General features: G+C 36.5%; 4 protein-coding genes across 5 annotated transcripts in view; 1 reads left to right on the top strand and 3 right to left on the bottom strand.

The window, feature by feature from the left end:
* LOC121407710 (probable tubulin polyglutamylase TTLL9) overlaps window positions 1-182 on the bottom strand; it is a 15503-nt gene extending 15321 nt beyond the window's left edge. For both annotated transcript variants that reach the window (XM_041598900.1, XM_041598899.1), the window contains exon 1: window positions 97-182. In XM_041598900.1, coding sequence (XP_041454834.1) covers window positions 97-114 — 18 coding nt within the window. In that variant the 5' untranslated portion in view covers window positions 115-182. The remainder of the gene's footprint in view (window positions 1-96) is intronic.
* A 5154-nt stretch (window positions 183-5336) lies between these two features.
* LOC121409711 (paired box protein Pax-2a-like) lies at window positions 5337-17819 on the bottom strand (the record flags this gene model as incomplete). The annotated part of the gene is made up of 5 exons (XM_041601620.1): window positions 5337-6288; window positions 12596-12714; window positions 15606-15872; window positions 16339-16577; window positions 17608-17819. Coding segments are annotated over 5 exons (1338 nt in total), but the record flags the coding sequence as incomplete, so codon positions are not given.
* Window positions 17820-43383: 25564 nt separating this feature from the next.
* Window positions 43384-52307, top strand: LOC121407709 (hydroxyacid oxidase 1-like). The gene is made up of 8 exons (XM_041598897.1): window positions 43384-43721; window positions 45679-45830; window positions 46327-46588; window positions 47307-47479; window positions 48949-49040; window positions 50212-50373; window positions 50675-50744; window positions 51975-52307. The coding sequence occupies exons 1-8, from the start codon at window positions 43576-43578 to the stop codon at window positions 52052-52054; spliced, it is 1137 nt and encodes a 378-aa protein (XP_041454831.1). The 5' UTR covers window positions 43384-43575; the 3' UTR covers window positions 52055-52307.
* A 4073-nt stretch (window positions 52308-56380) lies between these two features.
* Window positions 56381-64728, bottom strand: LOC121409710 (hydroxyacid oxidase 1-like). Its single transcript, XM_041601619.1, has 7 exons — window positions 64566-64728; window positions 61967-62118; window positions 60882-61143; window positions 59856-60028; window positions 59233-59324; window positions 57171-57332; window positions 56381-56386 (listed from the first exon to the last, which is right to left on the bottom strand). Exons 1-7 carry the CDS (start codon window positions 64709-64711, stop codon window positions 56381-56383), a joined length of 993 nt encoding a protein of 330 aa, XP_041457553.1. The 5' UTR covers window positions 64712-64728.
* Between the last annotated feature and the right edge of the window lie 847 nt (window positions 64729-65575).

Below are 65575 nucleotides of genomic sequence, written 5' to 3'. Positions count from 1 at the left end.
TGAGCGTAACCAGGCAACATGACGCCGTTAACTGTTTTCTTTATTAAATTAGGCCTATGTCAGAATATTCATAAAAAGAATCAGGATATTTCTCACCTTTGGATTCTTATTCATTTCAACAGAATAATCATGTAGAGTCTGGAGGAGGAATCATACAATCATTCATGTATCACTTTCAAATTTCAATAATAACGACACATTTCTTTTCACGCTCAGCTCCCCGAACTCGATTCGAAATATAAACCGGAAGCGGAAATAAAAGGATTCGAAAAAAAACACGCTCCTCCCATTAGGTTTCCGTCATCCCTTATTTTTTCCATTTCCACTGTGGGTTTTTGAGGAAATTGATAGGCTCACGTTTTATTTTTTTTATGGAATGGGAAATTTTCACCAAAAGTGACGAGGCAGGCACGGATATCATGGATCAATGATAGTACAATGGGCTGTGTACTTCTGAGGGTGTGTGTGTGAGCGGGGGGGGGGGGGGGGTGCGGGTGTTGGGCCGGCTGTGCCCACCCCCCCCCCTCCCGGATCCGCCAATGGATGTAATTATATCCATCAGGGGCTGGGGGATCGTGATGGCAGGATTTTCCAAAGGGGCCGAGGGGCATATTTTTCCCGAGGAAAATTTGACAAGCGAAAAAAAGGAATGTTTTTCACCCAAAATTTAAGGTCATTTCGTCCAGGGAAAATTGACAAGCAACAAAATATTGATTTGAATGAAAGAGATTAAACAAATTCATGCTGAAAATTTCATTGAAATCTGCATGCTAATAATCAAATATAATGGAACTAATGGCAACGTTATATCCGTTCACTATTCCTTTTATCATACTTGTATTTTATTATACCTGTAGTATGGGGTAGAGGAGCGAAGTTGAAAGTGGGGGGGGGGGGGGCACACGGAAAAGAGGGTACCTTTTCTTTCGAAAAGGGCACTATCTTAAAATATAGGAAAATTAATTATCTACAGTGGTATAATATGGGCCCAAAATTTTGAGGGGGCTATAGATACGTCATATCATGTAAATTTATGAGAAGCTGCGAGTGACCGAAGCGAGCGAGAAAATAATTGTGATGGATTTTGACATAATATTTTAAAAAAGAGTTTGATATTTCAACCTTCTCGAAGCTTTCTCTTTTTTTCCTGGTGGTGAAAATGTACCGGGGGGGGGGGGGCTCGTGCCCCACCCCATCTGAACGTCACTGGTTATCCACCCCACTCACATGGATCATGAAACTTATGGCATGTAGGATTATTCTTACATTTTTTCCCCTTCATAATAAGTAAGATATAAAAATGTGATTATTGTTTTCCTGTTTCAAAGGGGCACTCGTTAACACATGAAACGGGTCCTCTTCACAGATGAAAAGGACACAAAACACGTTCATAAGGGGTACTTTTAAGGTAAAAAGGGTGACTGATACGAGAAAGGGCCCATAAGAAGGCAAATGGGCACTTGCTAAACGGCATAAAACGAACCCTTCTCAGGTGAAAGGGGTACAAAATATGTTCATATAAGGGGCACTTTTCTTGGGTAAAAAGGGGTAATGAATCAAGAAAGGGCACTTGCTTACAATAAAAAAGGCCCTTCTCAGGTGAATGGGTGCAGAACACATTTGAGGGGGGAGGGCATTTTGGGGTGTATAAAATGGCACTTTATACGAAATAGAAAACTTGGTAACACCTAAAACGGGTCTTCCTCAGGTGAAAGGGGCGCAGTATACGTTCATGAGGGGGGATTTTTCTTGCATAAAAAGCACACCTTTCAGTGCTTCAAAAAGTGGGAGGGGGCACTGTGCCTCCGGCCCCCAGGATCGACGCTCCCGTTGTAGTATCATGAAATATGAAGTATTTTATTTTTTTCTCATGATAAACCTAATATGAAACAAAAGTTTTATTTTTTCTGAACATGTTTATTAATTTCCATTGATGTAACATCCTATAACCTTTTGTGATTTGGAGAGTCTCATCATTGTCAAATCTGCTAAAATTGAAACTCATGTTGATACAACAAACTAAACTGGGGCCCGTTTCTCAACACCTGGACAAGTTAGTCATATCTTTATCCACCAACTACGGAGTTAGTTCCAATCTTTCTAAACTCGTTTTACGAAATGTTTCTTAATTAGAATCCCTTGATATCGATACTATCGGTAAAAAGAGCAGACGAGACGTATCCTTAGTCACAAAATTATATTCGAAAAGAAAAATTATGATAAAATTGCAAATATCGTGATGAATTTGGAAATACATGTTTTGAAAATAATAGCAGAGGTAAATTATGCATGATACAAATTTAAACCATGAGGACTAGCTAGAGCATTCAATTGCTGAGAAAATATAACTTTATGAGTAATTTGTTTCATGACTAAAAAATCACACGTGGACGTAGAGATGAGTACCCCCAGGATATCACATTTTGATAGTTTACGAAAGTAATCTGTAATGGGTTTTTGTAGAATGGCGATAATTCGTACGGTTTCTTATGATTCCAAACATCATCAAAATATAGTTTAACATAAATTGTTCAAATCTTTAGATACCGAAACATCCTATTTGACAAATTCTATGCATAAACTAGAGAAATAATTATCCGAAGGATAATAGGGGTCTGAAAACAACAAATACGACTCCAGTTATGGATGGCCTGACGTGGTAGAATCTTTACTGATTCAGTTATTTTATTTTTTTCAAAATGAATGTTTTTGTGGCGTTTAATTAATTTTTTTTATTGATTCTGTGCATTACAATTATCATTGAGTGGTCTATCACACTTGCTTTTCAATGTAATTTCAAATTCTACAATTGATTACGTTATATTACAACTTTCAGAACTCGAGGCACTTTTGCATGCCATAGTCTACCCACGTGATATCACTACGTCACTGAGAAAAAAAAGTTGTAACAGGTTCGGAGGTGTCATAAAAATTAATATTCAATCCGATCTCCGATTTAGTAAAATAGTTAGACTTATGACGGTGTTGAGAAACAGGCCCCAGATTACAAAATAAATAATTAGTGATTTCACAAGTTAACTGCATCATCAACTCTCTCATTTCAAGAGAATCTCAAGATAATTACCTTTCTCATTTTACATTCTAATGAAATTTTCAGCGTCATTTATTTCATTTTCACTCAGGTTATTAAAATCCATCACCATTTGCTAGAAATGAACCCCCTTAATTATCTTATTCACATTTTTCGGTGCATGTTATTCAAATTCGTTTTCCCTACCAAGCAAACTGGTGTGATTTGTCGGTACCCGCTTAATGGCGCACATTTTAATGGCATTAATAACATTACGTAGAGATCATCGATTTTTCAAATTCATACCGAAAGTGGTCTCCAGGACCTGGCATGCCAATGGGCCCTAAGTCTTGTTGATTTGCTGGTCGTCGGTTATAAACCCCATTCCACAGGACGGAGACCCTTGAAAGTTCATTGGAAAGCCACTGAAGATCAAGCAAGCTGTGTTGGAGTGGTCTAGTTCGAAATGTACATGATACTTACTAATCATTGCTAAAAGAAAAGGTTTATTGTTGCTTTATATAAAATAAGTAAAAGTAGGCAGTGAAAAGAAACAACAACGTACCGTTTCAGGATTTAAATTGGACATGAATTTAAACTTGACCATAATAGCAACCACGCACCACAACAAAAAAATAAGAACTAAGCACGAAAACAGAGATTTGCGATATCTTAAAATTTATTACACTATATATATTTGTATGTACAAACATTTTTTATATCAATATTGCATAATAATAGAACATAACAATCATAGTCCTAATAAACATGTTACGCCTACATGTCGGCTAACTTCTTTCATAACTGAAATACAAACATTTGCAATTCATTGGAATTGCAGAGGATTAAGGAAAACCATAAGTGCACTTAAAGGATTCGACATCAGTATATCTGAACACGTTAAGCTTCAACATTATTTTACACGATAACATTCGGATTAAATGAATGAACATTCACATGAAACTGTAAGTCACCGATAATGCTCCAGTCTGTTAATTGAAGATTGTGCAACAGAAAGCGAAGCTGAAGCATAATCCCGGTCATAATGGGTTTACGTGTTGTGACTGCACATCAGTTTCCCACACGTTTGAATTATAATTATGTTTCCTTTTTTTCGTATTTTGACTCATACAGAGCCTTTAAGGCACTGGCGTGGTACCACATCAGCTTAACCGGGCACAGTTTCATAAAAGTTGGCAATACTGACAATTTCAGTGCATTCCTAGATATAGACTATTGGCTGACTGTTAGCATAATATGACCATTTGCTAAGTAGGACAAGGACGGACATACCTTCATTAAAATTGTATGTCCTGCATCGCAGCCGATTTTTTTTGGTACACATTTTGTACTACAAAAAAATATAGGTAAAGATACCATCCGATATGGTGGCCATTACATTGAAATCATTGGTTAAACGTAATAGAATATATCAGTTTCTTTGTATCAGACACCGAAACCCTAATACACTGCAAAACTCCGGTGTTAACTTAAAACCAGTCAGGTATCTATATCGGAAAACACCAGGGAAGTGGTGAAACAACACCAGTTAAGATTCATACCGGTGTTGATCTAACGATGATTAGTATTATTTAAAAGCCTATTTGGCGTTGGCCTAAAGCCGAAGTAGTCCTGTTCCAAGACTTTTTTTGTTGTTTTCCGATATGGATACCGAGCTGGTGTAAAATAACACCAGTATTTTGCCATGTTTGCAGTGTAAAATCTCATTGTCTTAATCTATCAACGTTAAGAATCTACATCACATCCCAGTGATTGTGTCAAATTTCGCATTAGCCATAGACAACTGAAACTATGCTGCAGCTATAATCGTGCCTGCAGCTAACCTGTGGATTTATTTCCCCAATCAATTCTGAAAAAAAATCAGAAGAATAGGGTTCTTAAAGAAAACAAAACAATATAAAATCCTTTTAATTCCATACATTTTTTGGAAAAAAGGGAATTGTGATAAGAATTGATGAGCTCAGATTCACCTATAGGCTATTTAGGTAGGCCTATACGTGCTTCCTCCCTTATACGAGTGATTACTACGTTATAATCATTTCCGGTGACTAAAATGTGTTCATATCTTCTGCTGATAGTAATGCATTGAATCCGGATTTCAATCAAATATGAAATTTCAAAATTAGAACTAGTCACGACAACTACTATAACAGAATCACAATTAAGGCAGACATGTAGGATATCATATGCAGTTAAGAGGCGAACATTAAGCGTTGTCTTGTGGTTATTGAGGTAAAATAATACAATCCACAACCAATCAAAAAAACCAAAACAAAAAAAGTGTTAAGAAATCTTGTAAAGAAATCTTTATCCGAAAAAATGCATTCTCCCTTAAGCCATTATACTGTGACTTTTGCAATTCTTCGACTTCTGTAGAACACAACATATGGAAAATGTGTGATGAACATGATATTTACAGTATTGCTGATGAAATTGATCAATGACAAAAAAAACTTCAACCATTATTGTTTCAGAAACCTAATAGTTATGGTTATCAGATATATCATATTGTTGTAAAGGTTTATGAGAAGGGGAGAATCTTGAGAAGTTTCACAGGCTTCCCTCGTTCGTGTGACTGAAAACAAAACGTAGGTGAATCTCATTACTGAGATACGATTGTCAATTCGCTTTGGAAAAAAGAAATCAGCATATTGTCATCATTATGTACAACTTTGATTGATCGTAAAGTACAATAGTCTAATAGTCATTATATATGCTGGAAAGCATGCATTTCATTATGATGGTATCAGTTTACTTGGAACAGCGGCGGGAATGCAGAACGGCATGATGCGGGGCTTGATGTCGTTCCCGATAATGGCGGGTTTGAGAGCGCTCCTTTTTCCCGCGGGAACATCGTGTTCGTCTCGATCCATGATCGGAAGAGCGAATCTCGGGTGCACCATGGCAGGATGCGGAATGCCGGGATGAGGCACGAAAGATTGGTGTGGTATGATGTGCGGAGGCTGTATCGTGGGTTGGGAATGGTGATGGGGGTGGTGGGGTATGGTAGCGGGGTGAAACGGTAGGGCCGGTCTTTGGTGCTGTGGGAAGTGTTGCCCTCCTCGGAGAGTAAGGAACGGTAACGCCCATCGTGCCAGAGGGAGGTTGGTGTTCGCCAGTGGATGATGAGGGGGAATGGATGGAAGTCGGGTTGGAAGAAATGTCGTCGAAGGAGGTAATTCCACCACTGCTTTGGACCCGTCGGCTCCAGAATGCTGCTGTAATAATTTCAGTGCCTGTAAATGAAATAATGAAAAAGCAAGCATTTTCTTAATGGTAAAGAATGAGAATACACATTCTATAAAATTTAAAAGAAATAGAATGAAGAGAAGATATCATACATCATATACTAGTAGCTGAGCAGACACAATGGCACTTAATCTTATAGGCCTATCCCCATTGCTGTTTACTGCACCTTGTTTAGTGTAGCACAATGCGGACATTTTTTTTGCAAAAAAGTTACCATAATGGTAACTTTGCCATCTAGTGATAACTATCAAGGAATCCTCTATTATGACTGACTATTGAGCATCGTTACCATGGTAGTTACCATTCGATGGCAGAGTTACATTAGTATAAACTTTTATGCAACGGGGTCCTGGGGGCGTTTCATGAAAGGACTTGTCGGGCGTTTTATCCGACAGTTACCATAGGAAAAGTGCCTCTCAGCCAATCAAAATCATGGAAAGATGTCAGATCTGACAACTTGTCGGATGAAAATATTGATGAAACGCTCCCCTGGAGTGGACTTCTAACCCGTGAGCCTTAGACAGGGCAGTGACGAAACTGTTATTCAGGGACCATAGAGGGAGTTGATAGATGTTCCCTTCGGCTTATCAATTGCAATTTGTTTTATTTTTTGTCTTAAGGATGTTTTTATTGTATTCTCTCAAATCCAAATACACATTCCATTAACAAGTTTTACAAATTATTTAAAATACGATTATGAATTATACAATAAATCCATATCTCATATAATTATACAAATTATACATCAAACTTCAAAGATACTGGAAATCAATAAAATACTGATGAGTTTCAACAATGGCAAAATGAAATATTAACAAGATGTGTCAATATTAATGACAAGAGAGAGAGAAAAACAATGATAAAAAGGTGATGTTCTAAAAGAATGTGATCGATTCACAATATTTGCAGTATCTATGAGCAGATGAGAGAACTGTTAGTACTGTTGAAAATAGAAATACAAAGCAAGAAATTCAAGTACAGTAGTCTCTTCAGGCTGATAGAAAATGCAACGTAAGATGAAGTCATAAGCAAAATCAATAAAGAATGCGCGGTAAGGACATCTTTGGCACTTTCGATATCATTCTGCAAACAGTGATGTCACAAAGTCGTTGTGTGACAGTTTAAAGCACGGAAAGACATGAATATGTGGATTCTTCTAACACGGTGGGATTTATTTGTGTATCGTATCGTAAAGGGAAAAATCAATTTCGAAAGTTTTTGGAGAGAGACCACTTTTCACTTTGTCTCATTAAAACAGACGTTCTCGTCGATCTGCAAATCCAACAAAAGGAGAATTTGAGCGACGGAAAATTGCTCATTGAATCATAGAACCCTCTCGCAATCATTCACATCGTTTGTTTCATGTATTGATTTATCTGTGCCTGTGCATGTCAAAATACAAACAACGCAAGTTTCCCAGCAGGAACAGACATAATTTTATTCAGTGGGTTTACAACTGTACCCACGTCTTCTTTCCTTAATCCAGCTGTCATTCTGTATGTAAATATTACTGATTCTGATTATGAGTGTGTATTACTTTTTTAGTCAACAAGTAATAGGGTGCGGCGATGCCGGGGAATGCGACAAACGATTGTTTGAAAAGACTATTGGTTCTCGATTACACCAATCGTAAACACCTGGTATCGCCCTAATAGGCGTGCAGGTGTAATGGGAAGAATGACAACTCGATCGAATGGCGTGACTGAAGTACTATCGAGAGGACCAATGGTATCGATTGGGTAATTGTTGCGTATTGATCATCCGTTGGAGGACGATTGTTTGTGGTCATGTCCCATAGTCTCATTCAAAACAGTGCAAAACGTTGGCGCGTTTAGGGAAAAGGATCCAGATAACGTACCTTTTCCTTCAAACTTTTTTTAATTACACTGTTAAAAAATTTATCCTTAAATTAATAAAAGAAGTTCCTGCAGCAGAGTCCCGAGAACACCTGTAATCTTACCAGATTGCGCAATTCTACATTATATCATGTAAAATTACAGGAAATTGGTATTTGGTGTATGGAACCTTACAAATTTCTTTAAATAAAGCACCATATTCCCCTTTTTAGACAGACATTTTCTGTTAAATTGCAGAAGAGTTCCTGTTTTATGATTTTACAGAATGATTATGTTATTGCTTTCTGCAAAATATTCTTTTTTACCCCTGTAAGATCAGGGTTTTGTAACAGTGTAGGATACATGTCTTGTACTTTTATTCTTTTCTAAGCCTTGCCTCAATTAAAATGGGAGGAAAATTTGTTATTTAAAAAAATACATACTGGGAATTAAATCCGCAACCGTGAGATTGAGCTGATGATTTGCCAGAGGCGTTACAAATAAATTAGTTTTTATGTACTGTAATATTTATGAGGCGTAGTCTTTGACTGATCAAACTTTGTTTTGGATTTATCTGACGCACGGAAGACAATTTCGGAGGGAACGATAGCGTCCCGGGGTACAGATATAACCCCAAGCTGCTTGCCGTTCTTCGAAAGATAATTATTTTCCTCATTACGAACGTAATACTATAATAGTAAAAAGTCCATTTAACAAAGACGATTGTGTTTTTTGTAAATCTTTTTAATCAATGTGTCAAAATAAAGGGGAAAACCCCTCTTTTTAATAGCAAGAGAAGGTTGCTGGTAAACAATAACGTTTACGTGGGCAGATTTTCGTTGCTAGCGCGGTTCTATCTCAGTATCGTCAATCCTTTGGACTTGTTTCTTCATGAAGTAACCTTATTCTGTTTTCTACAAATTGAAAATAGATGACGACAACCCGTTTATTCAATTATCCAAGCAGCCTTGATATCAGTATAGAGTTGGAGAATAGTTCTTAAGTAGGACGATTCCTTATTGATTTGGGCATCTTTTATCCAGAAGATTTGACGAACGGCTGGGTGCGCATGGTTTCACACAGTCATTGTTCCTCAAATTGTTAGCGGCTGCTTTGATAGCGAAGATGTCGATAACTTACCCAAGGTAATGGCATAAGATAAAGAGAACAAATAAAATATAAATACATTCACATTATGTACGTATGTGTGTGTGTATGTATGAACTCTGATTAATTCGCAATGTTAGTTTAGGAGAGACTAAAATAGTACTTATGTGTTTCATGACAGTATAAATTTACTACACCTGGGTCGAGAGTGGCAAATGTGTATAATTATCCTGCTCATTACAAATCCTGAGTGGCGTGACCTTTTTTTAGTGAAGTGGACAAGGCAAAGATGGAGTGGTCATCAAATAACACCCCACTTTAAAACTCAAGAACACGAAGAGGTGTTTCTTAATCCATGTCACGAACACTCCAGTCATTGATTTCATCTTATGATACGAAAGTTTGAAAAATCAATTAAATCTCTTTTTAAAAGAGATGGGAAAGCCTGGAAACCCATTAATGATCTTTTTGCTTGAATATTGTCAAACACCGTGAAAGACATGTCATATATTATGTTGTGAAATGTGACATTAGTAATAAATGAAATTGGAGATGTGTAGTTCACTCTTTAAGCAACTCAATTAAGCTAGTTGGGTGTTAAGAATCGTATAGGTTGATTTTGTTAAATATGCAAAAATATATTGTTTGAACTTTATGTAGTTTTGGTAAATATTGGTGATGTTTACCAATGTTTTCGCCTTTAATAGGCTTGTTTGCGTTCATAATCACACTCCCCGCTTTGACAAAGTATAACGTATGATTTTCTCAACATGTTGCAGGTGTACATAAATGGGAGCTTGTTGGGAATATTTTAGACAATAGCTGGTCTAGATCTCCTTGTTTAACTAATGTATGATTGGAATGCACTAGACAAGCCCAGCTTTTTAACACCCTCTTTCCCATTTTTAATTTCATTATTGTTTAAACTTATTATTTATTTCATTCATTACAATATATTTAAATATATATTTGGAATTTGTTTATGATTTGTTTGTGATGAATGTATATCATTTTGTTGGAAACGGAAAATGAATAAATTAAATGAAAGGAATAGATGTGAGTGTGCGCGTGGTCTTGTGTGTGATAGGGTGGGTGTTAGGGTATTGGACGGTGTGTAGCTGGTGTATGCAATTGAAAAATTTAAAACTACGCCATTTGTCACTTTGTTTGCTTATATATTTTGAATGACACACAGAATATCATTGGAAAGGGTTTGGAGAGTGAGGATGTGTGTGAGGGTGTGTGTGAGCGAGGGAGTGTGTGTAGAGGTGTGCAAGTGAAATGAGTTTGAACATCACCTCAACCATGTTGAATAGTTCATATATTGAAATATTATTTGTGAGTCCGTGCGTGCGTGTGGGTGTTTGAAGGCTTACATGTTGAAAAATAAAATGTTGAGGTGTGTGAATGTGTGTGTCGGGGGGGGGGGTCTTGGAGCGTCTATGAAAAAATACCTTGTCTTGTTTTGTGAACGAAGTGCATTTTTTTTTTCGTTTCCATAAAAACTCTTTTTGTCTTTTTTTTATTCCTCTTACACCATACAGCGGTTTTAGCTGCAATGTTATCCAATAATCCAACACTTTCGAAAAAAGAAGAAATTCGATCGTATAGGCCTCCATTTCATTTCTTGACATTACTCTCATTTCTCAGTTGTATCATATATTTACCGCACAGAGCTTCTAACATTATTTTTAGAATAACTTCTTTTCATTTTCGCTCGTGATTCCAAAAAATTCTAACGTGATCGTTGCTTAATTTGATTCGTCATTTTGCGGTGTAACCACTCTTCTATACTTGGACAATAATAACAGTCTTTCTTAAAACCGCGAAATGTATCGCCAGCTCAGCGAATTAATACCCAAATACATATCTTTAATGGTCGTACTGCCGAATCATACCTTGTTGGCTTGCTGAAGAAAACATCTCCAATGACACTTGCAACGTACAAAACATACTTCAATTAATTTCCCTGATTTTTTTAAAGAATAATTTTATCAACATTTTCAAAGTTTAGAACTGTTTGAAAGATGTAGGGCCGATTTTTTTCATCGCAAAACAACATGTCTTTTTTGAACGACTGACTTCTTAAAGACTTTCATTTTTTTCTGGTAGTTGCTAAACTACATTTAGGGATTTACTTTCATGATAAACAGGATAAAAATTGATTTTTTTAATTTCGCAAGATAAAAACAAGATCAAGATTCACGTACAAACCGAACTACCTATTCATCCCTAATTATAACTGAAATATGTCCTAGATACCTTTATGATTGAGAAAATATATTAAATAAGTTTAAAAGTGTCTAAACTTGACAAATATTATAGATAACCTTGTCCTCACTAGTCTTCTTCACTATGATAAATTCATGATATGATTTGAAAAGCTATTAACTTCTTATGTTCGATTTTTGCAGCCCGGTAAAAAAAAGAGACCACACAATTCGAGATCAATGAATCACCTGAAAAGTGTTAGATTATAAACTATCCTTTCTCTCAGTAGGGCTATATTGCCCAATTATGTTCTTCTTTTGACCCATGTTACGGCCGTCCTTGGTGTTTTAAAGACACGCTTTTTTGACTAAGCGATAATAAGATAATCATCGGAATTCGTTAATATAACTATCGACTTTTCTTGAATTAATGCAATGGTAGTTCATGTGATCAAAAGTAATCATAAGCTTTGCACATACAGAGTTAATCTATGAATAACCACCTGTGGTCTTTCAGAGGGAGAGAGACGGCGAGGACGAAATCATTTACGGGCATAATTTAAAACCATTATCATTTAGCTGAACAAAATACAACAAATGGGATCGAGATAGTCTCTTCTATATCAAAGTTTCATGTTTGGGATAAATTAGAGTGATGTTTATTTTTAAAAGCTCTCAAATGCGGTGCTTTAAAGAGGAAGACAAATTTCTTGATGCCTTAAACTCATGTTAATCCTTAAATTGATAAGGCACTGGGGGTGAATTAAACGATGTACTGCAGTATGCTGAGAGTATATTACGGTACTACGTGGAGGAAAAAAAATCTGTAACTGACTGTCAAGTATAGAAGTAGGTATTGCGTTGAAACTATTCAGCAAAAACATAGTATAAAGAATAAGTAGCGAGTTAAAGAAATATGGAGAATATTTGATATATTATGTAAGTGCTTCCAAAAAAAAGAACAGAAATGTGTAGTGTTAAGTGTATCTATTTGTAAAGAGATGATATTTCATTTGCTATATGTATTTTATTTTGTATATGTCAAGAACTGAAGTTATCATCAAATAAAAACGTCTCAATACAAAAAAGAAGAGGTTCCCGAATGGGATTATATAAAAGCTGCCCCTTTTGTGATTTATTACCTTATTGTCGAGCCATTTTTCTGCTTGGGGAAGAGGAATGTCTGATGGAGGGCGCTCTACAGATTTCTTAACATCGCAATCTCCAACATCTCCCGACTCCCGTCGGGCCTTCTTTTGATCTGAGGAATAAAAAATTACGATGAAAGAACAAATGAAAGGATTATAAAAGCGTATCGACTTGGATTAATTTCCAAGGACATCGAAACAAAACTTCTTCTGTTCGGAATTCTGCCAATGATGATGTTATCCAAAGCAGCGATTACAAACCGATATGATAAGGAGATAATAGGCTATAGATGTTCGCCCAGTGAAGGAAAAAAACGACCTCGAAGAAAATCGGTTTGTTAGATCCATTCTTCGGTATGAAATGCCGTCATAAAAGCGTTTCATTTTTCTGTGGCATAGGGTCGATACGTGACCGTCCACTGTGACCGTTTGTATGCACGCCGTCACAGAAGTAATTACCTCTAATAACTACAACATCGACAACAACAAATGTAAGACCGCCAGCCCATTTCCCCGCCTTCCATATACGCTTATCTCTTAAAATCGAATTCATTTCCTGACAGGAATGATATGTCGGTTTCACGATTTGAAGGGGGATATAGACAACTCATAAATACGAAAATGTATATAGCTTTTTTTTCTAATTTTCCTTTGTCGGCTTGCCAAACGAAAAAAGGTAAATATTACGCAGATACTAATTTTGCCTGCAATCGATACAACACAAAGTGAGTGCCGTCATGGAAGGCCTTTTAACCGATTGATTGCGATCGATCGCCAGATATCACGCGGCATTGGCGCAACGAAACATTTATTCATGCAAATAAACAACGGGCACAATTACACCCAGGGTTTAATGGGACTTTTAATGCACCTCAATCCCATTTACAGTATAAAGTCATTAAATAAGTAGTAACGACTTCCGAAGATTATTTATAACGATTTCGTTCTTTGCCTAATTGAGTTTTCCCTTTCGATTACATGATTTTACAGGCTTCTTCAATATCGATATTCCACCCTATCTCATTTGGATAAGCAATGCTCTCCATCATAATACCTTAATGATAGATGCGATAGATGTTGACTTTTGAAAGAGACAATGGCACTCCTAAATGAAGTATAATACATCATTATGAATTATCCGGGCGGACTGAGCCAGCGATCATTCTTACAATTATTTCTTTTTGGTCATTTTGCCTCCGAAGAAGATTCTGCTAGGATCGAAAGCTTAGGCCCCTTTTGACTCTCTTATTTACTCCATTGGCTCTTTTTTTTAGATAAGCAGTTTACAGCAGCTTCTTTTTGCCAACTATTTCTTTTTGATATTTTATACAAATCATAATCTCATTTCCTCATGAAATGCATGCTAGACTAAAAGCATCCAATGAAGAGGTCTTGGAGAACTTGTGTTATCAATAAATTTGGGCATGGTTCTAGACTTAACGTGAGGGCGAGGGCTTCTGGTTGCTTGAAAAGTATGTTACAAGGAAATTTGCCTGTCGTGGACTGAATGAGGGGGGGGGGGGCTACAGAAAAATTAGACAAAATGGCATATTCAACCTGTTTAAGAATGCATTTAGAACATTTTAATTCACTTTTACGATAAAGAAGACAGGACTCACAAATAGGAAGTGGGCCTGTAATGTTAGACTTTTCGGGCATTTCATTTATACGCGAGTGGTCATCGCGAACGAGCCAGAAAATTTCTTGTTTTTAAGAGTTTTTAATTATTTCCAGAGAACTTTGAAATATAATTCAATACATGGTCCTAATGATGGACTTAATTTTTCTTTCTTTAAAAGTATAAGGTTAACGCGGAATTAAACATAGCAAGCTATGATGCATCACTATATCACAAGTCGATTCATAATCCGCCTCTTTCATAAATACAAGCTATTGGTCCTTCTAATCGTTTCAAAGTGACCTATAATCATGTCGTATCGATCATAAAATAGTATGTTCGAATTACACAGACGGCTGCCCTGCGGGATAGTGTCTGGTGAAATATTGGATTCTGGCAGATTTAGGCCTTAATTAGCGGTATCTTTATGAAGTATCGACATCATCGGTCAATGTTTGTTGATTGCCACCCATTGCTCGGGAAAAAGGTGACGATTTCATAATGGATCCCGAGTTCGGACCCAGGGAGGATTATGTCCAAGCGGTTGGCAAAATGTTGCCTTTGAATCGCATTATGAATGTCCCATATTATTTGTTGGCAGGCTAACGCTTTATCGATTATGTTCGATTCATGTACGCAAATACGTGTGCAGTTCTATCAAAATGCAATTACCCATTTGGACTTTCATCTACCGACTTAATAATATGATTATGGATCGTGTTGATAAGTGTACATTATCCCATGATGGAATGTTTTACAGCCTTTCAGAGTGACAAAGCAAAGAAGTATTTTCGAGTAAGGCCACCCAAAGATATTGAAAATATCCTAATCCTTCTTGTATCGTGTCATCATAAGAATAAATCAATAGCTGAAAATGATTTATCAAAAACTGAAAATGATATAGACAATCATAAGACAACCGATGGCATAAAATAAAATGGATTAGATAAAGTAAAATCCCCTTTTGCTGGTTGGTTGGTTAGTAGTGACTCTATTTTAAGAACTCTACATCTTATATCAAATGTCAAATATAAAAATTATACAATATCAAATGTTGGACGGTAGAAATAGAACGCCACAATATGATTCATGGGGTGCTAATAATTGGATGAAATGAAATGATACATAGTCGATCTTTACTGTCAGAAATGTTTGTATCAAGGTAATGTATTTTTTTGTGGGGGGTAGTTCGATGAGGTGGGAATTAAAAGGAAAACATTTCGGCAAAAGCATTTGCGAAATGACCCTCTGCATTCTGGTATTGTACGGTAGCAAACCGCATGTACCCCCCTCCCTTCCAAAAATAAATAACTAAATAAACAAATAATAATAATAAATAGATGGAAATAAAATAAACTGAAATATTCTCAGAAGCCATTTCCTCACCTGGCTCGTCAGGATTACCCTTGTCGTTCCTGACGATTTCAATTCTTGATCTCTTTGTCGGCTGGGGATCTCGAAGCCCTAAAATGTCGTCGACGGCAAAGGACGATCGTCGCGATGAAGGCGTCATGGACGAGACGTCGGTCGGTGACGTCGACAGGGACCTCTTGTCATCGGGAAACCGTCTCGGTGATGTGGGGGACAGGCTGCTTGGTAGGTGAAGGCAATCCGAATCTTTGGTGTGAAGCAATGGATCTTCGTTCAAATTCTCTGCCAGGCAAAAGAAAGAGTTGATTAGGATACTAAATGTCTGATGTGGCTCATCTTTAGTCAAGTGGTTTGTGTCAATTGCAGTTTTTACCTTGACATACTTTCGTCTTTCCGAATATATGTTAAAATATATTTGTATATAATTCATGATGATAATTCGAATTTAGTGAACTATATTTTTCTCATTCTTTTGTGATTTATTGATTATTAAATGCATGCCATGTCTCATTTTTGAGCTTCATTCCAAGACATTCTACTTCATTCATTCACTAATACAGGATTTGTGATTATATTTCCCACTTTTTAACTCGAATAAGGCCTACCTATTTTGGTTTGCAGAGAAACGATGACATCACTATGTTGAGAAAATGCTTGAAACAAATTTCCGTGAGAGACTGATTACCCAGGTAAAATTTTACATGAAGAGGAGAAGAAAAAAAGATTTTGATGACGTCACTTCTCTCACCTTTTCTGTCCTCGGGTTCGGAGGAGCAGTTTCGGAGGATCCTGTTGATGGAGCTCACACTGGGCAGTGTCTCCTTGCTGCAGATTCCATCCAGGAGCAATCGCTCCCGGATCTCCCAGGCAAACATGGAGGAGTTCTCCTGCTTGTACTGTGCGATGCGTGTCACCACAGCGGGAGTGGACACACGGGGTTTGCTCCCGCCAATGGCTCCCGGTAAGATTGATCCCGTTTCAGCAAACCTGATGAAAACACACCAAAACAAATATATACAAAACTTTAATAAACTTGTAGAAAATAATCATGTTTGAAGACATTGTATTTGTTTTATTAATTCGTTTTACAAAACTATTGTGATACTTACTTATCAAGCTTGATGGTTCATCAATGGAAGACAAAATCTGATAATTTCAATCTTGCAAGAAAGTCATTGTCAGGCACAATAAAAAAAATCCACTTCTCCAGCATGTAATAATACCGAAATTTCAGGGTCAAAATTTCCGCAGATATTTTTTTTCTATTTAATTAAAGGATATACAGGTGGCTTTGAAATTGGTTGAATTGCTTTTAATACATGTATCATTTTATGCAACAAAGCATTGTATTTGAATTGTGATGGGACAGGAGTGAACAGTTTCATTTTGTTGAGCTCGCACGAATTTTTGTAACTAAAACAAATTAACACAATGCAAAATCATCCAAGAAATGAAAATTTCTTACATTTTCCGTGATCTAGAGTAATAACACAAATGTGTAAAATAAATTAATGAGGGGTTACATTGGATGCTTGTCGTCTTTTATTAGCTTACAAAGTTGTCTAGTAAAAAGCTTGTGCACTGCAATTAATTACTTTCCCAGTTATATGCTCTCATCGGCCCAATTTCAACGTAGCTGGATAAGAATTAATACAGTAAAAATAATATACAAGAAAACAAAATGTGACTTGATCGTTCTGATTAGAACCCCTCCACAGGGGCAGGTGGCCCCAGTGATTTTGTTTTAAAAAAGTGCATGTATATATAGTTTTAAAAAAGAGAGACGTGTAGTTATACAAATCAGAGAAAACGGGGGAATGGTAACCAAAACATGAAAAAGGGAGAAAAAAATTAGAGTTTGAAATCGTTGGACTAAAATACCTCTATTATTCGATGAAAACATAACATAACGCCTTCTTTAGACCATACGCCCCTCCACCCCCCACACACCGCCACCTTCTCCCTTGCGTCACACTTAAATTACTATCTTATTGCTTCCAAGCGAATAGTTTCTCACCTGCTCAGTATCTTACTGACGCAACCATGGGATACGAGTAGCTGTCTCGAGATATCACATGGGCGGAGTCCAAGATGAGCCAGTTCCAAAATGCGGTGACGTATGTGGATGGGGAGGGGTCGACCATTGGCAAACACGCCCCCAAGTTGATTGATACCACCTTGACCTGGAAAAATCGAAAGACAGATTGGAGATAAATTATCAATATTTCTTATTCATATACGATGTGAAAACATCAGTGTGTACACAAAAATGATATACTGTTGTCCATGAATAGTCACAAGACTCCTTTGCTACCTTCTCCATGATGTGATCAGTGCTTTCGTGACGATAGATCATTCATAATTTGTCAAAAAATTTCAAAATTATCTCAAGATCGACGGCCAGGCTCTCGAATGTGCTAAATTCTATTCATGGTATCGTCTACGGATAAGACGTAATGATGAGAAAGGTAACAGTCTCGGGACAGTCTCAAATGTTCTCGATCTGCCTATTGGTGTCCCACATGGGTCAGGCGTCGACCCTCTGTTGTTTAGGTTGTCTGGCAGACTTCCAAGACACTCAAGTAGTATATTAGTTAAGTTATTCCTACCATGTAAATGACAGGTACTTGACCACAAGCTTTTACATAATAGGCCTATTTTCCAACTAAATACCCCAAGATATATAAAGATAGCTGTAAACTGTTTATAAGAAACGTGTTTAAAACATATCGTAATTTTAAGCCACAATTTTTTTTTCGTTTTAATGTTTCACTATAAAAGCGCGATACAGCTGCTAGTGCTGACCCGTTGTACGATGAGGCTGTGCAAAATAATATGAAGAAAAAACCCAATGAAATTGAAACAATTACTCTTACAATTACCTAATGTAATAAATCTTTCAACCATCAGCATAACATAAAACTTTGCTATTAGTCACTGAGATCCCTACACATAAAATGGGAAATGGCGACGTGAGGCCGGCTTTATCTCGAGGGGCCTTCAGTCCACTATCGGCGGTTGTGTATCAGCGCCAAAATTTTCAGGCGCGAAGGCGGCCTCAAATCCAACGCATGTGTATCAGGGACCTATTGGCGAGCTTACAGGGGCACTCACACGTAGACGTTTTTGGCCAGTGTGACCAGCCGCTTTTTCTTTTATATTATAATCTCAATGTCAAGAATTACCTTTTGTTAACAACACAAACTGATTTCTTGCTTGATGTAAATAATTCGATTTCTATATATTTTTTATGTTTACAAACGGCAACTCTTGATAACAAATAATAAAACGAGGAAATAGTTTGTCATATCTATGTATGTATACAGTTGCTAAACGTGTGTTTTACACGGAACTTTCTCAATGATAAACACTGGACACCACGTAAACAATACTACAAGAAAGTAGATAAAGCGGGATAGCTTTACAGTGCCACGTGATTGGACATGTACATGTATATGAGGTAAACCTATCATCAGTAGATTCGGACTATTATTAGGGGGAAATCCCTCTCTGCAAAACAAACTTGTAATCCTTTTAAAAATCGAGTGCTTTTGTAATTTTCAGAATTTAACTGAGGACTTTATCATGTTTATAGTTTGATATTCCCTGTCTTCTTGGAATTACGCTGATGGTAAATAACTAACGAGAAAAACATGATTACCATAATCATAACAGGATCATAACAGGATGGCCTCACAACAAAAACCCACTTAAAATTAGCATTGGCTAAAGCCGAATAAAATTAGCAATTTCAATACTGATTAAATGGTAAATATGCTGCCTAAAGATTTGACAATGAATAAGAAGGGTTATGAGAAAAAAAATCACGGACATGATATCATATCAAGAAATAAATTACTGATTTGATTTTAAATGAGTTCTGAATTGCGCCCCGGTAGGATTTGTATTATAGGAAGAGCTAGAGCCATTTGCTTATCATCCGCTTTTGTTTGTTAGCTGCTTCATAATTGAGTAGACGAGTTCTTATTTCTCCCAACATATTAGACTTGAAGTCAGGAAAATTGAGAGAAGTGAACAGGGGAGTGTTTCATCAACATTTTTGTCCGACAAGTTGTCAGATCTGACAAGTTTCCTTGATGTTGATTGGCTAAGAGGCACTGTTACTATGGAAGCTGTCGGATATTACAGGACTTGCCGGATGAAATGTCCGACAAGTCCTTTCATGAAACGCTCCCCAGATCTTTCATTTTTTGACACTCTTACTTCAATTTCAAGTAAGCAAAAAAAAAAAACCTGTATAAAAATAATTACAATGCGAATATCACTGCTTAAAATGTAAAAATTATTGTATATAATTGTATATTCCCAAAACTGATACACGAATAGACGAGTATAGAAACATGAATTCATGTGAATTAAGGACCAAACCCTTTTTCTTTTGGTATCCCCATATCCAATTGTTTGTTTCTATCTCTTTGCCTTTTAACTAAACCAAAAGCAGAATTTTGCTTACAGCAGGGTTGATTTGAATGTTTTGAAAGTGTCGAGAGACTGGACAGTTATATCAAAACAAGATGATTTCTACTTTTTCATATACGTTTACTGAAAAAAAGTGGACGGGGGAGGGGGGGGGGTGTTCAAAACCCCCTCGGCCCCTGAATATCATAAAACATATTGGCATGTCCTGTGCGGCAATGTTAGTCGAATAACGTATAAGGAGGGATAATGTTTTCGCTTGTGGGGTATAGTTGAAGCGCGAATTCTGGGAGGGGGTGGGTATCGTGCTTACCCCTATAGCAAATGGCAACCTGCTTGCTATTTTTAATACGATTATCAATCACGATGAATGCGTTCCCATCAAAACTACGTTTTTTGTTTCCTGGTGTATTCACAACGATTAATTCAATTTGAGGAAACATTCTGTGCATAGAATATATCAAAACAAAGTTACATCGAACACTGGAATGGAATGAAATGCTACAACGTTTGTGGCAGCACGAGAGCAACGGCATGAATTATACAGAACCATGTAAATGTGAGATGCAAACTTCTTTGCTGTAAAAACTATCTCCCTGGAACATCACACAATTCACTTTGGATTGAGAAAAAAACTAGCCTATCCCCTTAAAAAATAATGCACCCGTGATTTCCCTTATTGACCGACTGATTTATTTACTGTAATTGTCCACTGTTTATTTGTTCCGTCTCATTCGTTTATTTCTGTTATTGAAACTAATTTGAGATTTAAAAAAAAATGGCGGAACGGTTTTTTAATGCCTTGAAGCAACCAGAGCATGTGCAAATAAAGATCATCGTCATTTGCACTGGAATGTAGAACCCAATGACATGTAATATATATAGAGAGTTTTTTGCTGGCATAGCAACACCCATTATCATTCCAAATGGGCTTTCATACTTCGAGCCGCATTATTGTTAAAAAAAGTTGACAATAGCTCGCCTCTAGGTGATCTCTATAGGTGATAGTAGGTGAATGCATAAATTGGAATGCTCTATGAGCATGATGAGGGCAGTCGTTTTCATTTATGGTGCATGCCATGACAGACTTTCCAAGAGGCACAAGTGAATCAAAAGCTCTCCATGATTGACAATTTGGTAATTTTAGATTTCCTGATCGAATACTCCTCTCCTCACACTGGTTTTAAAATTTTATCTCGGTGCTGTCACGGGACGGCAACACCGATGTAAATGCATCACATTTGAAAAGTTATCCCGGCACAGTTCCGGGATAAATTTCATGTACCCATTTACACTGCAGCCAAGTGATTTTTAGTACCTCCGTAACAAAACACGTGTAGGCTTGTGACACCATGAGTGACCCGACTCTGATATAACGGAAATACTTGCGGGGAAACGAACCCACGTCCTTCAGATTGAAAGACGAGATTGATAACCACTAGACCACGACGCCCCTACATTATAGTAAACATATCACAAGTGGTTTATCCCGGTGTTGTGGCGGTGTGCCTTCACACCTGGAAGGAATACCGCGACAATCGCTGGGCTGTGCCGCTGCTTGCCAAGCGATAGTTTGTTGAAAAGTTATTGCGAGGCGAGGTTATCCCGGGGTAGTTTATTGCGGGTCCGAGAATTCACACTAAAGGCAACACCGCCACAGTCTCGGAACGGTAATTTAGCGGTGTTTGTGGCAAGTGTGAAGAGGGTATAACTGCACAAATAAATTTAATCCGTGTTTTAGCATATCTGTAGACAATAATATTAGGGATCATTTGTATCCTTGAGCCAACTACGAACTGGTTTATGGCATTTGACAAAGGAGAACACTAACCATGTACCGTGGAATGTTTCTTTGATACTAATTCTAATTATTCACCCCGTCAGCAATAAGGGATAATCGTGTATATCCATTAAAATTCACTCGACCACTTTACTCCCTTATATTGAATATATGCTAATTCTGGGATGAGGACATGTCTAAAATTCCAGCGAGTGATTCGAGAAGCAATTCTGTTGCGGCGCCAGCGTGGTAGAGACCCACATTACGGGGTTCTGTGGATAATGATTTTATAAAGACAGGGTATTATCAAGATATATATTCTATGAATAAAATATTTCATAAATCATATGAATTTCACTTGCGTTTTTACCAATATCATTTTAGTCGACATATATCACCCTGAACAAAGAAATATCAAGTTCGAATTCTTTTTCTTTTTTCTTGTCGTGGTGAGCTTCTACACATATCAAGAACCTAACCCACAATCTGTAATTGCTCAAAATTTTCATGAGTGCATTACTGTTAAAAATATGTCTGTTTGTTTTTTTGTTACTGCCGTGAATGGTATTTAGGCCTATATTTTTATTCTAAAAGAAGCACTTATAATTGTGTAATACTTGAGCAAAAAGATTTATTGAAATTAGAGTTAAATTTTTAACCTGTATTTGGGAGCTATCCTAATTTCCTCGACAGATACTGAAACATTATTTAAGTTGGTAAGATGATTATAAGAGAATAGAATGTTTGAACAAATTGCTGCATTAAAAAAAATATTTTTGTCCAACTATTCTAGAATAAATTGTAAGCAAATATACAGAAAATAACATAAACAAAATTGCAATAATATGTTTTAATTGGACCTTACCGTTATGCGTCATTTTGGTCTTTGCATCTAACTGAGGCGAGCAACCAATCAAATCTGAGTTTCCTGATCTGAAGCAGGTAGGAATTATATTTTGTTTGAAAAATAAACGTATCCCAGAAATCTTCAGTAATAACTTTTCCAAGCATCAGCTTCCTGAATTGACGTATTCTAGCTATTTATATTGCAAGCGAGCTAGATGCTTGTAATCAACAAAAGGATGATGTTGGTGTGTGATCTGTTCTGGAAGTCTTCGGAGTGTCCTCCGGTACCCTGCACTAAGCAGCAAAAATGATTCTCCCTTCAACACTCGATTCTTTGTTCCAGAACCGTGCTTTTGACATGACTCGATCCAGTTGAGTTCCTAGTCCACCCGTGTCCTTCGTCCACCGCTGCTGCCTGCGTCATAACGGTCATCTGAGGCGTGAAACACTTAGATGTCGGTCCGCTGGCCGACCAGTTCAAGCGTGTCTAATCCGGCGGTCAGCACGAGAGCCCCGAAACGTTTGAGGCCTTTTAGACCTGGACTCCGCCCCTCGGAGTGATCCACCATCAGCAGCCAGGGTTCTCCTGGCAACCAACGCGCCATCTTTTCTATCGACGTTATACCTCCTCACCGACTGTTACTAACTTCACACATCACCCTCGATGGTCGATATCTTGTTTTAAATGAAGCGAGGTTGTTCTTTGAATGTATAACAAACAAGGTCCTAAACAAAACAAGTCTTATAATCGAAAGCAAATGAAGGGCATCTGATGATTTCTTATCATCTCCTCCCAACCTCGCTTGACGTTTGAAGTGTGACATATTTTATCTCTTGGAATTAAGGCGCCATTTTGAATTACTGAGAATCATGGCGGACATCATTATCAAGCATTTCCTTATATTATTGTCATTGTTACTCTATTCGTATTTGTCATAATTTTCGTCTTAACCTTCATTATCATCATCATCATTATCATCGCCATTATCATATCACAATCACTGTTCATTAGTATCATTATGAGTTTGTAAAACAAAAATCACTACTTAACTATTTGAAACGAGATGATATTATAAAAGACTAAATAACATTTCAAATAATAAAATAGCATTAGGGCCTACAAAGTATTTATTCGTGATCTATCAGTGGATCTAGTCAAGTTCGTACAAAATTATGTTTGACATTAAGTCATATATATTTGAACCTTCTACTCTCCCTCCCACTTCTTTTTCTTTTTTCCCCTTCCAATAATTTGTCTTCTCTAAATATGTCATGATCTGATTTGGAAATCAATGATGTTCTCTAGACAGTGTGGCAGTTCTGTTTACGGGATGAGATGATGGTTTCATATTATGTATCTTAGCCGTGGGAATCAAATGCACCAAATCGCAGTTGCTCGATGAAAATTGATTGCAAATTTGATTTTTATTTCAGAAGGAGCTAAATCAACTTTATGGTTATTTTAAATTAATTGTTTTTGCTACTTTATGTAAAATTATGCATTCAATCGTTAGGTACCTGGTGTGGATACAAGTTTACACCATCATTGCAAATTTTGATGAAAATAACAGAATTTTACTATTTTTATGAATATTCTTGGAATTATCTACTTTTGGAATTATATATTGAAAAGTCACTGTCCTGAGAAAAGATTAAAAAAAATAATTTATATAATGAATGATACAATAAATGCTAGGTATTTGAAAACATGATTTGGTTAATCTACCATGATAGCACTATCATAATATATTAAAATAAAACAGCAGTTGATAAGGGAAAGCGGTGAATAAAAAAAATGATTCACAGAAAAAGGCTTAACCCTAAAAAGACTGGGGGGGGGGCCTTTTAGGCCCCCCCCCCCTGTACATAAATCGCGATAACTTTTTTGTGCATGAAGCGTTCGCGCCGCCATTTCATGACTTTTTTCTCTTGAGTTTTGCGCAACTTTTGATACCAAATTTGTATACCCCCATGCCGCGGTTGCGGAGTTACGTAACATTTTCGTATCACATGTCACGTAAGAAATTGAAATTTGTATTCGTTTGTGTGTAAAGTGTATGGTATTTGAATGAATGTTATACACATTGTTTTCTAACTACATTTTTATTTGTTTCTTTCTATATTATGTCACTTGTGAATTCAAGTAGCAGTTCTAGGATATGAAAATAATGAAAAACATTGCATAAAAAAATAAAGAAATACATAAGAAATGCAAAATAAAGAAATACATAAGAAATTAAAATCAAAGAAAAACATAAGAAAAGTAGTGCAAAATACCAGAATCGCTTGCAATAAAACATGCCAATTATTGTATTTCTCTACATAACGCATGCGGAGTACTTATTTGCATATTTAGTAATTACTAATTTTCATAAGCATATCTAATAATTCAAGCATGAAACAACACAATTCCATGATAAACAACCTCTTCTTACAGCTGAAAACCTTGAAACAGGAATTTATGGACCGCAATAAGTACCAAAATATGAAAAATTCAATTTTTTGATAAAAATTTGCATATTCACATAATTATGAATATAATTTGCATAAATTATGTGATATCTCTTATGCTTTGTTTTCACCAGCTAGTGTACATGTAACACATCACTTGTTTATCTTCCAAGATTGCTTTGGCTCATTGCAAGAGAGTGTAATGCAATAAAACATGCCAAATGTTGTATTTCTCTACATAACGCATGCAGAGTACTTATTTGCATATTTAGTAATTACTAATTTGCATAAGCATATCTAATAATTCAAGCACGAAATAACACAATTCCATGATAAACAACCTCTTCTTACAGCTGAAAACCTTGAAACGGGAATTTATGGACCGCAATAGGTACCAAAGTATGAAAAATTCAATTTTTTGATAAAAATTTGCATATTCGCATAATTAATTATGCATATATTAAAAAATACAATGAATATCAGTATTTTGACTATGTTTTCTTTTAGAGGACATGACAAAGGATGTCTTTTTCAAATTTGGTTGCGATCGGATGACCAACGGCCGAGATCTTAGCCCCCCCCCCCAGTTTTTCTAGCCTCCAAAATAGCCCAGTCTTTTTAGGGTTAAGAGATGCATCCCCATTATGTTACTGAGGGTGGTCGCCCACCCCTCCAATTCCCGGCGCCCCGTGCTCATGGCAAAATCTGCATTATTCAACTACTTTAAAGGATTGATTTTTGTTAAACTTGGTTTGTTATGGCATGCATTCCAGCCGTTCGTAAAGTTAAGCAGACCTTTAAGTATAAATGTCGACCACACTTTTAGTTCAGTAATACCCCTTTTAATTGTCAGATTAATATCAACGGTTTTGGAGTTGATTTTATCCTTTTTCTGGGATAAAATGTGGACCGTTTTAAAAGATGAACTCCTCCCCCCCCCCAAAAAAAAAAACAACAACAGTGTCTTGAACTGGCTTGGAAGAAATATATTTTCGATTGAACCGATCTACTTAAAGCCATCGGGGGCAAGGGCGATAGATCAGACTTCGGAAGTATTTCAATAAATGATGGTTGTTTTTAGATTCTGTGTTTAATTAACGAAGGGACTTAGACACCCATCTGTCAAAATGCCATCGCTAAGAGACAAATACGAGAAACAAGTTCGACACATTTGCGTCATCATTAACTACCTCGGGGACACCACAACAATCATTTACTTTGAGCACTTCTCAAGAAAAAAAAAATCTATATGGTCCTCGTGAAAGCACAGCTTTAAACTGCTCATAATTACAGGATTTTGTGAATGGGACCGTTATAGCATGATGGGAGGACTCTACAATGGCTTCCGCTCTTGTCAAATCGATAGTCTTTGTAGCTCCTGCGATGTGTGACAATTTCTCCGCTTATCCTGTTAAGAAGTGCACTATTTCTTTTGCGAGCATCACAAAGATAAGTGGATATAACGGTCCCAAGATGAGAGAAAACCCAATAGATATGGCAGAATCGCATCCTTAAGAGGAAATTCGATAGGGATTATGGGAATAGCAAATACAAGGGATGTTTTTAGTTTTGTATTTAATCATACCGTGATCGATATGAAAGATGCCTGTCAGTTCGCCTAATCAATTTGGATCTCTCTTAATAGATATTTTTGGGGAACTTCATTGAGCGCCAAGTGTGAAAAACACACCATGCCACAAGAGGCATGTCGGTCAGGTTTAACTTTCTAAAAAGCTTCCAGTATTGATTGCATTCCCTGTGAGGAGAGCACTCTAACCTAGGGAGGGGGTATAGTTTGGGAACAAGGAGGTGTACAACAAATGCAACCAAGTGAACAAAGAAATTGTAGTAGAGAACGCAATTAAATATGATAATCTTTAAGAATTAGAACGAATGGACTGGGTGGACAAAAGCTTTTTCAAAGCTTGAAAAACGCTAACGCTTTAACGAAAGGATGGCTGACTTATTCCTATCCCAGCCCTCGAGTTGTAAGAATAGAGAGATGACAAGTCGGAAGAACACGGATATTAGGAAATCGATGGGGGCAATTAAAGCACCTCATGCTGGCACTATATTGGTCACTTCTCTTCTTCATCTAATCGGCCATCAAAACGGATTAAAAGCAGCTAAAAATCGATTAATGATAATTAATCTCCAACTAATCTGCTCAAACTCTTCGCTTTTAAATACTATCTTGTTGTATTTTGTATAGCAAAAACCAATTATATAGACGGCAAAATATGGGACAATCAAAGTAACCCATCTGTAGTTATACCTCTTATGTCACGTGACTATTAAACGGTGGGAATGATGATATTAATTTTATCTACTCCAACTCTTTATATATTAACAGGACCAATGATGGAATGCCTAGGCCCTAGGGGAAAAAAATATAATGTTGTCGACGGAAGGGAAACTATGAGCCAGCAACGATCGACTCTCTTGGGCATCGAACATTTCAGGAATGTGAAAAAAATTAGAATAAAATGTATCAATGAATGAAAATTAATCTTTGAATGTACCTCCTGATAAAGCATTATTGTTTAGTGAATGCTGTAAGGGCATGTGTATTCACTGGTCTTCAAGTATAGATGGTCTATAATTCTTACCTCGTCTAACATCTAACAGTATTGGTTTAGGCTACAGTATTAGTTGTTAAGGACAACCATCACTTCCTCTAACACTTCGTCTACTTATCAATTTGCACTTCAAATGGAAATTTGGTCCATAAACCATTCATTTAATAATAGGACTTGTAGTCGTAATATATGGATATTAGACGAAATGGGTCTAGTTCAACTGTGAATTACACAAGGTAGTAAATGTGATGAATTAAAAAAGGGAATGAAGACACATTTAAAGTCTAGAGCTTGTGGAAATTTACCGAAAGAAAAAAAAATCGATAATGGAGTTGGGCTCATTTTGTTTCTATTTCATTTGTCGTCAGAGAGATGACATTTCATCCGTTTATGTTCACCTAAAAAGTGAATAAAAATTGGGCTACGTTAGACTGCTCATCTCCAGAACAGGGGGGTCGTTTCATGAAGCTGTTCGTAAGTTAAGAGCGACTAAATAACGACTGGTGAACCTTTCTTACGCGCTTAATCCAATCGGCAATGAATATACCATTTACCACAAGAAAGGATCACCAGTCGTTCTTAAAGTTGCTCTTAAATTACGAATAGCATTATGAAACATCCAAGAGGAATATATGAGATCAAACCCTGACGGATCATTTTAAACTTTGATTTTAGTGCCTAGCATATTGGAAAAAAAAGCAATACAACCTAACAATGGTGACGTAAACATGGTAAAGACACATTTCGATATGCAGTACGGGCTAGGAATTTCATCGTACATCGTGCCGAAAAGCTGTTGGGTCTTAAACAAAACGGCTTTACCCCCCTGAAATACATGAATATTGTCTAAAGTTATATAATTAATCAGAATCATAGGGAATAAAGACCAATATCATTTGCTATTAAAGGAACATTAACTACGGGGCGGTTCATTCAGACGAGCTACGGTGACTCAGAAAAGACATGGCTTGAACGATAAGAAAATGTGAGATGAATAAAACTATTTAGCGACTAATAGAGTACGCTTGACTGCAAGACAGCATTTAATCTAGTTTGGTCTACACAGACCAATTGTATACAAGACAACAATTCACTGAATCGCTGACAAACGCCTCAAAAATGTCGTCATCCGCATCAACGATAATCAGCTCAAAACTTCTAAGCCTCTTACTCATTTTTTTCTCTCCCTACGTACATGATGTAAATGGTGCGTGCGAGTGTGCTTGCCTGCCTACGCCAAAGATGAGTGAAACAAAATATCAAATTATCAAGAGAAGAACATGTGCCTCATGAATCAATAGAACAAATTAACTAATGAAATTAATAGAAATGAGAATGTTGAGATCATATAAAATGTTTTGGGGGTAATAGCAAGAAAACGCCCCGCCCCACCCTGCCCATTCGCGCTCATGCAAAATAGAGGAAAGTGCGAGGTATTCCGTTCAAGCGTTTTGAAACGTCACCACATGCAAATAATTTGAATTCGATTAAAACTATTGGCTGGATCATGTAACCTATTATAGAAGGAGCCGTGGAAAGATGACAGATTCGTAAAAGGTATGGCATAAATCAAGCCAGGATACCCGTTTTGTCGAGCGCAAATATCTAAGATTAATATGTGAGGGTGTGTGTGTGTGTGTATTTGAGTTTTGTCAGACGTGTATCATTTTTATAACTGATTTCATTGTTTCTCCTTTAAGTTATATATGATTTATGCTTGTATTAAGTTAGTGAAAAAAGTCCAAATATGAAATGTAAAATATTATGTGTTTTGAAATGTTAAATTGAAATGTTATATATTTTTGTTCATGGAATCAGAATAAAACAATATGAAAAAAAAGTATCAATCAGGTATGATTATTTACGTCTGGGAATGACCTTTAACGTCACCATCCGAAAGACGTGATCAGGGCTCGAACCTCTTCTTCAATTTGTAACTTCCCCACAGCTTAGATTACAGGCACATGCCACGACGTATAAAAATATATACCTACCATTATAATGAACGCAGAAAGTGGCGTTCGACTGTTTAAGGAGTAGCCCCACTTCTAATCAGAATGCATTTGGAATAACTTCAATAGTTTCGTTTTAAAATATGACTATGTTTAACTCTCTTAGTGTTGAATTATTGTTAAAGAAGTATGACCTCCTCCCTTGATTTACCATTTGCATGCTTAAAGTCATAAATACATTGAACATGAAGTAATTCCTGTAAAAAATAATTATTAGATCTATTATTTATTCAATAATATAAGAGACTATTCTTATACTGATTTACGGGATTTGACTCATAACTTGTAAAGTTATTGACTCACGTAAGTAGGGACTATACACCTGTCCTTTAAGGAAACAATTTGCGAGACGACCAGTTTAAATGTCGGGTTACGCCCGCTAGATGGTTGAATTTCCTTTTACCAGCTTAGGGCAGTGTTCCGTTAAAAAGATATGAAAAGAAACAAATGCCCTCAAAATACCGCCTTATCCGATTTGAACTAAGTACTAATCGCATATGAAAATACTTAAGGTTACAAGGACTCTTACTACAAGCCTTCTATAGCGATTAAAATGGCAACATATTTAAAGAAAGGAGCACAAAAAGGAAGAAATGTAATGGTCGAATGATTGGGCGCAATTTTAGGAGTATTAAAGTATCCTTTTGTTGGCAGGTGAAAAGAGAGTCTTTGTTGCAGACAACCGACAAATCAAAAGCTTATTTATGATGCCTTAATATCTTATTCATTTCCCTCTATTAGGACTTTATTTTTAGTCATTATGTTCCTGAAGCCATTATCCAGGATGCTCTAACTGACGTATAATCAAACCGACGGGGAAAATAATGAGTGTGTGAGGGTGTGGATGCGTGTTGTGTGTTTTTAAACATGATTTATTTATAATGAGTGTGAGCAGATCTTCTGGGCAGTGGTGTGTTGGGTGTGTGTGTTTGGGTGTGTTTGTGGTGGGGGGTGGAGGGGGAAGTTTGGTCTTTAAGCATTTTTATAATAACTGATTTCATTGTTGATTTTTTTAAAGATATATATGACTCATGATTTTGTTAAGTTAGTGGAAAAAAGTGAAAATATGAAGTGTAAAGTATTATATATGATTTGAAATGTTAAATTGAAATGTCATGTTCATGAAATCAGAATAAAAACATTAATCAAAACAAAAAAAAGTGAGTGTGTGTGTGTGTACGAGAGAGAAAGATGGGGAGGTTGGGGGTTTGTGTGGGATGTGTACATGGATCGGTTGGGTTTGCGTTTGTGCAACATAGGTCGATTATTTGGTGGGTGTGAGGCAATATGTGGGACTATGGGTGTGCGTGCGTATGATTGTGTGAGAGATTTCATGTTGTTGAATGCGGTTTTCTGTCTAAACCTTTATAGGATCACCAACGTAAATTAGATCACATTCTCATCTTTTACACGTACACAATCTACCAATGTTAGCGATTTTGTAGTAATCTTTTTTTACCCTATTGCTAAGAAAGCATGAATTCTTGTAAGCAAGCAGCCAGAGGACCAACGGCTTAAGGTCCTCTCCGAGGGATTGGTAAATGAGGATTTAAACCCATAGAGCAGTAACGTACCAAGTAGAAATCGAACCGGAACATCGGAATACGAAACCACCGCTCTACCGACTGACCTATCGCGCCTCCATGCAGCATTACATTTGCAGATACAGTGGCCGAGTGGCGCCGACTAGACATTCGAAAGTCCGGGGTCAGACCCCGGCCACGGCACCGATGCCCGTGAGCAAGGCACCTAATCGACAGTGCTCTTTTATCCTGTATTGAAATGAATATAGATACTATATGCATTCTTGGAAACTAGGTGTGGACTTGTTTTTAAAAAATATATATTTAAAGAAGAGTTTGATCTTTTTTTCTTTATCACAAGGTTGTCAAAAATAATTGGAGATGATTACCCAAAAGCATAAGATAAGTAGACAGAGGGCCTGTTGCACACATGCTTGCAGTCTCATATAACTTGATTTCCAACCAATCAAAATCGCTTATTTGGGACTTGCGATTTGTTTTTATTTTATTTTGCGGTTAACTCAATACTACACGGGTTTCTGGGCATTGGTATTGAATATTTACCGAAGAGCATTACATCGACTCTACTTCGAATCCGGACACCTACACAGTAAACTGGCGACGAAAAAGCTGGGATATTATATTGTGGGTGCGTCGTGGTCTAGTGGTTCTGACTATCGACTTTGAAACAGAGGGTCGTGGGTTCGAATCGTAGCCATGACGTGTTTTCCTTCAGCAAGAAATTTATCCACACTGTGCTGCACTCGACCCAGGTGAGGTGAATGGGTACCCGGCAGGAGAAATTAATTGCATACACTGAGCGCCGGTGATAGTAGATCGAGCTAAAGCCGGGGTAATACATGTAATAGCAGCGTTTTGTATCCTCTGGCAAAAGGCGCTTTATAATTCCAGCTATTATTATTCTTATCATTTTTATTATTATTATATTATATCTCACGTCTGTTTCTGAAAGAAAATATAGCTGTCCTGACTACTTTTATAAATAGTTTATAGATTCCCTCCATTTAACATAGGAGAAAAAAGATGTTCTGTAATTCCTTTTAGAGAATGATAAATTTGAATATGTTGCCGTAAACGTAATGATCATCCATAGTAACACATTCGACTCAAAATTTAATCCTTCCAGAGTTAGTCATCGACACATATCTAGTTCAATATGAAGCACCACATGTAAAGATATTAGCAACGCCAATCAAAAAGTTTTGAAAAACACTTAATGTTTTGAAATAGGTATGAAATAACTACGCCTATAATGCACTCATATTGCGCACTCACATTACTCCTATTTTAAGAGCCTTACATTGGCTCCCTGTAAAACAACGTATTATGTTCAAGATTTTGTTCCTAACTTTCCACTGTGCATGGTTCTTCTCCCCAGTACCTCATTTCACTGATCAAAAGTTGTAATACTTCAAGATCCTTACGTTCCTCCTCTTCCAATTCTCTCGTTACCCCCAAAGTTTCCAAAACCTGGGAAATTTTGCTCACTCACCCTCCAAGTTATGGAATAGCCTCCCTGAAAACATCAAACAGTGCTTGACCTCTGAAACTTTTAAACAATACCTTAAAACATTTATCTTCAATTCTTCTTAATTTCTTTTATAATTTCCTAAAAAGCGCCTTGAGCACTCTACAGAGTGGATTTGGGGGCAATATAAGTCTAATTATTATTATCATTATGATGGACAGTTTTTGATCATGTCGTTATCTTTATAAATCGATGAGGGCTGGATATCGATTCAGGAATAAATTACTTCCCGATACCGCAATATACCATCGTATGTTATCCAGTTGCTAAATGAAGTTCCTTTTTACTTTTGTCCTCTTTTATTCATTGCAAATGATACCCCTCTCAAATCCCTTGATCTGGGTATCCAAGCTTCATGACGATTTAAAGATCACAATGATTAATTCTATATCTAGCTGTTATATGAAGACAGAACTCATGACATGAGATTAATAACTGAATAACTTATTCATGGCTCATTCGAACGAAGATCGGCGTATTAACTTATTAAGGCTTCTCCGGAAAATGATAATTATAGAAAGTCTCCCATCTTTTGTTCCTTAAAGATCCCCAATAGGGCAGTAAATCGCTGGTGTTTCGAAAGATTCCTTAGAGTTCCTCCATCAATTGATTATTTAAGATAATAAAAACGCAATGTGGAGTAATGTTATTGAAATAAATGTATACAGTTGAGCTTAATGTCTTAATCAATACTGCTTAAGAATTTGATGTAACTGCAATGGTGTTTGGGTGATTTTGTATCTTGTAACTATGCGTCATTGAAAAGGGTTAGTTCCTACACTCTTAACTTAACTACTCGACAAGTGAAGTTAATTGAATTATCATTCAACCCTTAAGCATTAAAATGTTAAGAACAAAACATTGTCTGGGATATTAAACAGTGTGATTGTATGGACGTGCTGGAACGAGATTTTGTTTTCATTAGAGTTTACTTTATATACTGTAGATCGAAATACCGGTTTGGAGGATAACTCGGAGAAATAATAATAGCCAATTTTTAGATAGCGCTTTTCCCAGCATGGCTCAAAGCGCGTTAGCATAAAATTACCCCGGTCATTAGATTCTTTTCAATCCCACACGAAAAGTGCACAATTTCCACTCCCTGGGGAGAATTCCTTGCATTCATCGCAGCCAAGGGCGCCGGAAGCGGGGGGGGGGGCAGGGGGGGGGGGCACTTGCCCCCCCAAAGAAAATTTTGGGGGGGCAAAACGAGATTTTGCCCCCCCAATGTGCCCACCTAAAAGTAGAAAAATGATATTATTTAAGGACAAAAGTAAACGATGAAGGCACTTTTCTGCCTAAGAATCGTTATTTCTTTTGTCAAAAATGAAAAAATTTCGCCCCTGACGGGGCAATTACACATCTTAGTAAGCCTTGCGTCTTTTGACGAACATGTCCCTCTGTGAAACATACCTTTGATAAGCCCCTTTTCCATCTTATTACAGTGTGATAACGTATAACCTTTTAAACCCCCAATCCACAGAGAACAAGACCGCTGGTAGACCTTTGAAAGACCATGAATTTTGGTTGATCTTTCAGAGGTCTCTCAATGGTCTTTGAGGTCTTACACGAGTCCTGACCAATCTTTCAGTGGTCTTCGTGGTCTCTAAAACTTGTTGAAACGGTTCAAAACAGTCTTACAACGGTCTTTCAGGAAAATTGTCTTTCAGTGGTCTTTCAGCAGTCTTTCAGCGGTCTTTCGATGAACTTTCAAAGGTCTTCATAGTCTTTCATTGGTCTTTCGGCAGTCTCTCTCAAGATTTTTGCGGAGATCACTGAAAAACTCATGAGAGATCATTGAAAGACCATTGAAGGACCAGGCAAAGTCCATGGAAAGAATTCTGAAAGACCACTTATTGCATAAAAGATCTCTGAAAGACCATTGAAAGATCTCGAGAGGACTAGTCTAAGACAGTACGACAAGAAATATCCATCAGTCTTTCAGAGTTCTTTGAGGGGTCTTTCTGAGCCATTCCAGAGAGATGACAAATTTCATTGATCTTGAAGACCGCTGTAAGACCTCACTAATTTTAAGTTATCAGTGGTCTTTCAATGGTCTCCGTTCTGTGGAATGGGGGCCTATTAAGAAATACATTTCAGACTAAAAACCGAATGGCAAATTTGCATGCTGGCTGTGTCCGCTAACAAACGCGCGGTCGCCCAGAAACGCTCAGACCGGGGTGGTGTTTCATCAATATTTTCGTCCGACAAGTTGTAAGATCTGACAACTTTCCTGTATTCTGATTGGTTGAGAAGCATTGTTACCATAGTAACTGTCGGATAAAACAGGACTTGTCGGATAAAACGTCCTACAAGTCCTTTCATGAAACGCTCCCCAGACCCGATATCACCAACGCGCGTGAACGCTAGTTACTCGAGCAACATATGGAATCTGAAAATAGCTGTAAAACCGAAAAGTTTAAAGAGTTTTATTGAGTAGTTGCTTATTGGATAAATGAGAAGATGCTAGCTTGAGTCGGCGAATGGAGTGCAGAGCAGGAGTACTCATCTATCAACTAATCAAGCCTCTTCTTCAACCTTTTCTGGTTTACTGTCTTTATCAGGACTACGCCCATTTGAACAAAAAATTACTCGACTACTACTTCCTCCTATCAATTTCACTTCATCCTCTATCCACTTTTTTCGAAAACTCCACATGGTGTACCGTCAACCACATCCGCTGTTGGAATGTAATTGTTTTCTTCTAAATAATATATGTTACATAATGTACATTATGAACTGCCGTAGTTTGTTAGGTCATGATTATTTACAAATGAATATTTCCTGGAATTTGATATTCATCATTTCCTAGTTATGGTCACATTTTCTCCAGAAAATATGTAAAGAAAAAAGAAGATTTTGAAGGGGTCATCCAAAAGTGCTTCCCAGCCATACAAAACATGCCAAAGGAAACACATAAATCGAGTAATGTTTTAAATTTTCAGAAAAGTTTTAAATTGTTAGACAATAATTAAGCAGGTCATATTTCTTTTTTTCCTCCAGTTACAAAATATGAAACGTTTTGCCTATGCATGGATAATCACGGACTCTCTCCAATGCTGAGGTCAGAAATGATTTAAATAGAATGGGGATTTAAGCGCTTATCGCAAAATGTCATACTGTTCTGCAGTATGACATTTTGAATTTAAAAAGACATTCATTAGAATGTATTTTGTTTCTGTTGTTACGCTTCTTCTGCTTAATACAATCCTTGAAACTTATGATAATTGTACTCCAGCTCGCATCGTCCGTGTATGTAAATGTACATAAATAAATATTTCTGAAAGGATATTGCATGAAAAATGTAATTTCTGGTATTTTGAGTAAATATAAGCGTATTACGTAATTTAATTGATCAGACACGAAAACCACATTCCGAATTAAGCGATCGTTTTGCGCGTAGATTTCATAGGTTCTCATAAACTCTGAGTATAGTCTTTCGTAGTGAATTATATGTTTAATTCTCAAGAAATTGATTTTTGAATTCTCTTAGAAACTTAATTTTTAAACTCCATTTTTACACAAAGTCCTTACCGTGGGGGGGGGGGGTCCCACGCCTTCTCCCGCTCGATCGCTTCGGTATCTCACGCTGTCAAAAATATTGTGCCCCCTTCGGGATTTTGCCCCCCCAAAACTGAAAGTGTTCCGGCGCGCCTGATCGCAGCCTTATAATGGCGCTGGCAAATTCAAACATACCATATCTTTCGCATCCTACCGGGTACCCATTTAGCACCTGCATGGGTCAGTGGGTCGAGAGTGGCAAAGTGTGGATTAACGCCTTGCCAAAGGACGCTAGACCGCGGTGGGATTTGAACACACGACCCTCTGTTTACATGCAAGGCGAGAGTCAGAACCACCACACCACCGCTCTTTCACGGTTCGAGAAATGATGTACACAGAAATAGTTCCATTATTTTGAGAGGGAAAGGTGGGCAAAACAGAGAGATAGGGGGAGATTGAATATTAAACAACGCAAATAATGTAAAATAATCTTTCATTGAGCACGTAGATTTACCTTAGTCCATGAAGGAGCGGGAACTCGTCTAGGAGTCTGACATGCTTGAGGAAAATATCATATAAAGTTCTTCATATCTATCTTCTTGTATACTCACGCAGTCTTGCAAACGTTGCCGTTGTAGAAAGAGTTCGAACCAATGATACAGCTTGTATTTTTGCTCTTCAAGGGAGTCAGGGGATTTTAGTACCATGACGCAGAACGGATTCAAGTACACAGTAAATGTATTGAAAACATCCGTCAAAATCAATGACAAAGAACAGCTAGGAGGTCTTGGTCGAAAATTTGTGAATCGGAACGGCAGTTTCGTCCTAAGTTTCGGATCTGACGAAAAATTGCAAATATGTCGTTTGTCCAAAGTCCAGGGGACCGTTTCATCAACATTTTTGTCTGACAAGTTGTCAGATCTGACATCTTTCCTTGATTCTGATTGGCTGAGAGGCACTGTTACTATAGTAACTGTTGGATGAAATGGGACTTCTCGGATAAAACGTATGACAAGTCCTTTCATGAAACGCTCCCCAGGACGAAACTGCTGTTTTGATTCATCGATTGTCGACAAAGACTTATTGGTTGATTTTTGTCGAAAAGGGCTTTTGATACTTTTCATGACTATGTTCTAGAATCATTCCTACGTTGCGGTGCCCAAACTCCCTATCAGCAACAGTTACTATAGTAACAGTGCCTCTCAGCCAATCAGAATCAAGGAAAGATGTCAGATCTGACAACTTGTCAGACAAAAATGTTGATGAAACTGCCTATGGTTGTCCCCAAACCGCAAGCCATGTGTATTTAATAATAGAACATATGTACCGTTCTGTTAACGCATATAAACTCCTGATAGTTGTTATGAAATACATGCCGACATGATATTCGTTCTTTTTGTCCTAAACCCTTCTGAAAATATGAGACTAGACGGGATTTGAATGACCTTTTTAACTAATCAGCTAAAAATCAAGTCGGATTACAAATAAATACCTGCCATTATCCTGTTGGCTTTATATTAATGAAGACATCAATAATGGCAATGTTCATTTTGAGTTTGACATTTCATCATGTTCATAACATGTTATTACTTTGATGGGGTGGATTCTCGTACTTTGAACTATATAGATTATTGTCTGAAATTTCAATCTTTAAAGTCCGTCTAAAGGTCTGAAGAGGCCGGTTGAAAAATTCAATTATACTCGGAATTCATAATGACGTTTACAAAAGTTTTTGTGTCTGTGATTTTTTTACCAAAGATTGAATATTTGTGTAGGCCCTAATTTGATTTTTTTTAGGTATTGTAAAATGCACTCCAAGTACTCATCTTACTTTGGTGTTTGGATATCAGACAGTTAGTGACATTATCTTAAATTTGTTAGGCCATTCAATGACGATAAAAATACGTTTTGATGCAAATCGTAAAATATATCTTATTATTGGCCAGTCACATCATAATTGTACACTCATTCAGACCGAGACATTCATACAATTTAATAATGAATCGGAACAAATATTGTCTGAGGAGGTAAGGGCATTTACCGAATCTAGGATAGGTTTTGAACAAGATTATCTTTAATTGTAAAAAAAGTAGTCTATATCCATCACTTGTTCACTGCTACCACCCTGCCTGTGGGGAATCTACAAGTAGGACTATGGTATGCCAATGTTGTCCAGAGCACACACTTTAAAAAGTCATTAAAATATCACTTTTGTGACAAAAATTACTAATTTCCGTACAGTTGCAATTTATTTTTCATTAGTAACTTGGGAATAATTTTTGTATTCACCAGAGCGCTCAAAAACTTGAATTTTGGGCATATTTTTGTGTACGCCCTCTATTGGTGGAAAGTAATATGGAAAGAAAATTTTAATTTTTTTTTATCTCTATTTTTAATTAAGAAAAAAATGATTTAAAGTCAAATTTAAATAACAGCCAAGTTGTATGAATAATAGGTGTAATGGAAACTGTCAGTGTAAAAACATCAATCATTTGCCCTAAACAAAAAGAGAAAATTAGCCAAACATTGCCACCCTTATTTTGCCACACATGGAGATATAACTGAGAACAAGGTTATATGAACCTTGTTCATTGAATGAGTGATATCCATGGGGAATTCAAATTGACTGTAAGTGCAATGTCTACGTGGCGTAGGAAATGAAAATGTCCACCATTTGCTCCAAGCCTCCAACAATTAAAAAAAGAGCATGCATACTCATTTTTAAAGGCCTAAAAATTCTTCTGTGTTTCTTTCCTTTTTCTTTTCTTAAACTCAGAATAATATTTTTCATGTAGGATGGGATAGGAGGACATAATACTAGAGAGACACACACCCAAATATCCTTATATTAAAGGACAAGTCCACCCCAACAAAAACCAGATTTGAATAAAAAGAGAAAAATTCAACAAGCATAACACTGAAAATTTCATCAAAATCGGATGTAAAATAAGAAAGTTATGGCATTTTAAACTTTCGCTTATTTTCAACAAAAAAATGTGAACGAGCCAGTAACATCCACATGAGAGAGCTGATGACATCACTCACTCACTATTTCTTTTGTATTTTATTATATATGAAATATTTTTATTTTCTCGTCATTGTCATCATTCCTCCCTGAAAATGTGTAATTCCATTATTTTAACATTTTGTGCTTCAGGAAATGAGGTCCTAATCATGTTTTTTTCTTCAAATCCTTTTATTGTGTGCTACAAAGGTTATGGTGCCTTTGCACAGTGGCATACTGATGGGTGGGGGTGCCCCCCCCCCCACCAAATAAAAAAAACCACGACCAAGAAAAAAAGTGGAAAGAAAAAAAAAACAGAAAACATAAAAAGCGAAATATGATATAATTTTCTGAATATTAAGTCAAAATCACAAAATTTGATATTTTAATAAAAAAGTGGAAATTTTTGCTTGCTCGTTTCACAACTTTTTAATACATTTTACCCGATCTGCCATATCTTGCTCCTTCAAAATTGACTCAATACACCATTGCCATTGAGAGACATGAATCCTTTCCTGTTTGTCCTGTCAAGAATATAATTACACTTGGTGAAGGATTCAATAACCCCTTAAAAAGAGGATTTGTTCTTTTATAGGTACTATAACATAATTTGTTTCACATAATAAAAGGATTTGAATAATTACAAATTCTCCCAATTAATGATGCAAATCTTCTTACTTGGGTTGACAAAAAGTCCTATCTGAAGGGAAATTCAAAGGTAAAAGAAGTTTAAATAAAAAACAAAATATTTCAGGTTAATAAATAAATTTGTAAATTTATTTCGACAGCATAATTCGAAAATTATGGCAAAGAAAATGAGGAGATTTAAAGAAAGTCTGCTGATTAGCCAAAAGTCTAATCATCAAATTTCTCATTTCTGTCATTTTGGCGCAGCCTCTTTTTAAATCCCCGACAAAAACGCCCCGTGTTCGCTCAAGCATGAACACAATTTATATTTTTAAATGGCATTTGAAAGATAAGATCTAAGAGCATCTATTAACATCAAAATATAGATATATTTTGAAACAAAATTTTTATAGACTTTTCAAAACTGTCCCGTTTTTTTATACGCACTGTATAAACCTCCACGCAGAAATTCGTTAACTTAACATGCTTAAAGGGTGGACCCACAGAAGTTCCCTTACCATGGATTTATACATTAAAAGAAAGATAAGCTGTTTTTTTTTTGAATACTTACTGAATTTCATTTCAGATGGGGATCAAAATAATATCCACTATGAAAATTTTTATAGACTTTTCAAAACTGTCCCGTTTTTTTATACGCACTGTATAAACCTCCACGCAGAAATTCGTTAACTTAACATGCATAAAGTTTGGACCCACACAAGTTCCCTTACCATGGATTTATATATCAAAAGAAAGATAAGCTGTTTTTTTTTAATACTTACTGAATTTCATTTCAGATGGGGATTAAAATAATATCCACTATATAACTCAGAATAATATTTTTCATGTAGGATGGGATAGGAGGACATAATACTAGAGAGACACACACCCAAATATCCTTATATTTAAAGACAAGTCCACCCCAACAAAAACTAGATTTGAATAAAAAGAGAAAAATTCAACAAGCATAACACTGAAAATTTCATCAAAATCGGATGTAAAATAAGAAAGTTATGGCATTTTAAACTTTCGCTTATTTTCAACAAAAAAATGTGAACGAGCCAGTAACATCCACATGAGAGAGCTGATGACATCACTCACTCACTATTTCTTTTGTATTTTATTATATATGAAATATTTTTATTTTCTCGTCATTGTCATCATTCCTCCCTGAAAATGTGTAATTCCATTATTTTAACATTTTGTGCTTCAGGAAATGAGGTCCTAATCATCAAATTCAATTGAAATATTGTATAATTCAAACAATAAAAAAACAAAAGAAATAGTGAGTGAGTGACGTCATCGACTCTCTCATTTGGATGTAACTGGCTCGTTCATATAACTATTTTGTTGAAAATAAGCGAAACTTTGAAATGTCACAACTTTCTTATTTTACATCCGATTTTGATGACATTTTCAGCATTATGCTTGTCTGATTTTTCTCTATTGATTCAAATCAACATTTTTTCTGAGGTGGACTTGACCTTTAAGCATACGATGATCGATGATTAAAGTTGTGCATCCTTGAGGTTAGTCCTGGGTGTGGTAGTTGTACAGGGGTATAGTTGTCCGGATGGTAGTGTTCCGGAGGGTAGTTGTCCTAGAATCAGCGTTGGGGCTGTAATGGATTTCATTCTAGTCTCTATCTGAAATAATAGTCAGGAAATATTATGTGAAAAGCTATCTCATTTTTCTTTTCATCCACGGTTAGTTCTGTAATCCACCCATAAGCCTACGAATATCTACTGAAGTTCGGATATCATCACGCTTATAAACTTCATTTCTCCATATATTTTAACTTATACAGTGCGTATCAAAAAAACGGAACAGATTTGAAAAGCCTATACGATTTTTGTTTCAAATTATGATCTCTATATTTTGGTGTCAATGGGTGCTCTTAAGTCTTATCCTTCGAATACCATTAAAATAATTTAGTTTCGTTCATGCTTGAGCGAACACGGAATGTTTTTGTCTGGGGTTGAAAAGGAGGCTTGCGCCAAAATGGCATAAAATGATAAATATGATGGTCGGACTTCTTGCTAATCAGCAGACTTCCTCTTAACCTTTTTCATTCATTATCTTTGCCATAATTTTCGAATTATCCGGTCATTTTTTTTTCTTCCAAATCTACTTATTTGTTTGAATATTTCTGTTGTTGTTCATTTTTAACATGTTATCTTTTAGCCTTGAATATTCCTTCTTTAGTCAAGAACATTTTTTTAAACCGAAGTATGGGAAAGCGTGTTTTTTCTTCAAATCCTTTCATTGTGTGCTACAAAGGTTATGGTGCCTTTGCACAGTGGCATACTGATGGGTGGGGGTGCCCCCCCACCAAATAAAAAAAAACCACGACCAAGAAAAAAAGTGGAAAAAAAACCCCAGAAAACATAAAAAGCGAAATATGATATAATTTTCTGAATATTATGTCAAAATCACAAAATTTGATATTTTAATAAAAAAGTGGAAATTTTTGCTTGCTCGCTTCACAACTTTTTAATACATTTTACCCGATCTGCCATATCTTGCTCCTTCAAAATTGACTCAATACACCATTGCCATTGAGAGACATGAATCCTTTCCTGTTTGTCCTGTCAAGAATATAATTACACTTGGTGAAGGATTCAATAACCCCTTAAAAAGAGGATTTGTCTTTTATAGGTACCATAATATAATTTGTTTCACATAATAAAAGGATTCGAATAATTACAAATTCTCCCAATTAATAATGCAAATCTTCTTACTTGGGTTGACAAAAAGTCCTATCTGAAGGGAAATTCAAAGGTAAAAGAAGTTTAAATAAAAAACAAAATATTTCAGGTAAATAAATAAATTTGCAAATTTATTTCGACAGCATAATTCGAAAATTATGGCAAAGAAAATGAGGAGATTTAAAGAAAGTCTGCTGATTAGCCAAAAGTCTAATCATCAAATTTCTCATTTCTGTCATTTTGGCGCAGCCTCTTTTTGAATCCCCGACAAAAACGCCCCGTGTTCGCTCAAGCATGAACAAAATTTATATTTTTAAATGACATTTGAAAGATAAGATCTAAGACCATCTATTAACATCAAATATAGATATAATATTTTGAAACAAAATTTTTATAGACTTTTCAAAACTGTCCCGTTTTTTATACGCACTGTATAAGCATCCACGCAGAAATTCGTTAACTTAACATGCATAAAGGGTGGACCCACACAAATTCCCTTACCATGGATTTATACATTAAAAGAAAGATAAGCTGTTTTTTCCGGAATACCTACTGAATTTCATTTCAGATGGGGATTGAAATAATATCCACTATGACACCCCCCCCCCCCCATCACCACCACAACCAGGTGTCGTAGTCCACTGTACGTCCTTATATTAAGCACACGCAAATTTTCACTTTGATGCGTTACGGCTGATATCGAGACTATTAATTAATTATTGACCCAGACGCAACCCTGATGGTATAAACAGTTATGAACCCCTCCCCACCCCCGCCGCAACACAGACACACTATGATATTCCTGAGGTTAAAATCCAATGGGATATCCCATTGGCAATGACCCAGAGTCATTATTCAGTTTCAGTAGACCGAAAACACACACGATGATGAAACGCTTGCTCTTTTCTAATGCCATTTGGACCAATCAAACTCCAAAACTGTTGTTTACCTCGTCGTATAGCTAGAAAATGGCGGAGGGTGCAGAAAAACCACGGAACTTGGAGGAATATGAAAATCTTGCTCGGAAACGAACGGCCCAGACATACTTCCAGTACTATAATTATCCAGGCACAGCCGGTCAGACCTCCACGGATAGTATAGCCGCATTTAAAAGGTAAAAATAAACTTGGGCCTCTGGTGTTATGTACCCGGGAGAGAAACGAGACAGGAAGACATAATGTACATGTATATACATGCATGATATACGGAGACAGCCAGACAGATATTTTTCGACGAATATCAGTAGAATTATTATTCAGTATCACAATTGTCGAATTGTCGTATCTTAATACATGCATGTAAATGTCACGTTCACCCAACAATTATTATCATCATTATTATTATTCATTTCGGCAATGAAAATTATAAGAAATTGGTACAGTGTATACACATAATAAACATAACAGAGTATAGATTGAGCACCCACTGGACTGCCAGGGTCAAATAAAGTTAACTGAATTACTGTAGTCAATAAAGACCATTTGACCCTATCCAGTGGGTGCTTACACAATGAACTGCTTCTTATTTTTGTTGTTTTAATCGATGAATAATACTTCTTAAGATTATGTCAAATTTTGCAGGTTCGATATGATAAAGAATCGTTATGAATCACAAGTTACAACAATTAGTAATTCCACACATTCAGAGTGGAATCCAACATTAAAGTTATGATGAGAAAGAAATGAAATTATTCATAACTCATTTAACAAAAGAAGATAAGAAATATTGCGTGGGTAACGTCATCGGTCCCCTATAACTGCTTCCGGCTATAACCTGGCAGTGTATCCATTGAATGGCTTCAAAATATCTTAGTGAAAGTAGTTGTTGTTTTAGCTTATATACGGCGCGTGTCATTCAGTAGTGAATATTTGCGCCAGAAAGTATCTCGTACCTCGTAATCGTGGATCAACTCGGAAGGATAATCTGCATTTTCCTAGTTTTCAGATCAAGTATGGAGATCAATCTTTTGCCCATGCTGCCTCTTCCATCTGTAATCCTTAAAAGCATACTTCTTCAAAAAATATTTTTATTGAGTTAATGTTTTAATGATTCCCGGAACATTCTCTTCTTAATTTTTCTGTTTTTATTTAAAAAAAAAAACGCATCTGGATTCATCTGGCAGTAATATGCGCCACATTAGTAGGTTTGTATTGTAATTGTTAACAAAATTAATTTTGCTTCGACCAGGATGAGCATAAAACTGTTTGTGAATTTGAACGGAATTGAAAATGTCAACTTTGTTATTTCACATATTTTGTATTATTTCGTATTTATTTTGTGAGTATTATTTCTCTCTCATTTATTTTTGTTTCTCATTTGATTACATATGTCTGTATTTGTACTTTGTTATTGGTTTTGTTATCTATTTTTTGAGGGGCCCACATTGTACAAGCATTGCTTTTTAGTGGGTCCCTCCATTTCCATCTTAATTTAATTTCTATTGAAAAATAGTGTACTTATTTAAAACCTCCAATGTGTTGCCCAAATTGTGTAAGTGTTTTTCACAACATATGTATTATTATTTTTGTTTCTTTGCAATGGATACAAATACTTATGTTAATATATATGGTATACAATTTGTTTTTGTTTGATGGAAGTGAAATAAATAAAATTGAAATTGAAAAATTAAAATTGAAATTGAAATATACGAAATTAATGATTATAGTTTCAGTGTCATGGTTGTTTGATGTCCTCTAACAATATCAAAAGTCCCCCTACTATTTTCGGTCTTTTATGATGGAAAGAAAGAAATTGAAATAAAACATGTATTTTGGTCGAGATGACCTTACTTATTGGGTGATAACCCTTTTTTTGCCTGCTTGTCAAATTTATCTTTGCCGAAATTACCTTACATTTCGGGTGATAACCCTTTTTTTTCTTGTCAAAATTTTGGCCAGCCCCTGGTCCCCCTACCTTTGGAGACCTTTGGAGATTTCCGCCCTTGTTTTAAATCATTTGTGGGGATGGAACAGAATGGACTTGAAAAATGTATGTTAAGCTAGTTTAGCTTCTAGTGGAATCCGACAAAGACAAACCTCAGGTTAATTCATGTTTTCTCGGTTATTAAACAGGTATAGATTCAGACCTCAGTTGATGAATGATGTGTCTACTCGAAAGCTTTCAACAACTCTTTTAGGGAAACCTGTCTCTCTTCCCATCGGGGTCGCACCCACAGCCTTTCATCGCTGGGTCGACACAAATGGAGAGATATCTACAGCCATAGGTACTTTATTTAATAAAAGCTACCCCAAGTGATAGCTCAGATAAATTGTTAAAATCATGCACCCTAAACAATGGTTAGCAGATAATGGCAAGTATAGCTCTGTCTTTTGATTTAGTACTGTCCTAATGTGTAAGACATTATAAAACGTAGTATAGTTGCACATTTTTCTCGCTTATTTTACTAAAAGGAAAGGCGGACTAAATAAGCATCGACATATTATAACAAATATATATGAACCATCCACTCCCCCAAGTAATCCCCGAAATAAGCCAAAGGACTTGCCGTCGTAGCGCTGTGCGGGTCTTGTGTCCAGTATTCTCGAATATGACCAAAACAAAATGAATATCAGAAGATTGTACATGTACTAGTATATATGACAATATGTGTATGAAAAAAAAATGATTATGTAAAGGAAACTTCAGACTCCATGCTAAATATCATAAGTTTACCGTCAAGAAAAAAAATTAACAACGAGGAATCTCTCCTTTAACTACAGGTGCTTCGGCAGTCGGTTCCGCAATGATCCAGAGCAGCTTCTCTGCCAAACACGTGCGAGATGTGCGAGCTGCTGTTCCTCATGGCGTGCTCTGGAAGAACATCCACATCTGGAAAGACCGACGCATCACCAAGGCCTTGATCAAGGCAGCTGAAGAGGCGGGATACGATGCCTTGGTGATTACGGTAGATTCCCCTATGACAGCAGTGGATACTGATGAATTCCGACGGAACTATATGTTATACAACCACAGGGATATGAGGTAGGTTTCCTTGTTTTGGAAGTTTCAATTGAAATCATGTAACTTTTTATTTAAATGTGGCAACAGATGAAAATGAGGGAATTAAAATTGATTTTCAAATTGATCAATTTCATCAGTAAGGGGGTTCTCTTCCTCGTGTTGGAGAATACCTTCTGTATACATGTTCCTTTGTGTGGGTTTAAAACAACTTGAAAACAGTAAAAACAAAATCTGAATTAGGGTTATGTTGAAAATGTGTCTTATACCATACGGGGCACAAAATAACAAGATAGAGATCGGACAAAGACATTTTAGACTTTAGAGGAGACTTTAAAATATATCGGTCATATAGTGAGAGGAGGATTATTGCAGAAGATCCGACTTGGAGGAAGGGTAGAGGGTAATTTGGATCGATAGCAAAATTGTTATCATTACAGAAGATATTCATATATTTTTCCAGTTAGCCACACAGACTAAGTAACTGCAGGCAGTAATGTCAGTCTTCCTACTTGTCAGGATAATGTACGAAAATACAATTGACATGATTGAAGTATAGTTACATTTTGTTATGAGAGCCCCTATATCCAATGCAGAAAACTATGATTTTCTCATGCAGAGGAACATGGCCAGAAAACGCTAATTCATTCATTTCCGTCTTCATGCCCATCAGGGCAATGTAACGTCTCAATGATTTTTAAGGCTTTTCCTTTCCCCTTGGTTTGGACCCTTATGACAAAAGGTACCCCTTGATGGATCTTGGCTTAGAGGAGCAGGAAGAAGCAAAGAGACAAGGAGATGAAAACATGATCCTGTACTTCGCTTCACAGTACGACGCCAGTGTAACATGGAAAGACATACAATGGTTGAAGACACTCACATCGCTTCCTATCGTATGTAAAGGGATACTTACAGGTAAATTTTCCATGCTTACGAGATGTAGTAGGATTTTAAGGGGAATCATACCTTGGTAATAGAATAGGTTGAGTGACACTTCAATTCATTTCATATCATTTCCAGTCTAACAGTGCAAAGTATATATAAAGTAACATTTATAAGAAAAAACTCACGTTGTGAAAGGTTGAAAGAGAAAAATGAAGATGGATAATTTTTTGAGATAGATCGGGATCAAAATCTCACAGAGGCTCTATTTAAGGAGTTCGTACAACCCACACCATAGACAAGTTTGACACCGTAGGTAGTTAGTATAGAACCTCTAGATCACTGCTAGGCATGTATTAGTCTCAATTGTGGTATCACTTTTTTCTACAGTCGAATTTAAAGAACAGTGTTAAATAGCAAAAAAAAATGAAAAATCAATAACCTTTAAGGGTAAGGTGAAATGTAAGTTGGCATATCTCCATTTTCATATATAAGAAATACGCCGTTGATGTATCAAAGTGTTGCTGGGTGATAGCTCTATCGTAACAGTAACATTTAAAAGTGAACTTTAGATATCAAACCTTCAAAATAGGAATATACACATCGCCAATTTGTACTTCCATCTCAAGCAGATATGAAAAATAGATAAAATGATGTTGTGATGTTAAAAATGAGACGCTCTATAAAACTACAGTGGGATTAAATATTTATCAACGCTCCTTGGTCCTGTGACTTATCACTTAAATATTTGAAAAATCCATTTAATTATTTTTTTTTTTTTGGGGGGGGGGATTTGAGTGCTACAGGAAAGAAATAAGAAAAGAAAGAAAAGTTAAAGAATGTCATTATCTCTTTTAAAGAAGAATGAAATTCAGTCTTGAAACCTGGTGATTTATAAAAATAATAGAGGAAAATAAAAATTCCATGAAAGTTTGGAAAAAAGATGAATGAATGTTATAAATATTCGAATACTGAAAAAAAAAACTAATGCTATGTAGATTCCCCCATTCGCTATGCAACCGAAATCTGTGAAGTCACACAAGTACAACTTTCCCATTACTTTTGATAGTATATGGTAGTCGTTGTGCATTTTTCACTCAAGTTTTCTCTTTTGTCTAGTCTTTGACAAGATCATTTGTTCCATTTGATGAGAGGACATGAGATACAGGTTTCATGACATCATATCGTGGATGAATTGGGGTTTTTAATCATTAAAATGAGCAAAACTAATGTTTTGGTGAATAAATTCTTCACAGTATTCAAAGGGGAGAGTTCTACGTGACATCGCACATCTTGTTGATGCTGCTAATTGGCATGTTTGGAGGCCGCGGAGATAGTGTCGACATTCCAAATTAATGCTCAGGCCTATTGTTTATCGAATTTAACTCAAGCTTTTGTTGTTTATATTCATTGATTTTCTGGTTTCACATAGGCTAAGTATTTTTTTTCTAAAGACTTAATTCCCCTTTAAAGACATTTTACCAAATATTTTACTGATTCAGGGCGAGCTGCGAGGCAAGCCGTCGAGGCAGGAGCTAATGGTATCATTGTGTCAGCCCATGGCGGGCGTCAGCTTGATGGAGTTCCGGCTTCGGTATGTCATATTTAAAATGTGATTTCTTTCAGAATATATAGTGAGTCCACCTCAATGTCGACCACCTCTTTTGTAACCGACCACCTTGCGCGCATTAAGATTATTGCCCATTACCATAGCGTATAACAAACGCAATGTGCGGCAGGACGATACGAATCGATTTTACGAGAGAAAAAGACGGATAAAAGGTTGTTTATTTTTTAATGGAGAATTTATCATAACAGTAGTGAAAAGACCCGAAACCCTCTGAATAATAGATCTCAGTGATATTAGTGAGACAATCATGTACCATGGTTCCTTTGATAGGAAACAAATAAAATCCTTTAGTAGGGTTTCGCGTAAAACAAGAATGAAAATAATGTCATTATTGTCATGTTCGTTTTGAAATGAGACATCACTTCATCAAAACGAAACTATATGTACATGAATCTCAAGAAGACAAATAATTGCTCTCTTCTTATTCTTAACAAATTATTCTGTAAGGTTAAGGAAAGGGTTGTGATCTATAGTAATCTGAGATTTTCAAGCTCTTTACAAGATGTAATTGAGAGTTTAAGTGGGTGTATAAACGGATAAGAAATTGCGAATCTAATTTCTTGACATCGTAATCCATTACCATTAGTACAATTATTATTTACTTCTTCAGAAGATTACTTAACCAGGAATGTGTTTACATATTGTTAGTCTTCATATGATTTAACCTTAACCTTTTACTTACGCAAACAGCGGTAATGCATCTGATATAGTATACTATTGTTGATGAAACGGCCATGAAGGTTCACAATGAAATATATTCATTATATTTGCTGCTATGCTAAAACAACTTGTGAAACTTACCATGTTAATGGTTTTATTTGTGGTGTCAAGGAAGTCAATTACACCATGCATTTAACATGAACCTTTGGGAGTAAATATTTTAGACAGTCGTTCACGGCAGTCAATTACTCACTGTAAAAACGCTATTTAAAATTTCAAGCACACGTAGGCCTATAGGCCTATACAGTCTAAACGTTTTAACAACTTGTTGAGTGACGGACTTAAAAAAACGTGCTATTTTTTATACCATATTCGCTGATTCATTGTGAAGATATCTTGAACATGTTGAATATATTTATGAATAATAATGAACTGGATAACTGGCAGTCTTTTGATCGCATGATCTTATTTACAGATTGATGCATTAGCTGAAGTAGTAGAAGCAGTTCGTGGGCGTAACGTAGAGGTATACATGGACGGAGGGATACGGAATGGAACCGACGTCCTGAAGGCTCTTGCAAGAGGGGCAAAGGCAGTATTCGTAGGGCGACCTATTCTATGGGGACTGGCTTGCGGGGTAAGATCTGTTTGAGAGTTGAGGGGCGCAGTAAGAGGCAAGATTGAGGGGGAAAACAAGGGGAATACATCCGTATTAATCGCGATATTGATCCAGGGATACATCCTGCGAACATCAGACTAAAACAAAATCGGCATTACAGTTGGAATGGGAGAAATTTGAATGCTAACCCCGGCATAGAAATGGATGGGCGCGATCTAATACTATGAAAAAAATACGAAAAAATAAAAATAATGTTTACTTAGTCATGTTGTTCTATTATGTAGATCTTCAACAAATTACTTGTTTTCTTTAACAATAGGGGGCGGCTGGAGTGGAGCACGTTTTAACAATCTTACGAACCGAATTGGACTTTGCCATGGCATTGTGTGGTGAGTACACGTCTTCACGTGCCATAACACATGTTACAGTTTGCAACTTACTGCAACAATCGTTATTTCCCCTAAGTATTTCGGTTCGGGCAGTATTATTTCACTCATAAAATGTCTTATTAACCTAAAGAAGAATCAGGGTCCCGTAACACAAAGGTTAGCAATTAATCGTACACTTGATTTTAAAGATTGATTGTACATTGTAGCCAATGGAATCGATCGTAGAAAAATGTTCTACGATCATTGCTAAGCTTTGTGTTACGGGCCCCTGGTCTTTATAGCAGACGTAGATCCCGGCGTGGATCCAGGAGGGGTACAAAAAGGGATACATGCCCTCTTAGCCAAGTGGCGATTATAGAAAAAGCACCCCTTTTAAGAAACTACCTCTATTCGGAATTGAGGATTACAATTGGTTCGTTTGGTATGATTTTTTTCTCTTGTAAATTTGTTACACTCTTACATTAAAAGTGTTTGGCAAGATCATTTTCACGCAACAATTCGTTAAAACTTTATCCAATTCTGGGTAGTTTTAATCCAATAATGTGTGCTTTGGTTGAAAGCACAGTATTGGTTGGAAACTACCCAGAGTAGGATACATGCTTTAAAACAAATTGTGTTGACAGGATGATGCCCAACATTTTATGAGTGTAGTGAGAGAGAAGTGTCAATTTTGAGAGATGGCCTCCCTTTATAATTTACCATGAAATGTGCATGTCCTTGAACCCTGGTTCTAACCTGCTTTTTAATTATTTAATACGGCCTCGTCAAATTTATTGGTAAAATCGCTTCAATAAGTTTGTAAATATTGAGCAAATCTAGAAAATAAAGTGATAGTAAGGCAAAAGAATTCAAGACAGACCAGCGTAATAAAAACACACACCAACAACTTATCACTGTGCTTTGCTGTGTTAAGTGTGCTTCGGTTTCTCTTAATATGTTCATTTCTTGTATTGCTATTTACGCTTTTTACGCTTTTTACGCTATTTCCAAGTACTTATTTAATCTGACCCTTGTCGATGATAAATCAGTTCAAATTAATGCTAGTTATTTTCAATTATTATCATGTAGGCCTAAAGCTTAAAAGAATTAGATAATATCACAAATAGTCTATTGACCCGTCGTACATTTCTACTGGTTGAAATGACCGAGTCCATTCATCACAGCCAACTTAATCACGTGGACAATGATCCTGTTGCTGCTACCCATTGATTATTTCTTATTTTCTTTAAGGTTGTTCGGATGTAAATGCCATTCCATCAGATGTCGTCGTTCACGAATCCTTCTACAATATTTCCAAATCCAAATTATAACATTCGCATTGACGGCTTCGAATAGACCATCTGACGAGAAGCATCGATTCCTATTATGGTGTACATGGTGTTGATTTTTTTTACCTAATTGCTAAGAAAGCAAGCAACCAGAGGAAAGGTGGCTTAAGATCTTCTCCGAGGGACCTGGTAATGAGGATAAATGCATTACCATAGGGCACCAGCGCACCAAGTGGGGTCATCGGAATCCCCCCCCCCCCCCCTCTACGACTGAGCTATATCCGGTCTCTTAGACTGGACTTATGCCTGCAGTGGGTCGAAACTTGAAACCCTATATACTCAACACAGATAAGGACTTTTTGTTTCAAGTCCCTGGTCTTTCCTGTTCTACCATGTTCGATCCTGAAAACATGTGCTTGTAATGGGGGAGAGCTGTGCGAGTCAACCCTATGAGCGAGTCCGGCCACCACGTGGCCCGCCCCTCCTTTGTTGTGATTGGATAAAAGTTTTGTTAATGGTGTAATGACAACCTAGGTAACAACACAATTGGCGAGAAGTCATGTGCTCGGAATCCCGAAAGCTTACAGCGACTTATTTTTTCGAGGCCATAGGAGTAAACAAAAAATAATTCTTGAATTTTTCTATAGACACTCATGAATGCAGTTATAGCAAGTTTTGTTGTTAAAAAGGTGTGATATTTGCCTACTAAAATTTGCAGTTGATACTTAACAGAGGTTGTAAATTTTGCGACGGGGCAGGTGCCTAACTTGTCGGTTTATTGGTGCTAAATCATATACATTTTCATAAATTATTTTAAAAATGGTAGTAGAAGTAGTTGTTGTACCAACATAAAGTAGGCGCATATTTTTTTTTTAAAGACATCTCATGTTTAACAATTAACTATCACAAACGCGATGATACATCGATTTATTTTCTATCAGAGGTTTCTGCTTTTATTGCAAAATTCAATCATAAACATAATTGTTAAAAAAAATCGTTTCCAAAACATGCATGTTTCATAATAATTCCCGGGATCAAGCAGCCATCATTGAACATGTGGAAGCAACATCTTGTTATGGTGGAGCTACCGATCTTATTATTTTACCGACAGTTTTTACGAATCAAATAAGTGATACAGATTTTTAATTTTAAACAAGTTGTTCTAAATACTAGAATGCATAGTTTGTCATACATGCCAATATCAGTGAGTGCATTCGGCATGTATTGTGCACAAAAAGGAATTACATCATTGGTTTCTTTCAAGACCTCCATAAAAGATAATTATTTATAGTTCATATTCAGAAAATGTGCACCATGAGTTATCAATATTAAACGAATAGTTTACTAGTCAAGAGGAATATAATTATTCCCTCAGGAAACAAACATTTCCATAGTGATATAGGTACGAATAGTCCATTTTTTTAGTATACTGCCCTATCTTGCCCTATCGAAAAAAAAGGAAATCATAATCTTTCTCAGTCGTTGGGAAATTTTAATGTTAATTTTTACGGGGAAGAGGTGCAATATTCAAAAATAATTAAAACCAAACTTCACTTAACACATATTTCTATTGTAATTTTGAGGAATGTACTACAGTTGTATTGCAAATTAGCAATGGAATTCAATCATCCATGACATAATGATGCAATTCTAATCAATTACCACTATACATTTATTTTTACATTAGCATAATGTAATTTCTTTGAACGTCGATATGTAATATTTCAATTATAAGTCTTACTAAAAATATAATTATGTAACATTAATTATACAGCATGTTGAAATCACTCTTTGTGGAAATTTACACTGTCAATTTTTTAATCTATTCTTGGCTATCATTGGTATGAAAACTGCAAAAATAAGGTTAAAATGATGAACAGATATCTACCAACAAGTATCTTTAAAATTATCTCGTTGCTCCTCTTTAAAGCAAAGATGTCTGCTAACTTTTATGATGTCGAAGTCACCAACTGTCTAAAGATTTGATAAAGGTTTAATAATGAGAATTATATTGGATTATCATCAATATTTTGATGTAAGACAAGTGAAGTGACCTTTAAATCGATGTGTTTTTTACCTGGTGATTCTGTGTGAACATCTGAACTTTACATTTGAAGGCATTATAAGTGTACTCCCACGGCAGTAATTATATATTTATTTTCAAATAGCCATTTTAGAACTTACTTTACAACTTTAGTGATTACATACATACATGATTATCGGAAAGCTACGAACAAATAGTATATTCTGAGGTACATTGCAATTTCAAGCCTCTTAAAATTGAAAGAAAATGCACGGTTATTTTTTTGTTCTATTTTTGTTTAAATTCGTAAATGCACCCACTCTACTAAAAGTGCAAGTTATATAATATAACCCATACTTTAAAAGTTTAATACATGCACCTTGCGCAGAACATAACGTCCCACATTGTGTTCAAATGAGCACAGTATGAAATCATCTTCATAGTTACTATTGAACTTGAGCATTAGAATGGGCGGAAATCCCGGGGAGACACAACGTCAAATGTCCCCCTACTATCATTCAAAATCGAAATAAAACACGTATTTTGGACGAGATGACCTTACTTTTTGGGTGATAACTTTTTTTTTAATTCATTTTTTTTATTTATGTATTTTTATTTTGTTGCTTGTCAAATTTTCCAGCCCCTGGTCCCGCCTACCTTTCGGGAGAGATTTCCGCCCTTGAGCATTAGAACAACGTGGATCACATTTTCACATAGTCCACGCTGTGAACACACCTCAGAGGTGTCTTGTGTGTGTGAAATGGTCTTCACCGCATTTTAACCGTTTGAATCACATCACCACACAGTCCACTTTGTGAACACACTGGCCCGGATTCTGAAGTCGGGTTTAACTTAGACCATAGTCTAAGCATGGACTTACTAGTTGGTCCATGGTCTAAGTCTGTGCCATAATTATGGGGAGCCAAAAATTCAAAACATTCTGTTTACATTGTATTTTTCTTATGTTTACTTTATTGTTTCCTTTTGCTTTAATAATGATGGAAAATACTTCGAAATAATCCAGTTATCATTCCCAGTCAATTTGGGTGTCAATGAGTTTATAAATTGGATGTGCACTGTTAGGGATTTGTGCCCCAATTCAATTGAATTGGCTCTCCATAGTTAAAGCCCTACTTTAAACCAGAGTTTAATTTGAACCCGAGTTCAGAATACGGGCCAATGAGAACACGTAGGAAACCACGTTCATTGCAGAGCCCCGTCTAACAAAGAGTTGCGATTGATCCAATCAGCCACAACTATGGAAAGCCAGCAACGTCAACATCTATTATGCATGATTGTTCAAATCTACTATGATGTATATTCATGCATAATTGTTTTCGTGAAATTCATTGTGATTCTCTTTGTTCACAATTAAAGGACATTTGTTCAATCTTCTTGTAAAAAAGATCATGACAATGATGGGTTTCCATATAATTGAGGTTGATCGTATCAATCGCAACTCTTTGTAAGACGAGACCCAGGTGTCGTATCATAAAGACTTGTTATATTAACAAACGTGACAATGCACATTTATAACAATATTACGACCAGTCAATTAAATTCAATGAATTCAATACCTTTAAACTGTTGTTAGAATTTAAATCAAAATGCTCCTGCCGTGACTTTCACAATAATTTGGAATAATCTGGAATAGGGATCTAAACTTTGAGGGATTGACCAATACTTCGGAGGAGCATGTTCGTTAATCTATTATTAGAAAATATTAAATCACAATTTGTGCTTAGGAGAATGGTAGAAAGACTCATGCACAACAATATCCTTTGGTAAGTTATTCACGTCTGGGCAACCTGAAATTTTTAATGTGAACACGAAAAAAATATATAGTCATGCTTGTTATAAAGGCAGGTTGATGAGCTCATAAGGGTAACATTTTAGTTGCCAATTGAAATTTTCAATTATTTTCATATCGATATCTAAACTACAAAAATCACATGTATGCCAGGAGATCTGAATTTCAAAATATCCGAATATACTATCATTTCCATTATAGACAACATGTAAAAATCGCAGTGTAGACATGTTCACGCTTCAAATTGTAAATGAAGATATTCCAGGATTTAACGTATCATGTAATATTATGCATATTTATCTTAGTACAGATTTCATGTGTAAATCGTCGTCCTTACTGTTATGATAAGACTAAATAAATCATTAAATATTAAATATAATTATAAGGTAACATTATGAATTAATATGTTCATACCACAAAGACTCATGGCAAAATCCAGTTCATTGCGTAAGATTCTCAACACATTTTCTACTCCAGAAGCTCCCTGAAATGAAATAGATATCTACATTTTGTGTAAAGATGAGATAGAGATCGATTATGCCTTTTAAAGCATGACATGGAGTGATGGAGAAATGATGTTTAATCGTTATCAAACTTATTTTCAAAGGGTGCACTCGCAAGTTGAATTTTGCCCCCGGTCCCCGTTAGAAAAATATTTCACCGCACCTTGGGATCAAGAGGGGGGGGGGTAAATATGCCAATTACCTCTCCTACTTTAAAAATATTGGTGCCATAACTAAAATGACTCGAGGAATGTGTGTGTGTGTGGGTGCGTGTGTGTGTGTATGGGGGTGGTCCCCTTTGAGTATCCCCAGGTATGGCAACTTTCTAAAAGGTAAGGGTATGGGTCCTCTAATCACTTGAAGCGCAGTTAACAGCTCGCGATTTAAAATCTTTGTTTGGTGAGAAATTTTACAGATAGAGAACAAAATATTTTATTCTAAAAAATGTGTAGACATAACCCAAATATAGAACAACGTCATCAAGGAGAACATGCCTTTATATTTCCTTTCCCAATATATATATATACATTCAATTGACTTTGGACTGGTTGCATGTAATGATGTATTTACATGCAAATCTGCAAGTCTTAAATGCGACTGGTTGAAAATTGTGTAAATCTGTCTACAATAGACGCTTTCGATGTAATGCCACTTCATATCACGAAAAACCATATCACGAAGATCATCGATTTTTTTTATGAACAGTCCAAGTGGCTAGGCCCTTTGATTATTCTTCTAAGTTGTAGAAGTAAAACTTTTCATGTATTCTCTTTTACAATTTTTACAATTAAAAAAAAGCTAACAAAAAAGGCAATTACTTACCCCGCAAGCCAATCCCCATAAAGCAGGCCTTCCTACAAATACTGCCTTTGCCCCTCTTGCAAGAGCCTTAAGAACATCGGTTCCATTCCGTATCCCTCCGTCCATGTATACCTCTACGTTACGTCCGCGAACTGCTTCTACTACTTCAGCTAATGCATCAATCTAAGAGAGAGAAAAATATAGTATAGCGTACTAATCTGCCCAATCAGCATTGACCTTGTAATATTTTTAACCCTAATACTCCTGGGGGCATCATGGCCCCTGTCGGTACTTCGGAACGTCTCAATATTTCGAGAAAAAAAAATCATGACTGGTCTTTATCTAATCTTTCTCGCACATTTTGATACCAAATTCATGGCAATTGGACCTACCATGCGGGTGTCAGATTACGTTTACCGAACACATGCCACTGATATTTTGCCATTTTTTTTTTATAAATGATGACTGTGTATAACCTTATATGGAAAAAATCAGGAGCTTTTACAATTTACGTAAATACCTTTCTAGAAAGTATCATCATTGTTTCATATAGTGTAAATAATTACCACACACACCCATATTCACAAACACCAACTCATACGCATCTGAAAACGCTCGACGAAAAACAAAGAAATACATAAGAAAATTGAAAAAAACAACACAATAAAATATATAAGGAATAGTTACCACAACCTATCTGTTTTCTTTTAAGAATTGATGAGGGAGTTATGAAAGACATTTGTACCAAAAATTGATATTCCTGCTGAGGCTTTATTTTGTGAGAAATACCAAGATGTATGATTTCTCGCAAAAGTTAGCATAAATTCTTTTTTAGAAATGAATAAAAGGACTTTCGTAAATTGAGCTATACTACTTTGTACATTACATAAATCTTGACCTTTTTGCAAAATTGGGCCCACGTATTGACAAGCTTTGAAATACCCCGGGAGTATTACTATTATTAGGGTTAAGGGCTACATGTCGCTGATGTCTTGGATGTACAGCGAATGTGGGATTTATTCTCACTCTTTATTTATTGAGCATAATATTAGTGAGCAAATATATATCTTGCAGTTGAGAAAAGATAAAAGAAAACTAATACTTTCGTGATACTTAATATTCATAACCGGTAAACCAATTGGTGAATATAGGCCTACTTAACCATATCCATAGAATCGTAAGTGCCTCTCTTGCCCAAGGGTTTAAATATCAAATTGAAATTCTGACAAATATCATTTCATAAAGGTCAAGGATGTATATACTCCTCAAAAGATTGACGGCGCATTAGATTCTAAGATTTGACGAAAGAAAATGTGAAACAAAGTTAGCCACAAGAGCGTTTGCAGAAGTAATGAGCAAAATGTTTCGACCACTTTGCAGATAAACTGTATCCCACTCCACTTCTATGAATTATGCCTATCTATACATTTCCAGAAATATTCATCCTTCTCTATGTATTGTCAGCCCACAGGTATAAGTGACCCATGTTTTTCTTGTTTGGGTTTTAACGGCGCTCTCGTTAAAAGGAAAAAAATACTGTATGCAACAGTTGTTACAACCGATAATGTCGCACCAACGCATAATGTCGCAGCAACGCTTAATGTCTGGGAGGTAATTGTCCTAGAACCGGTGATTGGACCTATTGGTGATTGATGGACCCATGGCAACGATACCAAATGATTATTAGCCGAAATGGGTTTAGACAAAGTGAAAGCGAACGAACTGAAGTTAGACCAAATGGAACATTGACGAAATGAGAGCAGACCAAGTGCTTATTATGCTCATTATGCGTTGACTGCGACATTATGCGAACAAACAAAACAATAAAATAATACAAGGCAAACACACTAACAACATATGGCAATACACAGTTGCTACTTGCTGTACATGTATTGGTTAAAAAGACTAGAAATATCGAAGAAAAAATATCGAGCTGTATAAGCATATTTGTAAATAACACGATTACACCTCAAATTTCCATATGAATTAAATTATTAATAGTAGTAGTAGCAGTAGTAGTAGTAGTAGTGGTAGTGGTAGTAGTAGTAGTAGTAGTAGTAGTAGTAAGTAAGTAGTATCTTACCGGTGCAGGTACCCCGTCCAATTGACGTCCACCATGGCTGGAAACGATGATACCATCGGCTCCTGCGTTAACGGCTTGAGTCGCTGCTTCAGCTAGATTTTACAAAGTTAAATACATTATTAATGGAAAAATTACTTTTACGTATCTGAAAGTGTGGAATGTGTCCCGACTGATGTATCTTCCACAGTGGCTCGTACTTTCCGGAATAATGTAGAAAGCTTTTCCGAAAATTTCATATGACATAAAAAGATTTGATTATGGTAGGCCAAATGTGACACCATTCCCAATAAACCTAAATCGCATCACTTAAAGCGCGTAATTCGAATATGATCGATGAAGATTAACTTATGTGTGTGTGTGTGTATTTGAGTTTTGTCAGACGTGTATCAATTGGATATGATTATTTACGTCTGGGACCGACCTTTAACGTCACCATCCGAAAGACGTGACCAGGGCTCGAACCTCTGCATCAATTTGTAACTTCCACACAGCTTGGATTACAGGCGCACGCCACAACGCCCACTTCATTTCAGTCAACCATTATTAATGCAGTTATCAGTTGCTCATATGCCAAGTCAGATTCAATAAGGTTATGAGATAGTCCACAGGTTTACAATGTTTACCTGTCAATATACCCTTGCACACGATAGGAAGTGAGGTTAGTGACTTAACCCAAGTAATGTCTTTCCATGTAATACTGGGATCTTTCAGAGCCGTAAAGAACATTATTAGATTAGGGTCTCCTCTTTTCTTTGCTTCCTGTTGTTCTTCAAGGTCTAGGTCTATCTCGGACTGTCTGAATCATAAAAAAACAGGTCGTGAATAACGATAAGGATAAAAATTATCGTTGGATAAAATAGAACGAAGTATAAAAGGTATTTTAAAAAGGAGAAACGAAAATGAAAAGAGGGGGGATGAGGAAGGAGAGATAGAAGAAAACGAAGAAGACGGAGGAGAAGAAAGAAGTAAAAAGGATTTAGTCAACGTAAACCTCATCCTCGATTCAGAAGGAAGTGGATTTTTTGTGTGTTAATATTGAGATAAAGCCCTTTAGAAATACTCTGCAGGAATATTGGAATAAATTAAAAATACTGGCAATGTAATGAACTTGATGATGGGGAATCCTTAATCACAATGTGGTTCCACTTTCCAATTGATATAATTTTCTAAGCTGACATAAATCCAACCGACGTAAGTGAGTCCCATTACCAAGTTTTAAGTTGACCAAAATCTTTTTGGTCGACCAAAATGCCTTAAAATCAAAATCTTGGAATGTTTTTCATACCAACGTTGAGGAGGAATGTTCAAGGGAAATTCGTCCATCTTAATTACATTATTGAGATTAGCTAAAAAAAAACATAAATGTAATTGGTCCTTCAAACACCTGACAGAATATAAGGATAAGAAATAAAAAGTTATTACTGTTTATGATTCCACTCTTGAATAAGTCTAGTCTGATGAATGGATCAGGGGGGGTGGCAAAGGAAGTGTGTAGGGGCAACAAATCTTATGATTTTTGTTATACCACCCCTCCCTCCGGACTCCTGCAAGTCCTAAATGCACGTTTGCGATTTGACTAAAAATCAAAGCTTTACCCCCTCCATATATGCTTCGGTCAGAGGACACCATGCATTAGCTCATGAACATACCTGCATTCTTCGTGATTATAAATCATGTAGTTTCTATAGAAATCCGATGTGTCAACTCCAGTACTGGGTGAATCCACTGTGATCACCAACGCCTTGCACCCCGCCTCCTCGGCTTTCCTGATGAGAGCCTTGGTATAACGACGGTCCTTCCAGATGTAAACGTTTTGCCACAGGACAACTCCTGGGGCACTTGCCCTAATCTCCTTCAGAAATTTGTTGGCATAACTGCTCCGGATCATGAGCCCACCGACTGCCTCTGCTCCTGTCCAAACGAAGTTTTACAGAGAAAAATCCATACTCGCGGTCAACAAAGTCACAACGTTTGTTTATAGTCTTGAATGAACTTGCGGATGAAACCTCATCGCATTTTATTGAAAATACCTGTGTTGATTCTAACGAGCTTTAAAACTTACTCTCTTCTTATGTTTTTTTAAAATTCTTATAAAATATATGAATATGGAGTATTGACGATTGCATGCCGGCTTTCAAGAACTTGACTTCGGTTTCCTGTGCACCTTCCTCGACGTTATCAAATATTTTCACCTTTCACTTTCTCAGGCACGAAATTGCACCCCCATCAAAAATAGATAAATCAGTTTTTGTATTTTTAAACGCCCACAGTAGGGGCAAAGGTCGGAAATTTATAAGAAAAAATGATCTAAAAACGAGAAACTGAACAACTACAAATACGTCCGATTTCAAGGAAACGGTTGGAGAATTGAATGCAAAATATAAGAAAAATTCTCCCGACAGAGCGTTTGCGTGCCTCTGGAAACTTAAAAATTGGAAACCGTGGATTGAAATATCACCTCGCTTTGGATTTATTGCATTCTTAGATGTATTGTCCACATATCATAACATTTTATATTTGATTACAAATTGCCGATTGTCTTCTCTCCCTTTAAAAAAATGTAAAAAAAAAAAATCATGTCAAATGATTTAATTTGCATGAAATAAAAGGTGAAATGATGGTTTGATAATATAATAACGTCAGCAAACATCCCTCCCCCTGAATCTCTGATCCAGCCCTCCGACATCGATTCTTCTTCCTTCTTATAAATATATAGTTTACAAGATAAACGTACCTTTTGCCATTCCAACTTCTGCATCTTTATGTGCAAATCTTTGTGTAGCAGTGGGTGCTATGCCAATGGGAATCGACACCGTTTCCCCAAGAAGAGAAGTTGACAAATGGCGAGTGGAAACGTCATTCAAGAGATGCGGTCGGAATCTATACCTGTATGTGGACACCAAATTTGTTGTGTACAGTGCGTATCAAAAAAAAGTTTACACTTAGAAAAAATCCTGTAAAATTATATATTTGTAATATCCTGAAGATTTTTTTCCACATTTTAACATTGGTACAGATCCATTTAAGCAAACGACGATATAAGTTTTGAAAAATATTTTCGCTTGAGTGAGCACCACTTACTTATGAAAAGTTAGTGAAAAATGATTTGCGCAGAACTTTGAAATAGTTATGCGAATAAAAGTAGGCCTTAATCATGAAGAACACGTGGAATTTAGCTAGTAAAATTGATTTGATGATATCTTTTACCTTTTTGAATTTGTTTCCTTGCCCAAAACACTTCGAAGAGTGCATTGCGCCCCACTCCCCCACACGCCGAGGCCATCGTAACGATATTTGCTTTACACTGAACTGTGATTTACATGAAATTGCTTAGGCTTCATTTTCAATTTTTTAATCATTGTCAAGCTTGGGAAAAGTGTGGAGAAACAAGCATTACATGAAAAATGAAATTTAAACCCACTTTAAATGATACAAACTTAATTTAGAAAATGCTGGAGATGTCTGATATAAGCTTTTGTCCAGATTCAGTTATGTCCTCAGATCCAGCTGGCACAAAAAAATGTAAACTTGAAGGCTGTGCTTACTAAGTGTTGAAATTTCAATTTGGGTTGCAAAATTGTTACAAATTGCTTGAATGTATCCGTTTTATTTCAACTGACTAAAAGTGCAAGGGAAATGTATGAGAAATGTGTCACAGGGTAAGTTTGATTTCGCCCTTTCCCCTTTACACAGCGTGAAAACGAGCATTTCTGCGCAAACAGATTTCTGCGAGCTTTACAAAAATGGACAGTGCTCACTCAAGTGTAACATTCCGTCAAAACTTTTACTTTCATTAGATAGATGAGACCCAAACCCAAAATTATATGTGAAAAAATTACCCACATCTTGTATATTTTTTAATTCCCAGGGCTTCTTCAAAGTGTAAACTTTTTTTTGATACGCACTGTATAGGCTCAAACAGGTGTGACTGTTAAGTAATATTAATTAAAATCAAGGAGCAGTGCCATTGCATTTTGATAGGGGAAACGCAACATAAATGTGGCAACCCCCTACCCGTATTGAGTTATTGTAGTAGTTCACGTGATCGTTGTCATGCTAAGCTAATAACAGTGATGGCTTGCAAAAATAGAAGAAAAAAAATACATGATCGCTATGAATGCCCAGCCGAGTCAAAGCAAAGGCTTTTAAAACTTTGTGGGACCTTCGACTATCTTGTTTTGGAGCTTTGTGGCCTTCAGTAATCTGACATTGATATAGAGGGTCGTGGGTTCGAATCCCAGCCATGGCATAATTTCCTTCAGCAAGAAATTCATCCACATTGTGCTGCACTCAACCGAGGTGAGATGAAATGAGTACAAGGCAGGAACTTATTCCTTGAAATGTCACCGCTCTGTAAAGATGCTGAAGGACTAAAGCCTAGGGTAATAATATCCAAGTCCTTTGGAAGCGCATAGGGACGCTATTATTATTATTGCTATAGGCGCTCAGCATTTAGATTGGGGAAGGGTAATAATAACAACTTAAGTTATCTTATGCAGGGTCCTGCTGGAAGATCAGCTTCCAGCTGACATGGCTGAGGAGGCTACAGAGTTATTATTATTAGAGTCATTATTATCAAATTGATTTTTTATAACATTTTTGGTAATATGCTCCCAGGGTTCGGATAAGCAATTTGTAATGAGCCTGAGAGAAACTTTTCGTAAGTGAAATTTCCTCTTATTAATCAATTATCCGGGTTTTTTCCTTAAAATAATGTTTTGTCAGCTACTCTCATAACGGAACCACTGTATAGATCAGTTCAGTAGTTCACGTGATCTTTGTCATGCTAAGCTAATAACAAGTGATGGCTCGCAAAAAAAGAAGAAAAAAAAACATGATCGCTATGAATGCCCAGCCGAGTCAATGCAAAGGCGCAAAGGCTTTTAAAACTTTATGGGACCTTCTGCCATCTTGTTATTGGAGCGTTGTGGCCTAGTGGATTAGTCTTCTGACATGGATATAGAGGGTCGTGGGTTCAATCCCTTTTATTCAATTATTTGAATTGTGTTAATTTACACTTTGGAAACTTCTAACCTTCTAGAATTTTGACGATTATTTGACCCGTTGCCAAATATCAAACATGAGTGAAAACTGCGTATTCTTTAAATTGGATAACAGGCAGTTTTAGAACAACATGCGTTATGATGAACAACCATAATTCCCCATGATCATCCAAGTGATAAAAAACCACTCTATTCCGGTATACGGCCATTGACCTTCTTCTGCTCATACATATACGTTGATGAAGTAGCTTATTTGATATCACATATAATCAATATCAGTATACGGCCAAGAGAAATTACGATCATAAAATATGTTATCAATGTATTTACCTTTTGAATGCAGCCTTGTTGTCGGTGTATGTTTGACCGGCAGGTCCTGGGTAGTTATAATGTCGAAAGTATGATGGAGGCAAGACCTTCTGTGCTCCTTCTTCATACTGCTGGATGTTGCGAGGTTTGTCAAGGACATCCGACATATTGAACAAACTTGTGCCAGACTGAGGTATAACATTAAATACGCATGTTTGATATTGACAATGCACTTCGGAATACGGAATCGTACTTTGCTCTTCCTTTGCTCATTTTATTTGAGCGGTGTGCCGAGTTCCGACAGCATGGGCGTAGCGGGCCAGGGTAAGGATCTTGATAGGGGGCAAAATTACTTTTGGCGTGGTGTTAGAAAATATAAAGTGCCCCCGGCTCCCCGTGGTGCAGTGATGGATCCAGGATGAACCAGGGTGGGGGTCTCGAGAAAACGTGTCCTCGTGAAATAGATGTGCATAGAGAACAAAAGTAGACTTCGTATTGTTGCAATAAAGTTCCAAAGAACTCTATAGATCTATTCTCCCTTGTTGAAAATTTTGACGCAGCTGAAAAACTGTCTCTGCTGGGAATAGAACCGGGACCGAGCTTTGAGATGTCGGTTCTTTAACTACTAGACCAAGGAGATGGGTTAGTGGATCGGGAGAAGCCGATCCAACTGACCAACAACATAGATTGGTTTTGAACAATTACCAGACGTCACGCCTCAGCTGCAGCCTATGCTCATAAGGTAAGTCCACATGCATTAAAATATAATACAAGTATGATATCACCAGGCGCGCCGGAACACTTTCAGTTTTGGGGGGGCAAAATCCCGAAGGGGGCACAATATTTTTTGACAGCGTGAGATACCGAAGCGATCGAGCGGGAGAGGCTATGGGACCCCCAACCCCCCCCCCCACGGTAAGGATTTTGTGTAAAAATTTAGTATAAAAGTTGCGTTTCTAAGTGCATTCAAAAATAAATTTCTTGAGAATTAAACAGTCTTGGAGTTCTTTTTGCTCCTTCTGTTTCCTCCC

Source organism: Lytechinus variegatus, chromosome 2, assembly GCF_018143015.1.
Source record: "Lytechinus variegatus isolate NC3 chromosome 2, Lvar_3.0, whole genome shotgun sequence".
Taxonomy (NCBI): domain Eukaryota; kingdom Metazoa; phylum Echinodermata; class Echinoidea; order Temnopleuroida; family Toxopneustidae; genus Lytechinus; species Lytechinus variegatus.
The sequence above is the reverse complement of the archived record's forward strand: the minus strand, read 5'-3'. Positions and strand labels throughout refer to the sequence as shown.

Coding starts and splice junctions, on each gene's coding strand:
- LOC121407709 (XM_041598897.1), top strand. CDS start 43,576: ATGGCGGAGGGTGCAGAAAAACCACGGAACTTGGAGGAATATGAAAAT. Junction 43,722..45,678: donor AGTATAGCCGCATTTAAAAG/GTAAAAATAAAC, acceptor GTTATTAAACAG/GTATAGATTCAGACCTCAGT. Junction 45,831..46,326: donor AGAGATATCTACAGCCATAG/GTACTTTATTTA, acceptor CTTTAACTACAG/GTGCTTCGGCAGTCGGTTCC.
- LOC121409710 (XM_041601619.1), bottom strand. CDS start 64,711: ATGTCGGATGTCCTTGACAAACCTCGCAACATCCAGCAGTATGAAGAA. Junction 62,119..64,565: donor AACAAGGCTGCATTCAAAAG/GTAAATACATTG, acceptor GTCCACATACAG/GTATAGATTCCGACCGCATC. Junction 59,325..59,855: donor GTGCAAGGGTATATTGACAG/GTAAACATTGTA, acceptor TGTAAAATCTAG/CTGAAGCAGCGACTCAAGCC.